The 72,089-nt window shown below is 42.5% G+C and overlaps 1 protein-coding gene across 2 annotated transcripts; it reads left to right on the top strand.

Moving 5' to 3' along the window:
* The first annotated feature begins 38,946 nt into the window (after positions 1-38,946).
* ARGLU1 (arginine and glutamate rich 1) lies at positions 38,947-64,969 on the top strand. Of its 2 annotated transcripts, XM_028112019.2 has the most exons (4): positions 38,951-39,545; positions 47,651-47,876; positions 50,173-50,256; positions 64,102-64,969. In XM_028112019.2, the coding sequence occupies exons 1-4, from the start codon at positions 39,199-39,201 to the stop codon at positions 64,264-64,266; spliced, it is 822 nt and encodes a 273-aa protein (XP_027967820.1). In that variant the 5' UTR covers positions 38,951-39,198; the 3' UTR covers positions 64,267-64,969. The 2 variants fall into 2 exon arrangements, with proteins under 2 accessions (XP_087878021.1, XP_027967820.1); XM_088021895.1 differs by lacking the exon at positions 64,102-64,969 and having other exon boundaries at positions 38,947-39,545; positions 49,688-50,251.
* Positions 64,970-72,089: the final 7,120 nt, after the last annotated feature.

Below are 72,089 nucleotides of genomic sequence, written 5' to 3'. Positions count from 1 at the left end.
ACAGAACTGTGAACCTCTTCTTAGAAACACTCCAGTTGTCATCTTTCTGTTTATCATCACGGTAGGTTCTACTCCTGTCTGTCTCTCCCACTAAACGAAACGTAAGCTCCACGAGGGCCGGAAGCACAATTTCTTGTACTGTTGTTACCACCTCGCCCACTGTGTTATCTCCAACATCAACACCTGGCACAGATCAGACTCTCCGAAAGCACTTGTTGAATAAATGAGTTAATACACCTTGTATGATAAACGTGAAAAAGCAGAGGGTCCCCCATGCCAAGTGTCATGATTCAAGATGAGAAACTGTTGCTGGTTTTCCTTCTTTGCTTTTTGCAAGTCTTGCTCCCAGTTTCTGTTCCTGGAATCAGTGACTCCAACTAAAGTATATGAGAGCTGAACTCTGGGAGCGAGACCCAAACAAAGTGCAGCATTTGTAAACATTTAACCCAGGACGCGATGCCAAAGAGCATATGTCGGAGTGGATTGTAGCCATGTGGCATGGAGCTGCAGCGAGATTCTTTATGGCTTTTAATTGAATTGGGGTTTCAGGCCCTTGCTGTAAGGCCCTTCCCTGACCTCCCAAAATAAAAATGTTATGAAACCTCTAGAAAATGTCCATGTTTAAACTGACTCTCAATTTCGACCCCTTCCTACTGCAAGGTTCAAAAGTTGGAAGGTCTTCCCGCTTAACTCCTAATTCAGTTCCATTATGAGCTGGGCTTGTCTTTCCAATATGGTGGCTACATAGGTCAGTCATTGAGTCAAACTTCCCATGCCCAGTGCAGCAGTACTGAGCCCGTAAGTCCTCAAGGAAACATTAGCAATTCAGAGAGAATGAACAGTTTCTGAAAGAATGCGTTCCCGCCTTCAGTCTCAGTGAGGAATCAGAAATGTCTAACATCAGCAAAGCTAGTGAGACCCAGACAGCCCATAACCCGCCCACGTTTTCGACATATGAGAAGTATGTGATGTGAAGAAAAGGATGAAAGCATACAGACCTTCATGGCTCCGTGTCCCTAAGAGAAAGCTCCATGCTCGGGAAGACTTTCACCTGTGTCATCCATGGCCTAAAACCACTCCTGCCACATAACTCAATACAGATTTCTTGAACGGTGAATGAGTGAATGCACTAAAAACTTAAGTAAGTTCCAGATGGCTTTCTAAGTACTTTACGTGTAGCAACTCGTTTCATGCCTATGACGTGGCAACTATCGCTATGCCTTTCAGATGAAGAAACTAGAGAGGGACCAAATAATTGTGCAAGGCCACCAAGCTGTAAAGTCACTTTTCGGGATAGGTTTGACCCCCACTTGGCCAGACCATGAAGCCGGTACCCGGCCCTGGCCATGCGTGCCCACACTTCCCATGACAAACTATGGTTTCAAGTCCGTGTTTACCTGCCATGTTGCTTCTCATCTCTACACGTCTTCCGGATGAGCCTGGCATGCCCCACTGTCATCCCAGTGAAAAGTTTGTCTACTGGGGCGTTTTCTACACTAAGCTGAGTTACCCACGTGTGAAGAGCATCTGTGAAGTAGAGCAAGTAGTTGGTGGGACCAACAAGTTCCTGAAACTAGAGAAGAAGTAGCTGTGCTTTGTTCATATTACAGTTCACCCACATAGCGGCTTCCTTAGCTTGTGACCATGAAATGAGACCACGCTTTTTTCTAACACCCAAGAAATGATGGCAAAGCCTCCGGGCCTACAGGCCTAGTGGGTATGGCTCCTCCATACTGACTTCTCCCCGCAGCCAAGCTGCTGCTTCGGCTCTTCTGGACACCACATCTCCCAAAGATGATGCTCCCGAAACCCTCCACCACCTTGAAGACAAGATTCGGCTCTCCAATCCCCCCGGCACAATGACAGCAACCGTGACCTGCTCCCAGAGTGTGCGTAAGTCTGACGGCCTGCAGGAAGATGGCACTGTATGTCACAGATGCTACTGGAAGGGGCGCCCTGAGATCGGAACCAGACCTCAGCATCCCTGCCCAGGCTCCCCGGCCCAGCGAGCCCACCTGAGGAGGCCACAGCTATCCCCACCCGTGGGAATCTTGATGGCTCCAACCCTCTGCATCCAGACTTAACTTCCTCTGGGTCCCAGGGAGAGTCCATCCCCCATTCCCAGCCTCATCTCAAGGAGAGTAGTCACTGCTATTTCCCTGAGGGTGCAGCCCATGTCCCACCCTCCAGTGTCTCACTTGGAAAGCCTGAACCAAACAATGACAATAATTCACAGAGCAATACCCCAAGTCTGGCTTATTCAGTTTTAAGTAACACCATGGGTGGCAATGCACCGGTCCCATTCCAGAAACTCTGTACGGAGCTCCGTGTCACTGCCTTCCCTCACACAAGGAAAGAAAACATCAGGCCTGCTTCTCCCCCGTGCCATGGTCCAGTTTTCCAACACGCCACGTAAGGGCTTAGGCAAGAATTCACACACACACACACACACACACACACACACACACACCCTCCCAGAACAAGCATTAATTTTAGGGCACTCGAAATCATGATTCAGGGGCGAAAGAACATTGCATATGATTCAGCAAGAACAGCATGTTGGTAAAGACTACAGTTTACATTGCTCCACAAAACACGGATCAGCCCGGCAGGACGCATCTGGCTGCACAGCATGCTCTGGGTATCAGGGCTGTGCCCGATGGCACCCATTCGCCCTCCGAACCCGCGGCCCCTCCCCCTAACAGTGCTCTCTGCCTGGGGAGGCCGGCCTGTTTGGAGAGCAGGGGGCTCCTTTGCCTTCCAGTCAGGCTTGGCCAGCGCGGGGTCCTGATGGGGAAGAGGCTCCCTCCCTGTGGGGTCTCCTGGAATTGGCTGTGCCCCCCCCATTCTCCAAAGGTGGTCCTTGCTGTGTGAGTCTCCCACATCCCAGTAACGACCCCACCCCATGTCCCAGGGGGCCGAGGGGCGGGTAGCTCTGTTTCATGAACTCTGCTTACTGCACTGTTCTTTGGGACTTTCCAACAGTCCGCCCACACCTTTGAAAACAGTCTCTTATTCACCCTCCCCGGATCATCCTGATTCGAAATGCCAGTGGTTTTCTGGTGGGACGCCGCTGGACATGGGGCTTCTCCAAGACAAGAGCTGTATGGCCCACGTTTGAGCAAAGGAAGAGTCTCCTGAGAGTTTGTGAAGCCACGGAATGCCTCACACTCCTGTGAGGCAGTGTCCCACGTCCGGTTCTTCTCTCTTCTCCTGTCTCCACCCAATACTCCCTCCCCCACGCTAGAGCCAGGCTTTTGTTCCCAAACATAATAAAGAAAAGTGTCTGAAAGTGAACAATACAAGTCTTGGCACCTAAAGGCAAAATACATTATTATACTTGTTTTCGTAGGACCTGGAAAAGAAGCAACCCGAGAAGAGGAATTTTATTATAAGCTGGATGCCTCCACCCTGGCCTTTCTAGGCTAACCTCTGGAACTTGCCTGGGAGTCTGTTTTACAGGGAACATTGGCTATGGGCATCTTTTTCCCATTATAACCACTTGCTTTTTATATATTATTAAACATTTAACCCTAGATTGAGGTTCTATTGCATTTTTAAATTTTAATATTTCTCAGATGATTTGAAAGTGTCCACTTAGAACAATGTTAAAAGGGTCCACAGATACTATAATTACAGTACTCTTACCCAAGAAATGGTAGTTCTGTTTGTCTTAGGAAATACCCTTTCGGGATCTGGGAGCTCCGAGCTGTGAGGGGAAAACAGTCAAGAGAATCAGATGCCAACAGTGAGGATGGACGCAAAGCAAAAGTTTGGGGGCAGTGTGGGGAAGGGAGGGGTCTGAACGGCTTGCCTCCTCGGTAGGAAGGCAGAGACAGTATTGGCATCCGGCATCGCTGGGTTGGTGTGAGGACTGAGTCAGATAAGAAATCTGCAGGTGTCTGGCACAAGGACACATACAAGAAGCATGCTGTAATTTATCAGTAGAATACTGCAGAGTGTGAATTTGTTACTGATTCTTTGTTGTTCTTATTGCACGAAATGCCTACGATTCCCTAGAGGACATTTGCTAGTATTCGGTCTCTGAATGAAAGGATAGGAATAAAATGCCCTCTGGACCCCAGTGCAGCATCAATGGCCAGTGGCAAGGCTCCTGGGCAGCATTTCCATTCTGTTCTCCAGCAAGCACCATGCCTAAACAAGGGCGGAAATGTCCTGGGCAAACCCAGGATGACTCAGAAAATGCGGGGACCCCAGGCTGAAGACAGGGAAAACAAATGAAAAGCAGAGGCTGCAGCGCAAAGAAAAGGAAAGCCTAGAGGAATTTACTGGGCACCTTCAAGAGTAACGACACTGATAGTTTGTTACTGAGTATCGGTCAGGACCTGCGCCAGGTGGCTCAGACACATTTTCCCAAACCTTCACCACCACTCTGTGAGTCAGGTTTTAGAATCACCATTGCACAGAAGAGAAGACTGAGGGTCAGAGAGAACAGGACCCTGCCTGCCCACAGACCCTTCTCATTCTACCCTTTGCCTCCCTTCTGAGAGCTGAACTGCTGTCATAGAAAGGAAAACAGGCCTGTTTCTTTAGGGGCCTGAGGCACAGAACCAGGAACAATGGGTGGAAATGACAGGAAGACAGATTTCAGGTTGATAGCAGGAAGAACTTTGTAGCGTGGGTTGTTCACAGGCCTGCCTTTGGAGACTAAATTTCCCATCGCTGGGGGTATTTGGGGATATTGTTGGGAAGGGGGATATTGGAGAGGAGAATCGAGTCGCGAAAGTACATCTGCGTTAAGTGAGCTTTTAGATTTCTTTCCACGCTCCGAAAATCTGTTCGGTCGGTGAGACAATCATTTCCCGGATTCAGAGGCGAGAGGGATGGGTTTGCTTTCCCAGCTTCATGGTCTCCGTAAAGACCGAGCAAAAAGCTGTGTGGAATGCAAGTGCTCTAGGGAAGAGCTTCCCATGGCCACCTCCCGCCCATCCCACAAGCTGAACGGCTCTGAGGTCAGCCTATTGCAATGGGCCCTGAGATCAATCTTAGCATCTTTGTGTGGGGGGGACCTCAGCGGGGAAGTGAGTCCTCCCCCTCAAGTGTAGTACCCCTGTAAGGCCTTAATCCTTACAGTCATGCGTTGGGGGGTAGTCATTCGATATCTCACACAAAACCTTAGCAAAATAAAATGAAACATAAAATGTAAAATAAGACAACTTTCTTGCAAACAAAGCTTTAAAAAGAGAGCCAGCCAATGTGTTTTAGTCATCTCACAAAGTTGCCATTGTATTGCAAAATTATTTTTAATAAAGCTGTTACTATGCTGCAAGAAGGCAATAAAACATCCGAAACATGAAATTTCCTATTTTTATCACCTCCTGTAAATTTTTCAAAAAAGCCAAAATGATTTGTTTCAAAATGTGTACAGAAATAATTGGATTGAGAGTTTTCATGCCAACTTTCCATTTGGAATGAAATCTAGAGACTGTTACTTCATAAACCACTGAAAATACGAGCACAAAATGAAAAAGGTAAAATATTATGGAATCTAAGTGTAATCAAACATAACACACCCTGGAAGGAACCACTAATTTACCATCTCCCAGTGTGTGGTTCAACACAAAGAACTCTTTTATATAACAAAGTGTTCACACACACACACACACACACACACAAATTGGTTTTACCTGAATCCCCTAATTACTTCTGGAAAGAGAAATGCTACGTAGGTGAATTTCTGTATGTGAACACATAATGCAAAATGCTAATCCCACGCAATATTAAGCACAATATTATTCTGGATTGTTCACAAAGGTGATATAGCAGCTCCTGTAATTTCTTCTTTGCAAAGCAAATCTTAGTTGTTCCTTGTTTCAAACTCTGGCAAAAATCTAATCCTTGGGTGCTAAGCAAATGCATCATAGCAAACAAAGTATGAGGAGTTTATTTCTGGCTGTGATTTGTTCTAACAGTCCTGCTAAATGATCAAAAATTAATCATATGCCCCAACGTGTAAGTATACAGGAAGATGTTACTTATTTCGTGATTTCAGATCTAATTTTCAATTCACACCTTTCTTAAAGCCATCCTTGAAAATGAGTCACTGAGGGAACAGCTAAACCCTCCTCGCTTGCAAAATCAAGTTTCTGTTTTTGGTGAACGCTCATTCCAAAGCATTCATCTCTGTCAGTGTATCCAGTGCACGCTTCTTCACGAACAGCTTCCAGAATTAAGTAGAGCAATTCTGTCTACCATCTGGCTCCATGAGCAAAGGTTTTTTTCTATGCAAAGACACAAAACTGACCTGCCCCCTAGTCTAGATTTATAATCTTTCCAAAGATATCATTCATCTCCTCATCCATTCCCAATGCATGAAATCTTAGATGGACCAGTCATCGGAGGTGAAAGGATTGGAATCTTATTTCATATGTTTACTTAAGTTGTTTGTAAAGAACACAGGAGCTGGAGTTACTTCTTTCAAGAGAACCAACATCCCTGGGAACCAACCCAATGTTTACTTTTACTATGTGACAACTGAGCACATTTTCAGAAATACGGTAGGAGACACTGCATAATAGAGGCGACGTGGGTCTTATTTAGCTTTGCAGATGTCAGTGGTTAAAACTACCCAGCTTTCCCTGGTTGATCTGGAATGAGATCTCCCACCCTTGGTAACAATCTAACCGCATGAGTTTATGCTCACATAATAGATAAAAATCACAGTTGGAAAAAACAGAAAAGCATAAAAAAATCACCATAACAAGAGTGAGTTTGAGCTCTCTTTAATTGTTCTTTTAATTTAACGGATTGCTTGCATGTGCAAAGTAAGTTTGGGTTTTGGCATTAGAATTGGTTTCTTTCTCCATCATTCTTCGGCCCCACCAGAATAATGTGCTGGGTCCTGAAATATGGTCAAGGCCACAAATTCTGAGTTCTCTTGGCTTCTGCTACTGTGAAATTTTTAAACTGATCATTTTTGAAACACTTAAGCCACCACGAAAAGACTTTTCTAAAGAAATCTTATTGTCTTTGACATAAAGCAATTCATGAAATTTGTGTTCATGGGGGTGGGGCAGGAACCACAGAAACCCACAGAAATTAAGCCCAGCCAGATTCCGACTCAGGTGAGAATCCCGAAGGATAAGATTGAGTTCTGTGTGCTCAGTGAAGCTTCAGTACAAAACTGTCTTCTTTCAGACCCAGCAGCGCCGACAGAGTTATCTAAAGATCTTGGTGGACCCACAGCAATATGCTTGAGTCCCCTGGCTCGATGTCCCACTGTCAGAAAAGTTACGGCGGATGGCCAGCCTCCAGGGCTGGAAGTGGCCCTCTCCACTCACCGGCAAAGTGACTCTAATAAGCAAGCCCCTTAACTCCTCCATGTCGCTGCTCACCTGTGCCGTGAATAGTAGAGCAGCGCCTAGCTCACCAGGCTGTTGGGAGGGTTAAGGAGTTAACACTGAGCTAAAATAAGAAACAAAGGTCTTTCTTTCAGCTCCTGAACTATACCGCTGGCATTTTGGGGAGAGAAATTTTCCCAAGGACTCGTGAAACATCAATTTTAAGAAGCTGTACCCAAGGAGAGCTGGAGGTAAAGCTAGCTACGCTTTTTTTTCCCACCTCCTAGACTGTGCCCCATCCTCTGTCCCCACGGCTCATTCTGTCTTTTAGCTTCCCCATAGGGTGACCGTCGACCCAGCTCCTTACGGTTCTGTCCTTCCCGCACTTTTCGGTAGCTCGGTGTTAGGCTGTCAGAGGTTTAACCATGGGAAGGACAGAAAGCTGATAATTAATGGATTCTAATGACATCTGTCTACCAATATGAACATCTGACTTGAGTCCGAGGTAATTCTATCATTTCGGGCTGAGTGATGCAGGGCAAAATTTTCAGGCACAGCAAGGGTCTTCCTAGCCTTTTTTATATTGCATGGCTTACGCCATCCTTCTTATGACTTTTCTCAGCCTCGGATATACAGACTTAACCTGGTGTCATACAGTTTTTTTCAGTAAAGCCCTTTCGACTCCACTCAAAGGGCAATCCATATGACCAATACCCAACCTTACGAAATCTACTTCCTTTACAGTGTATTGCAAATACAAACGTTCAGATGAAAGCTTTTCGCTTTTCATCAATTATACTTTATGTCTAATAAGAGAAAAGTGCCTCAGGCTTGATCGTGTAAGTTACAAAGCCTGATTTATATAGCTGTACCTTTTCGTGTGTTTATTTAAGCCAATTAATAGAGGATAATCGTCTCAGTATTTACGATAGGACTGTCTGTGGTGGTTGAGCTGAGAGTGGGACCTCCTCGGAGCGATAAATGCTTGTCTTCGTCCGCTGCGCCCTCTTTGCAGCGTGCATCAGAACAGGGGAGCCTGGCTCCTGGAAGCCAGGCTCTGGCGGGTGATTTATCCAGCTTGCCGCTAGGGGGAGGTGAAGGTAAGCCGTGACCAGGATCTGCAGGAGGGAGAAGGGCGAGGGCAGGGAAGGTAGTGGACACCAGTGCAGCAGCAAGGGGAGAAGAGGAGTGTGGGGCAAGAAGAAGAGCTCTGGCTGGACATCAGGGATATTGATTTATTCATTCACCAAATTCTTCAGATGAGTGATTAGGAGCCCTGATAAATGAGCCGAAGCAAGACGGCCAGGAGCTTCTGTTTCCGAGGGAAGGGGGGTTTCTGCTCCTTCCTTCATCGGTGCTCACCGGCCGTGAGTGCAGGAAAAGGAAGTCACGGTTCCTGATAAGAACGGGGGTCATGGAAGAATTATCAGCCATGACAAGGAACCCATTACTGAGAACATGCTTGGTTGCGTTTCGGTTTTGCTCAGTCTTTGTACCCAGCACAAGCTCCTTCCCTAACCTCAGTGACCTAGATTAGAGACTGGGTGCTGGGCTAGGAGGGGACAGTGAGAAGCCTGGGGGCCACAGACCAAGCTCCAGGGACAGGCTCAGTAGAAATGAGCATTGCGTCTCCGGGTCTAAAAAAGAATCTCTCCTCCCAAAAGCCCTGTCCCATTCAGCATTTCCCAAAAAGAATGGCAAAAGTCACCATTGAAATGGATTGTGAATTGTCTGGGTTCAGTCACTGATAAGAATAAACCTGCTGAGGCAGCTAGCTGGCTTTTGTCGCTTTGGCTCATAAGCAACATTGTTCCAGCGCTGGGGATCCCAGGGGGGTACGGGGAGGAAGAGGAGATGGGGAAGGAGGCACACAGAGCAGACGGCCTCACCTCCAGGAAGAGCCTACCATCCAAAACGCCCGAATCCAAGGGGCCATAAGGACCCCCAGTCCAGTCCTCACCAGGGGCCCAGAACTTGTCTCCATGGGAGTCTTTTGTGCCAAACTAGAGTCTGAACTGCACCCAGAAGACAACGGGAAGCCCGTGGTGGTGTTCAGTCGGGCAGCGGATATTACTAGAAACCAGCCCCGCCAGCACTCCATCATATCATTCTAATCCTTCGCATAGCAATTATCACTACCTAATATTTATTTATCTATTCGCTCGTTCATTTCTTCATTCTTACCTCCTGTCTCTCCCATTAAAATATAAGTGCCGTGGTGCGAGAGACTTCATCTGTTTTGTTGACCACCATTCCCAAGTGTCCTCCAGCAGCAGCGTGGATGACGGATTGTGGTTTCGGAGGAGAGAGAAAAACTGGGTACTGAGACCACAAGGAGGACACTCGCAGCCATGTGTCTCATTCCCACTCCCAGCTGGGTTGTGCTGGCGGAGACGGAGGGCAGAAGCCAGAGTCTGTGGCATGGGGGGCAGGGCAGGCAGTTGAGGCACAAGTATGGACGTGGTGTTTGGGATCCAGGGGAGCTCAGAGGGGCGCCTGGGTGGCTCAGTCGTTGAGCGTCTGCCTTTGGCTGAGGCCACGATCCCAGGGTCCTGGGATCGAGCCCCACATCGGGCTCCCTGCTCCGCGGGGAGCCTGCTTCTCCCTCTCCCTTTGCCACTTCCCCTGCTTGTGCTCTCTCTCTCTCTCTCTCTCTCGTTCTATCTCAAATAAGTTGAAAAAAAAGAAAAAGAGCTCAGAAAGAGACAGTGGTTGCTACAGTGTGCCCGGGTCCTGCATATCATCCCCCAGCTGCTGGGAGTGTTGGTGGCTGTGGGCTCCCCGCCGAGCCCCTCTCTGGGAACTGCCCTCAGGCAAGAGAGCCACCTTGCCCAAGTTCACAGCAGTGGTATCCAATGACTGGTCAACGAAGGGGGTGGGTGATAAGGGGCCGGCCCCTCCCTTATGGTAGGACACTCGGAAAGGCCACCCCAGATCGGTCTCCCACTGGGATTGGTTGAGGCCCTTCTTATGACCTCAACAACAACATTCAGATTCTCCTTCTGCCCAGGGTTACTTCCGTCCTTCCTTTATAGATATGGATACCAAGGTTACTCCTCCATAAACTTGTCTCACACAGATTTTCAAAACTACCTCTGTTTCCCAGAGAACCTGACCTAAGACAGTTGGTGCCCGGAGGGATCTGCAGAATAGCCTCTCAAACTGAATTAGAGAGCAGGATCACCCACCTGCCAACTGGAAAGGAAGACTCAGCCCTGGTGGTAAGCGAAACCCTGACAATCCCCGGCTCTCTGGAGAAGCACAGTTGTTCAGACCTTCACGGGTGACCAGCTGGGATGGGTTACAAGGTGGAGGGAATGTGCTGGTAGGCTGGGACGTATAATACCCAGGCTTTGGAGAGACTCCGAAAAGCTGCCACTCATGAGAACGACGGAACTGGTGGCTGTTGCTGAGTCACTGACACGTTTTAGAAAGACCGAGTGAGGCCCAGGGCTATGAATCACCACCAGAAGCAAGGCGTGGGAGTTAGAAAGCCTCATGGACAGCAAGCACCTGAAGAGCTCCTACGCAGCCCGAGGGCAGAAAAAGTCGAAGATAAGGAGCAGGGCCCAAGTATGAGGACAGCAGTGCTCCAGGGAATCAGAACCCCCAGCCCTGGCAGATCTGCTCATCCTTGCCACAGGCTGGAGGGAGTGGGGCCCTAGGATTTGGATGGGGACCTCAGAGTTAGTGCTGATGGCTGAAGCCTGGAAACGCCACGCAGAGCCACGTGGGCCCCATCCTCCCTGTTGAGGCTGCGCTCGTCCCTCGTTCGAGCACGAGGCAGAGAGGTCTCCACACTGCAAGACCACACAGGCCCCCGAAGAATCGACCCCCACTCCCACTCCCACCAGACCAATAACTAGATTCGGGGGCAGACAACTCATGGTGGGAAGTGCTGGGAGGCTGGGGGGAAAGAGGGACTAAGCCCCGAGGGCCTGCGGGGTCCGGCCCACGTGGACGGGCCAAGCTGGAGACGGTGTATGGGTCTGGGTCCTGAGGGTGAGGGATCAAAGGGGGCAGGGGATAAGGTTGGATAGGGAGAATTTATTTATACAGGAGCTGTCTTCTACCACAGGTGGCCTGCCCCCCTGGCAAGGGCTCCAGGAGACGGTTGCCATCATGCTGCTGGGAGGACTCTTTGGAACATTGGAGAAAATCACGGTCCATACTAAGTGAGGCTGAAATGCTAGATCGGTTGACACAGATGGTGGAAGAAGTGATGAAATCAGTCTCAACCCTTGAGCCAGTTTTCTGACCGGGAACCTACTAATGAAAGGGAGGTCGGGTCCTGAGGAGTCCCGATGGCAAGCGAATACAGTAATGGTCCCACAGTCCTTTGCCAAAGAGATCTCCGGTCATTTATTTAGGAAATCACGTACTGGAAAAGTGGAATGCTCAAGTATAGACGTGCCCGGGCACTTTAATCTCATGCCATAGGGCCATCAGGCAAGAAAAGGAGAGATCATCCTGGCAGAGGGGTTGAGCCTTGACCCTGATCATGAACAGGGAGTGCCCTGCTTTGACACAGTGGGGACAAAGAAGAATAAATTTGATACCCAGGTAATCCACTGGGTGGCCCTTTGTGTCCCATGACCAGTGCTACAGGTAAGCGGACAGATGCAGGAGTCACAGCCTAAGAAGGTCGTTGTGAGTGAGGACATAACCCTCTCGGAAATGGAGGTCACGTCACCAGGTAAGCCACCTGTCCCAGCAGAGGGGCCGACTGAGGGGGAAGGCCGTCCGGAATTGGTAACAGAGGAGGAGACGATGACTATCCGTTGTAGTCTTAAGATCAGCTGCAGAGTCTGTATTTGATCCTGCCGTGGACCGAGGGTCTTTGTCCCTCAAAATTCCCATGTTGGAACCTAACCTTCAGTGTGGTGGTATTGGGAGGTGAGGCCCTTGGGAGGTGATTATTAGGCCACGTGGGTGGCGCCCTCACAAATAGGATTAGTGCCTTAGAAGAGAGACCCCACAGAGCTCCCCAGGCCCCCCCACCATATGAGGACACCATAAGAAGACGGCCATTTATGCTCCAGGACGCTCTCACCAGACACTGGATCTGCTGGAGGCTTGATCCTGGACTTCCAGCCTCCAGCACTGTGAGAAGTCCATTTCTGTTGTTTGTAAGGCCCCTGGTCAGTGGGATTCTGCTACAGCAGCCTGACTGGACTAAGACACATCCCACCAACCTTCCTCTTGTAACTTCTAAGAAAAGAGAAGAAGCAAAGTGTTGAGGAAGCTAAAGGATACAATAGCATGAGGCGTGGACTGTGATGGGTGCTGTGAGCCATGCAGAGCCACCCTCCATGAGCTGAAGAGAGCGCCGCCCAAGTGCATGCCCTCCCCGGGGTGGGGCAGGGAGCCCCGACTCCATGACTGGTCCAGGAGCGCAGAGGAATAATAAAGACCCACCCCCCCACTAACCTCAAGGTGAGACAACTCTACAAAACTATCCAACTCCAGAGCTCCCCATGAGATCAGAGCCTAAGGAGGAGTGGTTAGAAAGAAAAGGTATAATAAACAAGGAAGTAGTATCCCAGAAACAAGAGACGTTACTAAAAGGAGTGTGTGCAAGTCTCTGGGATTTTATTTAATGGAATCTAGTTAGAGGGGCAGAGAGGGCGAGCAGAGGCAGGTAAACAGGAAACTGGATTGGCTCCTGTAATTGTGAAATTGGGTGACGGCCACAAGGAGTTTCATTTACATTTCCTCCACTTTATATGTATTTGAAATATGTTATAATTAAAAGTTAAAAAACAGAAACGGAGTGAATATGAGTGACTATCAATACCAACTGGGTGGCTAATACAGAAAACCAGGAAACTGGGGCACCTGGGTGGCTCCGTCAGTTAACCGACTCTTGATTTCGGCTCAGGTCATGATCTCAGGGTTATCAGGCTTCACGCTTAGCTCAGAAACTGCTTGTCCCTTTCCCTGCCCCTCCCCCTTGCTTGTGCGCACACACCCTCTCTCTCTTTCTAGAATGTATTTTTAAAATCTTAAAAAAAAAAGAAAAGAAAAGAAACCCAGGAAACCAAGACTTACCTTTTCCTCATCTCTCTGCAGCACTGTCCTAGGCACTGGGAATACAGCGGTGAACAAAACAGGGGAAAATTCTTGTCCTTTATGAAAATTAGACTCTAGTCGGGGGAGACAGACAATAAACAAAATAATTAGGACTGGGAAAGTGATTTTGTACACCTCTGTGTTGGCCCTGCCTTTCCCTCCCTCCCATAAAGGTCTAGGATGGAGTCTTGGTGACACATAACTGGTTCAGGGATTGAGGCAGTACAAGAAAAATATTCTGTGAAAGTACCAGGACCACAGATTGCATATACAAGTTCTTCCTGGGCCGTGCCGTTAGGCACCCCCCAACCCAACCATAAAGGAGAACTATAGTTTCCTCCTTCTCAAAGCTAGCAGGGGTTATAGCACGGAAAGAACCAACTGTACGTCACCCAGAGCCAACTATGCATTCCACTGGGCGGATTTTTACTGCGGGCTCTAAAAGATGCAAAATGACCATAGCAGCTCCACACCCTACAACCCCTGCCATTCAAGTTGCCAGAGGACGACCAGAGTCTCTTTCCCAAGATGGTAGGCTAAAGTTCCATTATGTGTCATTGGCTCCAACGGACTCATGTGCCCTAAACCAGCCGTTGTCACCAAAAGATACAAGACACTGATTGAGTCAGGCTAAGTCTTAGGCTCCTTTACTCAGCTGAGGGTGGAGTCTTGCTCAAGGACTAATCATATACTAGGAATGGCAGGATTTGTTTCGACAGTGTAGTCCTCAGGACTTGATGATGAATTTTAAACAATAGAGCAGTGATTTCCAATGATGGTACCGCCACTCACAAGGCAGTTTCAAAAATTTGTGGGGGTATTTCTGATTGCTACAATTCTTAAAGGGGAATTTAGTGGGCAGGAGCCAGGGACGCCAGATACCCTGCCTGTTATAGGGCAGCTTGCAAAGAGAAGATAGGCCTGCGTCCTGCACAATTTCCATACATCTCGTCCAGAATTAAGCCCGAATATATGCTCTACAACAGGATGGGTTGCAAAGAGATTTGTTCTCTGTGATACTGTCGCCACCCCTGACCCATATCGTAACAAAGAAACTGTTTTGTCCCTACACTTACAAAAAATAAAGCTGCGCTCATTTACAAGATTACCATACTTCCTCAGTTTTTCACTTCGAGAGTCTCCGGCTGTAACGTGTCTTGACATGTTATCAAGTATCCACTCCAATTAAGGGTATTTCCCTCATCCTCGTATTTTATGCCCTTGTGGGAAACAGACCACAGACTCTGAGGCCCCTGCAAGATTTTCCCCGTGGTCATCAGAGAAGGGAGGGCCTCATACAATCAACAAGGACGATGGGGCGTCCTGATGCTCAGAGGAAAAGGTGCAGCTGTCACGAAAAGTTAGCACACATTCGAGGGGGAGAAAAAGGCATTTAAAAGAGTATTGGAAATATGCGTTTTCAAAGGATTACAGTATCTATTCAGGAAAACATTTAGGCTCTAAAAATAAATCACAGTGCTTGTCCAGGGAATTTGCTCATTGTTAGTTTTTTAACTTAGGGTGCAGGGCATGAAGATCGCTCGGCTGACAGGGGCTGATTTTCTTTCTTTCTTTCTTTCTTTCTTTTTCTTTCTTTCTTTCTTTCTTTCTTTCTTTCTTTCTTTCTTTCTTTCTTTCTTTCTTTCTTTCTTTCTTTCTTTCTTTCTTTCTTTCTTTCTTTCTTCCTTCCTTCCTTCCTTCCTTCCTTCCTTCCTTCCTTCCTTCCTTCCTTCCTTCCTTCCTTCCTTCCTTCCTTCCTTCTTTCTTTCTTTCTTTCTTTCTTTCTTTTTCTTTGTCAACATTGGAGTAGCTCTGGTTTTCCTAAAGCTAGTTTCTAATCTAACATTGGTTTTTAATCAGTGTCCACTTGGGTCTCTGCTCTTTCCTGTTCCTGAACTTTCTGTTCAGAGTGACTTCTGATCTTCCATCTCTTAAATCCAAATGCTTCCCCAGAAGCAGATGCAAGCATCTCGCCCGTTCATCGCGGACCGTTAGTATCTCTGCCGAGGAACTCATTACCTCAAAATTTAGTGGCTTAAGGATAGTATTTATTGTCTCACTGCGTGCCTGCATCAGGCCTATGCCTTTGCTGCCTCATCACGTGATGGAAAGATTAGAACAAGAAGTGGCTGGAATAAAGGGCCATTAAGGCTCCTCCCAACCACAAGAGATCCTTGTAAGAAGACATCTGCACTAAATGCTTTTTGCATTCCCAAGGAGCTTATCTTTCAGAAGAGGAGAAGCTTTGTCTCTTTAGTTCTTGTGTCCCACTTATGTGGAGGCAGAAGTCAGCATCTTGTCAAGCTTACACATCCTAGGAAGCAGAAGGTGCCAACTAAGACAAAGAGAATATGAGGCAAATGGGTATGACCCATCCGAGGGTTGAGTTAAAGAGGTCCTTCATTCAGAATATTTATTGAATACCTTCTCTGGGCCAGATCTGTGTTAATTACTGGGAACTGTGCTGGAGGCTAGTTAAAATTTTAATAGCAAGATACCCTCATCTGTGTGAAACCAGGTCAGGGGACAGCACTCAGGCAGAACTTCGTAAGTAACTCTAAAAATTTCAGACGCATGATAGACCAACGTCTTGGCCAAGGTTAATTGCAATAGTAGCAACATTTCGTATTTGACCCAGATGTGGAAAGTTTCGCTGGACACCCAGTATGGGACAGAGGAACTGTCTTAACGTTGGGCTGCTGGAAGCCGAGCCTGAGAGAGGATCTTGGTTCAAGAGGTTTACTTGGTGATCTCGGGAAAGGGGAACAGAGCCGGCAGGGCAGAGGAGGACGAAAGCAAAGCAGGAATGTGGTTTCCTGGAGACGGGCTCCAGTCTGGCGCCACAGGGAGGCTTGGGAGTGGAGCCTGCGCCCAGAGTTTGTCTTACCTTGAGGCCAGGGCAGTGATTTGTACCTCTGGGCCATTCAGTCAGTCACTGGCTGTGTGGATTTAGCAACAGGACTACCAGGAATGACCTTAATGAGCAGGTCCAGTGGTGGGCTGGGAGTGTGTTCAAGAGAGAACGGGGAGTGAGAAACTGCAGGCAGTGGGAACGGGCGACTCTTTCGAGAAGTACAATTGCAAGTGAAAGCGGAGAAGAGGGGTTGTGCGTGGCTGGGTGGGCACATGGGCTCTGAGGGTCTTCTTTAAATGGAAACAATTACGTCATACTTCTCTACTGATAGGGAGAATCTAAGAGAGTGGGAAGATGATGATACTGAGAGAAAAGTGAGAGTTGAGGGGGCAAAGGGAAGAGAAGCCCGTGCACAGGAGGCGGGCGTGACCCTGGTGTGGACAGCGCGCTTGGACGGACGTGGGGGAAGATGGCCTACGATGGGCCGGGCAGGGATGGCGCCCAGCCACATGGGCATCCCCTCCGGGCTGCTGTGAGCTCGTCTCTGGACCGGGAAGCATGGTCCTGAGCAGAAAGTGAGGGTGCCAAGAGCCTGAGGAAGAGAGCAAAGGTGATGGAGTTCCGAGGAGAGGACAGAGGGCCAACAGGCACCGAGAGAGTGAGGAAAACAAGAAAAATTCGGTTCACAAATCACTTCTTTAATGCAAACAGATTTTCAGTTGATTTGAGATCCCCTGGGGATACGGTCTGAAAGTAATGACTTCTCATATTCTTTCTGTGTCATAGCACGGATTTTACCTCTGCTACATTCTCATTCTCTAGCCAGGACTTTCCAAGACACAGACTCCTGTTGGCTTTTGTCTCCTAAATATCTCTCATTCTACTTTGTTCTCATCATCTCCACTCCCAGCACCTGAGGACAAGCTGGTGTTTCTGGCCTGGACACTATAACAGCCTCGTCGTTAGTCTCCTGACACCCTGGCTGGCCTTCATCCAGTCCATTCTCTTCCAGAAGCTGAGTGAGTTTCTCCATACACAGATCTGATCCTGCTGTCATCACTCTAAACCTTGCAACGATCCCCACTGCTCTTGGGTGCAAACCCTCCACAACCTGTCCCGCCATGTCTCATACCTGTCCCTTTACTCCTTGAGCATCGGCCATGCGAGCTTCCTCTCGGCTTTGCTCAAATAACCACATACTCTTCCCTCTGAAACACTCTTGCACCTGCCCACTTTGCTCCATTAACGCCTGCTCCCATTTCTTGTAAAATATGAAAGAGAAGTAACAAGAAGTAGAAGGTACATTGAGTTGAGTAATACATGTTTGGAGCTCCAGAAGTAATGGGAAGAGAAAGAGTGAAGAACAAGAATATTTGGAGACATATTTACTGAGGACTTTTCATAAAGACATCTCTCTGGAGTTTCAGATGATTCCTCAACAGCAACAATGGAGGCCAGAGGACCGAAGAGTGGTGCTGTCAAGAAATAATCCTTCCCCTGAAATTGTAGACCAGTCGAAGTATTTCTTAAGAACAAGGAAGGCAGTGAAAACATTTTCGAGGACTTTCCTGCCTAAAGGCAGAAAAAGTGATCCAGATGGAGAGGAAAGAAGAAATGAAGAGCAAAATGGTAGTACGTAAGTGAATGGGCAGGCTGGCAACATGCAGGACAGCAGGGGTGCCCTTGGAAAGAGATGTAATCTTCTGAGTCCTCTTGTTGTCTCGCTGTAGGATGAAGCCATTGATTAATTTTAGACTCTGACAATGTAGGCATGTGATTGGACTTCTAAAATTCCAATCTTTGTATTTCAGCCAGACCACCTGCCTCTCCTGCATTCGACTACTAAATTAAAGCTTAGCTGTAAAAGGCAAAATTGGAGAACACGAAGAGAAATATGAAAGATATTTACAACCTCGAGGTAAACAAAGATTTTTTTTAAGAAACAACACACAAAGACCATTTATCATAAAATCAAGATGGATAAATTGGACTATATTAAAATTAAGGACATTTGTTCATAAAAAGATGCCGTAAAGAAGGTAAACATACAAGACATAAAGTGGCTGAAGTTATGTACGATACATATAATATCATGGATACTACAGGATAAGAAGACTCCCATCATTCAATAAGAAAAGACAACCAAAAAAATGTAAACAAGGAATTTTACAAAAGAACAAACTCAAATGGTCAATAAACATTTGGAAAGATGATTAACCTTATTAGCAATATGGGAAATGCAAATTAGAGCCATAATGAACCAGCATTTCATATCCAAACAGCTGGAAAATGAAGAAGTCTGATGATACTAAGGTTGCCAAGAGTACAGAGTAGGGGAAACGCTTCTAGAATGCTTCGGGCAATGGACTTTGTAGAACTACCTTCAAGAAAAATTGGCAATATCTAGTTAGCCTGAGAATGGACAAGCTTATTACCCACCATTTAAATTCCTAGAGAATCTCTTGTAGTAAGTTACATACAATAATATTCATAGCAGCATGTTTTGTATTAGCAATAAAAGAGGGAAAAACTGGAAACAACATAAATATCTTTCAACTGTACAAAAGATAAATAGTCTGAATATATTCATGTAATGCCATACTATACTTTGAGCATAATTCAGCTACCCACATCAACACAATAGAAATTCGATATTGTTGAGCAACCCCCCCCAAAAAAAGAAAACTGGTTTAGGATGTATACAATAATATGTCCTATATAACAGGCAAACTAGAAAATGTATTAATATAGTTTAGGGAGACATACAAAGCAGGAAAACCATAAAGAGAGAGATGATTATCACAAAGTTCAGAAAAGTGGTTATTTCCATGGGGGCAAGGATATGTGATTCAGGAACATCATATGCGGGATTTCTAAGGCTTTGGTGATGTTCTAGTTTGGACATAGATTTCTAAACCTGTTTTATATTTATATAAATAACACATATATTTATATATAAACAAATACATTTATGTTTTATGTACTCTCACATGCCTGCTCTATTTCATAATAAATCTCACGATTGAAAAAGTGAAAAGTAAATAGCAATTGAGTATTACTACTCAATTGAATAGCTACAGTAGCACACTTAGACTTTTTCAGTAAGTTTTGCTGAGACAGCAGAGAAATGGTGTTGTAGTTAGAGGAGTACGACAGGTCAATAATAGGTCCTTTTAAAGATTGTACTTATTTATTTGAGATTTTAAAGATTTTATTTATTTATTTGAAAGAGAGAGCACATGCACAGGAGTGGGGGGGGCAGAGGGAGAGGGAAAAGCAGACTCCCCGTTCAGCGGGGAGCCCTACGGGAGACTTGATCCCAAGCGCCTGGGATCATGACCTGAGCCGAAGGCAGATGCCTAATGACTGAGTCACCCAGGTGCAAAAAATGGGAAACCAAACAGCCTGCTCAGGTGCCCATGGGAATGAGCCTGTAAAGCAGAAGCAATGGACGATGCATAACAGAGAGACAGACTAGCTTCGGAAGTACGAGCCGCCAGCAGGTGGGAGCGGACGGGGAGTGTCGATGGGAAGGAGAGGAGCTTGCCCCTGAAGAACAGCACTGATGTCTCACTCTTACAACAGGTTGTAGGGCCAGACGAGCGTGGGACTTTGAAAGGAAGGAAAGAAAGGAAGGAAAGATGAGGGGTTGCCCATCTAATAAGTCAAGGCTGGCGACTAAAAGAGAAGCAAGTGGAGAGGAGAGGGTATAAGAATCTCGAGAAGAGTTGAGAAAATGGGAAACATTTTGGAGAGTGTAGCAGAACCCCGAAGGAGTGTTGAGTGCCCACACAGAGCTTGTGGTCATGAATGTTCACGGAAACCCTCCCACCTTGTTTATAATTTCCCCAGATCGCTTGTAACTTCCCACAGGTGAAAGCGCCCAAGAACTGGAGGGCTGGGTCCGTGGGTTAACCAGGGTCAAGCTCAGGTTGGCTGGAAGGAGGCTCTTCATTTGGTAATGTTTCCCAAAGTCGGCTCGCGCATTTGTCTCTTATTGTTTCTTGAAACCCCAACTACCAGAGCCCCAATCTCTCCAATGCTCTGAAGGCCATTCTAGGATGCTTTCGAAGACTGGCATTGTGTTACTCACCAAGACAGGAGGGTTTCACTTACTTAACATCTGATACTAAGTTACTGAATGTTAAAAAAAAAAAAAAAGCGTTCACTCTCACTAGTCACCAAAAACATACAAATCAATGGAAAAAGGAAAACACAATGTTTGGCAACCAGTTCGAAAACATGAAACAGATAATGCCCAATGTGGTTAGGAGTCAAATGAAACAAACACTTTCATGTGCAGCTGGTGGGAAGACAAAAGCTCTGCGGGGGCAATCTGGCAAGAGTGTCGAAAGTCTTTAAAAATGCTTCCCCTTTAACTCAGTAACTTCTAGAAATCATCACCAAGAAAATACACTGGGAAATATATAAATATTTAACAACATTAGCTTCACTACATTTTTTTAAATAGTAAAAAGTTATAAGAAGCATAAATGCCTAAACAAATTAAAAGATTTGTTAAATGAATTATGGCCCACCAGTAATTTCTTTGCAGCCATTAACAATAATCATATAGTGTGTACTTATTGATACAAATAATACATACATTTTAGAATAAAGAAGAGTTGCAAAACAATATATAGTTTCTATTTTTAGTTATAAATATATTTATGTACTGTTGAGGTCTATCCCAATGGGGCTTTTTCTATAGACCTACATTGTTGGGAATGCCTCATATACATGTGCTTTCCTTTACTCAAAGAAGTCCAACTGAAAGAATTGTGGACTGACAGTGACAACTGTGAATTGAACAAAAATTCTTTTTTAAAGGGCTATTTTGAAGATTATGATTCTGACTTTGGTGGAACTAAGGTGGTTGGCAGTGGAAGGAATTATGGGCAAAATTCCTTAAATAAAAATTTATTGACTTTAAATTAAAAAAATACATTTATGTATTATCTAAACAGAAAAAAAAAGATAACTCTAGTACTATCTGTGTAACTCTTAGGTAAATCTACAATCATTTCAAAATAAAACTGCTAAAGAAAAAAACCTCATCTGTTGAGGTCTTCTTTGCTAAAAGAAAGCATATGAACTCCATAAAGTCAAATCTTAGATCAGCATGTGAATATGCGGGGGTAAACTCTGAGTCCACTAAAGCTAGGACGCAGGTCACACTGGAATACCTAGATTTGGGGTCAGCCTCTGCCTGCTAAAACACAGAGGTAATTGCTCCCCCTCCTATAACTACGCTGTTATGAAATCAGGTGAAATAAATAGCCTTCACCTTTCGACATGGAAGTGAGATAAAATAAAACGTTTACGGTAAGACACAAGTTCTAGTTGAACAGAAAACACATCAAATTAAAGGAAAATGATAGCCCAAGGACACACACACACACTGAATGCCAGGGAAGATAGGCTACAGGTGCAGAGGGCAAAGCCCTGGTAAGGTCAAGGCGGACGTGGGGTGTAGGGCAGCCCGAGCCTGACTGAAATGACAGGAAGTGTGGGTATTGTGTTTGGGAAAACTGAGAAGAAATGAAAAGAATGGTCTTGTAGAAATGCTGTGAGAGGTAAGGGTGCCAAGGTTTAGATGCTACACACACACACCCCCCTGCAGCATACACAACACACACAACACAACACACACAACACACACACAACACAACACACACAACAGACACAATACACACACTATACACACCACACACAATACACACAATATACACACAACACACACAAGACACAATACACACACTATACACACCATACACACAACAGACACAATACACACACTACACACAGCAGACACAATACACACAATATACACAACACACATTACACACAATATACACAACACACATTACACACAACAGACACCATACACCACACACAACAGACACAATACACACCACACACACAACACACAACAGACACAATACACGCACTATACCACACACAACATACACAACATACATAACACACATACAAAACACACCCCACACACAATACACGCAAACACACCACAACACATACAGCACATACAACACACACCAAACATAACATACCCCCAAGTACACACAATAGACACAACACACACAACATACACACACCCTGCATACACACAACATACACAATACATATAACATGAACAACACATACACTCACATACACCACACACCATGCCACACGAACTAAACACACACACACATCACACACCACACAAATCATAAGCATAAAGTAAAAGTAAACACCTAATTCCTTGATCCAAAGTTAAGTTCTGTTATGGACAAATTACATTTGTTTGGAATAGAACTTAATTTATTCCCGTCTCTGTCATAAGATACTTGTGTGCATCTGTCAGGTCTCCCCCTCCCCTCCTCTCTGCTGGGCCGTGCCTCCCGCAGTCTGTGACAAGAGGAGAAACCAGCAGAGTGATTCTTCTTCCTGTCAACCCTTCCTCCCCTCAGCCCAGACCTGCCTCACCCACTACCCCACCTGCCGCCGCCATTGGCTTGCTTCTTCTGAGGTCCCCTTCTAGAAATACTAAGATTCCAGATTCTGCCCCTCTCCTAACTCAACCAGTTACTATTTGGCTTCCATTTTCCCACTTCTAAAAATGCTCCGATCACTCACCTGATATTGTCCCCTCCCCTAGTCTTTTTGTTTTTGTGTTTATTCTTATACCTTTGCATTAAAATGACTTTGTTGCCATTCTTTTGGAGTTTAGGCGGGTCGGGATTGTTAATTACCTACGGGGACTCCTCCTACTTAAAGCCTCTAAAATAAGTTCTAAATGTGGAAATGACGAAGGGCTCTGGGTAACAGTAATGATTAAACCTATTCCCTCTCATCTGCATAAAGTTTTGCTTTTAATCCAACCTCTAAGTTTTTCCCAATAAACGCACACAAAAGCATTGACTTGCATATCTACCCCCACCCCCATGCACAGCAGAGCTTCTGAGACCAACCAAGGAGAACCACATTTCAAATAAAATGATCTCAGACTCTTGGCAGTAGGAGTGCCCAGCATGATATACAGTCTGTTTAGGCAGAAATAATAATAAATTTCCACACAGATATAAATTGACTCTAAGCATGCGTGACTTTGCATTTTAATCCTGTCACTATCAGGTGGAACCAACTTTTATTAAACCAACTTAAGCAATGGAAAGAAAAGTCAGTTATTTAAAAATGAGCTGGAGTCCCTACTCATCCAAACAAATAAGGAGAAGAAAATCATAGACTTAAATTTCTGATAGCATCTGGTTTTGCTGCTCCTTCGGACACCATGCAGGTGAATCTTTAAAGCAGTATTTCCTGCAGATGAATCTTTAAAGCGGTATTTTCTGCCATATGCCAGGCTTTCCAACGGTGCAGCGACTGTCGGCTTTCCAAAGCTGCTGATGCTACCACTCTTACTCAGATATTTTACGCCTTCCTCCCTTACCCACTACCCTCCACTCCCTCTGCAAACACATACCCCATTCAGCAATACCAGAAAGAAGGAGCTGATGAGCCCACAACATTGGTTTTAGGGGTGCTGCTGATAGGAAATGTAAAGGCCTTTTAAAAAAAAAGGCAGAATTGGTGTGAGAAGGGGTATTGAAGAGAGTTTCCAGGAAGTTGGAGGGAAAAAAAAAAACAACACTTCAGTTTTGTTTTTGTTTTTGTTTCTGTTTTTAAAGATGATGGACTTAGGGACGCCTGGGTGGCTCAGTCAGTTAAGCGTCTGCCTTCAGCTTAGGTCATGATCGCAGGGATCCCAGGATCCCATGGGATCGAGTCCCAGGTCTGCTCAATGGAGAGTCTGCTTCTCCCTCCCTCTCTCCCCCTGCCATTCCCCCTCTCCCCCTGCCCTTCCCCCTGCTTGTGCTCTCTCTCTCTCTCAAATAAATAAATAAAACCTTAAAAAAAAAAAAAGATGGTGGACTTAAATAATGACTCTGGGCTTCTCCAACTCTAGCCCCGTCATGGACTCTGTGAGCAGAGTGACTTCTGAGGTCAGGAGCCTTGTCTTTCTTGTCATTGCTTCGTCTGCAGAGTCCAGGGTGCATTTTTGTTGGGTGAATAAATAGAACCAGTAAAGGGAAAATAGCTCAGTAATAAGCCTGTATATGTACTCTGAAATATTATGTAGCATTAAAAACTGATTTAAATCTATGTGCACTGACAGGCAAAAACTCTAAGACATATGGCTAAAGTAAAAAGTTAAAGAAAAAAATATATTTGATAAATATAAGAAAAATCCTAGAGGCTTGTGCACCAGATATAATAGATTTTATCTCTGGAAACAGAAAGGCCAAGGAGACCATGTTTCATCCATATTATTTAAATATTTCCGACAAGAGTGCATTCACAAATTACTTGGGTAGATAAAAAATAAAGCAAATGTTTCCAGTTGCCAACTGATGTTTTTATGTTTTATGTACTTGTGGTAAGTTTTCATATTTTTGTTCATCTTTTTAATTTCCTGTTTGCTTTTCATATTTTTTACTTTACCTTTTTAAAATTAATTTTTCGTAATTCCCATTTGTCCTTGGTAACATATTTTTACTGTAACAAGTAACATGCCTGATTTTTTTTGATTTGACCTCATGTAATAAACATACACTTATTAACAAAAATCGAACTATACTATTTTGAATCTGCATACTTTTTAATTACATATTGGATCTTTCCATGTAAGTATCATAGTTCTATGTCAGTATTCGTAATGACTTTGTCTTATTCCTTTGCACAGATATATTAAAATCCTACAATGTCCTATTTTTAGATACTTATATTGTAGCCCAATTTTTTCTTTTTTAAAGATTTTATTTATTTATGTGACACAGAGAGACACAGCGAGAGAGGGAACACAAGCAGGGGGAGTGGGGGAGGGAGAAGCAGGCTTCCCGCTGAGCAGGGAGCCCGATGTGGGGCTCCATCCCAGGACCCTGGGATCATGACCTGAGCCAAAGGCAGACGCTTAACAACTGAGCCACCCAGGTGCCCCTGTAGTCCAATTTTTAATATAACAGTTTTAGGAAATACAAGTTTAGATTTGATTAGTTTATGTTTTTTTTTATAAAAAGCTATAGTAGTGCCGGTTACTATCCAGAAAAGTTGCACCAATTTAAATTTGTAGTGTATAGGAATTCACGTTCCCCTTTCAATACAAGGGATCACTTTAGCATTTTAAAAAAACCTTTGCTATACAGTAAGAGAGAAATAGAATCATGTTGTTTTAATGTATCATTCTTTATAAGTAAAAAAATGTTAATATTTGTCTTTAATTCTTTAGTGAAGTAACTGTTCATGGGTATTCGTTTTACCTACTGGGTTTTCATTTTTCTTATCGATTTATAAGCTCTCTTTATATACTAAGGTTATTAGGTCTTTGCAACATATATCGAAATCTTTTTTACTAGGTCATATAACTTTAAACATTGTCCCTAAGTTCTTATTTATTAAAATTAAGTAAAATGTCCCCTTATTGTTTTTTCCTTAGGATCATGGTTTAAACAATCACCCAAAATATACATGTAAGAAAATATAAATTCTCAAAGCACTAGCAGAGTTTTGATTTTTACCTTTAAATATTTAAAATATAAATAAAAAAATACACCAGGGGGCACAAAACATAAAAACATAAATTTAAAACATAATTTAAAGACTTTAATTCTCCTGGAATCACTTACTTACCTAATTTATATGCATACAGGTAGGAAATGAAATTTATTTTTCCCTATATGGTTAATTAATTATCCTGATACCAATAAATACATATCATTTACCTATCTAGTGTTTTGTAATACCATTTTCATTATATGCTAATTTTTTGCATAAACTTGAGTTCATTTCTGAATGTTCATTCCTTCCTTCCTTCCTTTATTCATTCAACCAGTTTTTATTAAGGGAATATTATGTTCTAGGCACTGTGCTAGGCAGAAGGGACACAGCAGCACTGAATAAAATGGATGAGATCCTTCCCTTTTCTGACTGCTGTTCAACAAGTAGTCAGAGGCAATGAACAAATTGGGAAAAGCAGGAAGAAGAAAACAATGCCAAGTAATACAGTAGAGTGGCATTGTGGACAGGAGGACAGCTATTTTAGCAAAAGGCGTCACAAGCCTCTGTGAAGAATGATAACTGAGCAGACACCTGAAAGAAGCAAAAGGAACATGAAAAATGCAAGGGAGTCCCCCATGGAGTACAGGAAAAAAAAAAACCGTGACAGCCTGGGGGTAGAGGAACTGCAAGCGCGAAGACACTGGGGCAGGATCAGGTTTGGTATTTGGGGGAGGGGAGGGAGAGCAAAAAGGCCGAAGCAGCTAGACGGAAATCAGTGAGCAGAAGTTCAGGGATTTCAGTGTGGGTCTTCGCAGGCCATGGGATGAAGATTCGGTAGCTAGGGAGTATGGCTGGACGTCCATTGATGAAAAGAGCACCCTCGGGGAGCACTGCGCGGAGGACAGGCATGGAGAAGCAGGAGCAGGGCTGGGGAGACCAGTGAGGGAGCACCTGAGGTCATCCAAGAGGGGCAGAGGCAGCAGCTCTGAGGACGGCTGGGAGCGATCGAACTCAAACGTAGCTACGTTCAAGCTTGCGGGGCTCGGTGATTTGCTGGACATAAGAGAAGGGAATGTGGATACGGTAACTGAGGTGCTAAAAGCTTGGTGACGCGCTAAGTTCCAGGTAGGAATATCCAGAGCTTTGTCTTAAATAAGCTAAGTCTGAATGAAATTCTTTCTCCCTGTCAAGTGGTGGCATTAAGCAGGTGGTAGGACCTCCCTCAGGAGGAAAGTTCTGGCTGGAAACAGAAGTTTGGGAGGGTCATTAGCATTCCCGAGTCTGCAGGGATCAAGGGTCTCCGGGACAGAAAGTGTAAATGGGGGTGGGTGGTGGGCAAGGGAGGAAAGGAGAATGCAGAGGAACAGCCAGTGCGGGAGGCCAGGTGGCGGCTTCCCAAAGCCCAGAGAGGAAAGCGCTTTAAGAAGGAGGGGAGGTCTGCTCCTCCAGAGCTGTTGAGGCGTAAGATGAGCACTGCAAAAGGATCTTTGGGTTTTGTCACTGCAGTGGAGGAGGAGGGCTCCCAGCGGAGGAGAATAGGGGTGAAGACACAGACATAGGGAAAAAAGAAATGCAGCTGGAGGAGTGTGCGGAGACGTGCGTACAGTCAGGGAGCTTTGTTTTGTTTTGTTTTGCTTTTTTACTAGGCGCTAATTCATCCTGTTTGTACCTTCATGAACTGACTCAGGAGAAAGAAGAAGCTAACCAGGCGGGTGAGAGGGGTAAGGGCAGGAACAAGAGGGGATGGGATCTGGACCCATCAGGGGGTTGAGCTGTGTTCAGGGCAAGGATGTCTCTTCAATTTCTGTTCCATCCCATCCATCTGTGGCTCGGACATTGGCCTAGACCCACTTAGCTCTATAACTCTGTGGAACGTTTCAATGTCTGATAAAGCGGGAGACACCTTGCCAACATTATTTTTAGTCCTCATTTTAAAAATTAACACATACATTTCCAGCTGACCTGTTTTTTCTTTTATTTTTATTTGTACCAAGTTCATTTCACTTGAAGTGATCATATGGTTAAAAATTCCAAAGTTACAAGAGGCATAGAAATGAAAAAACTCTCCCTTTTGACAGTGTCTCCCAAATATGCATTTTTTCCCCACATGGAGGCCCACAATGTCACCATCTCTTGAATATTATATTAGAAATATTTTATGCATATACAAACACACTTATATTTCTTCTTTCTTTTTCCCTTTTTATATAATCAGTGACACAGAGCTTTGCCTGTTGCAGACTCTACTGCTCAAATATAAATATTGACAAATATATAATGACTGACAAAATCAGGTTATGGATGAAAAAGAGGGAGGGGGAAGATTCAAACGTCACCAATGCTGTCGAAAAAAATGAAGGAGCAAAAGTGTGGGTAATATCATACTTACACAAGGGGCGCCTGGGTGGCTCAGTGGGTTATACATCAGACTCTTGGTTTCGGCTGGGGTCATGATCTCAGGGTTGTGATATCGAGTCCCACGTGGAGCCCCACCTTGGGCTTCATGCTTAGTGGGGAGTCTGCTTGAAGATTCTCTCCCTCTGCTCCTCCCCCCAATCTCTCACTCAAATAATAAATAAATCTTCCAAAAAATATTATATTTCTACAAGTAGCCAATAAAATGAGACTACACACCTTAAATATAAAGACTCTATACAAAAAGCAAAGAAAACAAACCATATAGAGAAAAACTTTTTTAAAAAAATGCCCAGAAACTGAAGTACAACATAAAATAATAGGACAGAGCTAATACCAAATGTATGTGTTAATCATTAAATGATTAGAGGATTAAATCACTTATTAAAAGAGAAAGATCTTCAGGTTTTACCACAAAGCAGAATCCAACTGTACACTGTGCACGAGAGACACACCCCATAAATGTGACTCAGTTCAGTGAACGAGATGAGCAAAGTCCAGCAAAGCATATACAAATAAAAAGAACACTGTGTTCCTCAGAGGAAAATCAGACAGAGCAGGATTCTGCCCACAAACCATTAGAAATGGCGTGAAGGGCACTTTATGATGAACTAAATAACTAGCAGCAATATTCACAAGGAAATGGTAGGAGACGGAAGAGGAAAGGAACACAACCCACCAGCAGGGAGAGATTTTAATTCACCTGTAAGCATACGTCAGATTCATGGGACAGTAGGCATCTATAATCAAGACAGAGTAATATGAATAAACTGGGGGAAAATAGTTTCAGTCATGTCTGGGACAGAGGACTGAGCTTCCTGATATGAAAGAGTTCCTAGAAATTGAGGGAAAAAACAAAAACTTAAATAAAAAAGAGAGAAAAAAAAAAAAACCAACCATGCAAAGGATATAGACAGCTCACAGCAATACCAATGTGAATAACCCTTACACATATGAAGGACTGCCCAACCTCAGCCATGAGAAGAAAATTAGTCCTAAGAATTACACTGAGATGCAGAGTTCCTCACCAAACAGGAGCCAGATTCCCAACTTTTACAATATACTGTGTGGGAAAGCAATTCTCTCACAGAGCTGGTGGGGTGATCACAATGCTCCAGGAGGAGGCAGCCACCTCGGCAAATCCGAAGGGATTTCTGTGGTGTCCATGAAGTATGATCAGGAAGCCCCCACGGTTCACGGGTACAGCAAGAACTGCCTTGACAGAAAGAAAACCAGGAAGGATGTGCTGTTAGTGTGACAAGATTCAGCAAATAAAAATACAGGTCATCCCGTTAAATCTGAATTTCAGATAAACAATGCATTATTTTGGTATATGTATGTCCCCTGCAATAAGGAGGTCCCCTGCAGTATTTATGACATACTCTCGATACCCCCTGGTTAGAGGTTTGTGGCAAGGTACTTGGCATAGGACTTTGGTTAGTCAGGTTAGGCGCAACCTCCTGCCCCTGACCGCTTTCTAGGTTGATAAGCACACCAACTGTGCTTCAGGTGCTCGTAACCTTAGGTCTCTGGCTGAGTGGAGGCCTCCACGGTAAGGGGTGGCCCTGCGCAGATCTACCCCTCGGGAAGTACCGAGGCTGGGCTTGCTGTGAGCATAGAGAGCCAGCGAGGCCAAGAAGCGGCCTCCAGCACTTGCAACGCACGGCAGCCATGTCTGCTACTAATCACCATAGGAAGAAGTAGAGTCCAAGGCCTGAGATCAGACGCATTTCTGCTTCATTCTGCCTTGGACGGCTTTAAGTGGCAGGAACGTCACTGCAAAATTCAAACAAGAACCTCTAAGGTTTTGACTTGTGAGATGACAAGGAAGAACCATAAAATCACAGCTCTGTGCAGGAGCTCTGGGGCGGGCCTCCTGTGGCCCCTCCTTTTGCAATTAAGGATTGAGGAACGTGAGTGCCAGGCAGGGGCAGTGTCTTGCTCAGCTCAAACGGAAACCGTTGAATGTCCTCAGCTCAGTGCATCCCCATTGTCATTGCATGCCACGTGAAATGTTTCTTATTTGTAAAGGGTGCCTGTGGGCTGATTTGTACACACGCCTGCACATTCCTCAGACTCATCAAGAGGCAGAGGCTAGACTCCTCACCTTACATCTGGGCCGACCTTAGTGACTCCCTTGTAGCCAATAACATGTAGCAGAAATGAGCGACACAGCTTCACAGGTGAGCAACACAGGTGAGAATAGGCTGGCTTGCTCGCCTTGAAGCACTGAGCTACCACAAGACTGCCATGTAGTGAGGAAGCCCAGGCCACAGGAGGAGGCCACCTGTAGGTGAGACAGCTGACCACCTCCAGGCAACCACCAGCATCAACGTTTTCTTCCTACTGCTAAAAACTTTTAGACAGGAAGTGAAGAACAAAAGTCATTCCTGGTCTACTTTATCTTCACTTGAGGCCAAACAAAAGCCAAAATACTTTTTCTGCTTTGGGAAGATAATGAAATAAAACCTGTTTTTGAAATTTAACTTTCGGCAGCACAGAGTCTTTGGGGAACAAATATAAGGCAATCCCAGGAGATTGTTCTTTTTTAAAGGTCAGGAGATTTTCAGACGATAAACACTTGATCAGCAATCCAGTTCGCAAGCAATACCCAGGCAATTAATCACAGGTAGACAAGATCTTTCCTGTGGAGAAAATTTAGCTGTTTTTGGAAAATACAGCTTTGCTTCAAAAAGTATTTGAAAAGGGGGCGCCTGGGTGGCTCAGATGGTTAAGCGTCTGCCTTTGCCTCAGGTCATGATCCCAGGGTCCTGGGATCGAGTCCTGCATCAGGCTTCCTGCTAGGCGGGGAGCCTGCTTCTCCCTCTGCCTCTCTCTCTCTCTCTCTCTCTCTCTCTCTGACTCTCATGAATAAATAAATAAAACATTAAAAAAAAAGTATTTGAAAAGAAAAGCAAACCAGGGGCTTCTCCGCTCTAAAGCCCAATATGGCCGATATACTTTCATAATGTAAACATGCTTACTTTTTCCTGATTCTCATGAGCAAAATAAACAGCAAAGTGGGGCGAGGCCTTGAGTGGGTCTAAAGTGTTCTGAGCAGCCCCTGAACCTGCCTGATGACAATCCATCCAGAAACATGGAAAAGCAAAGTGTTGTATTAAGTGTTTCTACTAGTTTCCTAGGGGTACTCTGGCAAATTACCTCAAACTTGGAAGCTTAAGATAACAGAATTTTATTTTCTCAAGTTTTGGAGGCTAGAATCCTCAATGGAGGTATAGGCAGAGCCCCATTCTCTCTTAAGTCTCGAGGGGAGAAGGCTTCCCTGCTTTTCCAGCTTCTGGTGGTGTCCGGCCAGCAGTCCTCTGTGTCCCTTGACACATGACAGCCTTACTTCACTCTCTGCCTCTGTCTTCACACGGCATTCTTCTCTGTGCATATGTCTGCATCTCCTTTCCATTTCTTATTAGGACACCCATCAGATTGCATTTAGGGCCCCTACCCAGGATGACCCCATCTTCACTTGATTGTATCTGTAAAGATCCTATTTCCAAATAAGCTCACATTCGTGGGTCCTGCAGGTTAGGACTTGAACACACATTTTTTGGGAAACACAGTTCAACTCATAACAGTGTCCTAAAACAGAGATCTAACTAGAGGGCTGTGGTTGTGGGGATGGCAGGATAATTCACTGGGAGGCATCTCGTGGCTACTTCTTTTGTAGTCTGAAGAACTTGGATTCAAATACTGACTAGCTGTGAAGCTGTGTAAAAGCTATGTCTCCCCTCAGTCTCAGATGAGTTACATATAAGTGGGGATTAATTGAAACAAGTGTGGTCCCAGACCAGCAGCCTGGGCATCACCTCGTGAGAAATGCTAAAGTCAGGTCCCGGCCCAGACCAAATTGAGCTGGAGTTTGCATTTAAAACAAATCTCTAGATGACTCAGAAGTACAGTGAAGTTTGAGGAGTACTTAGCACAGTCCTTGGGACATAATTTGCCCATAAATACTATCCCATCCCCAAAACCATATGAAGGCACTTCAAAAAACAGTTGAGTTAAAAAACAGAGGAGCATAAGGGAAAGGGGGGAAATAAAACAAGATGAAATGAGAGAGGGAGACAAGCCATAAGAGACTCTTAATCGTGGGAAACAAACAGGATTGCTGGAGGGGCCGGGGGTGGGGGGATGGGGTCACTGGGTGATGGACATTAAGGAGGGCATGTGATATAATGAGCACTGGTGTTATATAAGACTGATGAATCACTGAACTCTACCTCTGAAACTAATAATATACTATATGTTAATTAATTGAATTTAAATTAAAAAATAATAAAAAATATTTTAAAAAACAGTTAACATTTAATTTAATAACTATGGATGAAAATTAAAAAAGAGAGAGAGGATGAGGGTAGGCCATTTTTAAACTACCCAAAAAGAAATTGGTTGACGAGCAATAGGCTGGTAGTGAGATACTAAATTTTAGGACTCTTTGAATATTTAAAAAAAGAAAAATATTTTTTAATTTATGAAAATATTGCTCATACTAAGTGGGGAAAAGAAATCCAGAGAGGGGAGAGGGTTCAGATACATTTTTAAGACTGTGTTATCTGAGGGGCACCTAGGTAGCTCAGCTGGTTAAGCGTCTGCCTTCAGCTCAGGTCATGATCCTGGAGTCCAGAACCCACGTTGGGCTCCCTGCTCAGTGGGGAGTCTGCTCCTCCCTCTCCCTCTGCTCCTCCCCTCACTTATGTGCTCTCTCTCTCTCTAATAAATAAATATATATATATTTAAAAGACTGTGTTATCTGAAAGAAACTGAATTTGGAGATTACTGGTGTGTAATTCTTGTGAGAATTTTAAAAATTATTTAAATGTATAAACAAAAAAACTCCAAAGCTTGGAAGCACATTTCTCTCCCTCAGAAGAACAAAGAAGCTGGACAAACTGAAAATCAATGGTTTTTCTTACATTTACCAAAGAAACGAGGTCACAGGATAAACCAGCACCCTGACAACTGGAGAGACAAGTGAATACAGAGACCACAGACCAGCTGACCTGAAGCAGAAGCTGCTGGAGCCAGAATAGGTAGGAACATGTATGTGCTTCAGAAATTGCTGGAAGCTGAGGATGAACTAACCTGAGAGTTAAGAGCTCCTGGAGGCCCAGCTGAAGCAGGGATCCCCCACATTTTCACAGAGTTCTACTTCCAGCACCCCCAGTGGGTTCTCACGGTGAAGGACAGGAGAAAAACCCTTCATGTCTGGCTGTGGGTGGGGCCGGGGAGTAGCCATTCTGAAATACGTCACAATAAACACCTACCCAGCAAGAGAAAAGACTTCCCTGGAGCCTCCTTAGGGTAAGGAATGTTAGCCAATTCCAGCCAGCCACTGCTAGCCTTCCCATCTCACCACAGGGGAAAGAAAATTAGCTGAGAAACTCTTATGAAGGTCACAGACAGGGGTACAGACTCACTGAAACACTGAGACCCAATTATAGGATTAGAGAATGGTTACCCTGCCCACCCTCCTTACCACCAAATCAATAGGCTCAAGGGCCTGTATAATAACAGGGGGTCAGAGCTAAAAGAACTACAAGGCCCAAACTCTATCTAAGGAGGAGTTCCTAGGGAAACCCAAAGACAATGGAGAGACAAAAACCAGGACACTAGAGGAAACTGAAGTCTCTGATACCCACAGCCACTATAAACACAGCCTGACTCCTAGCCAGATAAAAATAAACTTCACACCAAAGTCCTATCTACTCAATTCTTACTACCCAATACATCACGTCTAGTTTTTAACAAAAAGTTCTTGCCAAAAGGCAAGAAAAACCCCAAAATCTGAAGAGATAAAGCAAGCATCAGAACTAGACTCAGATACGGCACAGATTTTGGAATGATCAGATTGAGGATTTAAAATGACCATAAATAAAGATGCTAAGCACACTAATAAAAAGAGTAGATAACATGCAAGAACAGACGGGTAATGTAAGCAGAGAGATGGAGACTCAAACTCAAAGGTAATCATAGAAATCAAAACAACTCTAACAAATGAAAAATACTTTTAATAGGCTCATTAGTAGACTGGGCACAGCTGAAGAAAGCATCAGTGAGCTTGAAGACATGTCAATAGAAACTTACTAGTGAAATGCAAAGAGAAAAAAGAATGAAAAAAAAAATTGAACAAAATATCCAAGAACTGTGGGTGCAAATACAAAAGGTATAACATAAGCTAATGGGAATTCCAGAAAGAGAAGTGAGAGAAAGAAGCAGAAGAAATATTTGAAATAATATAGGCTGACAATTTTCCAATATTATTGACAGAAATAAACCATGGACTCTAGAAGCTCAAAAAAAAAAAAAAAAAAACACAACACAAAAAACAAAAAACTCAAACCAAACCAAAACAAAAAACAAAAAAAACCAAGTATGATAGGCCGCCTGGGTGGCTCAGTTGGTTAAGCGACTGCCTTCGGCTCAGGTCATGATCCTGGAGTCCCGGGATCGAGTCCCGCATCGGGCTTCCTGCTCAGCGGGGAGTCTGCTTCTCCCTCTGACCCTCCTCCCTCTCATGTGCTCTCTCTCTCTCTCAGTCTCTCTCTCAAATAAATAAAAATCTTAAAAAAAAAAACAAGTATGATAAATACCAAAAAATCTACACCTAGGCCTATTGTACTCAAACTGCAGAAAGCCAAAGCCAAAGCCAAAATGTTGGAAGAAGCCACTTGGAAAAAAAGACATCTCACATATAGAGAAATAAGGACAAGCATTACATCAAATTTCTCATCAGATTCCATGTAAGCAAGAGAGTGGAAAGAAATACCCAGATTTTTAAAAGGAACAAAACAAAACAAAACAAAAACACCAACTCAGAATTTTGTACCCAGCAAAAATATTCTTCAAAGGTAAAGGAGAAATACTTTTTCTCAGACAAAACCTGAAGGCATTTGTCATCATTAGACCTGCACTACAAGCAATGTGGAAGTTTCTTCAAAGAGAAGGAAATGGATAAAGGAGTCAGAAACTCAGATCTATGTAAAGAAAGAAGGACTCAGAGAAGGAATAAAGGAAGACTCTGAGGTTGTCCTTGGAAGCTCACTGCCGATAGTGTTGAATTTGAACTGAACCCCATGTTCCTGGAAAACAGCAAAGAATAAGAGATATCCCACCCATATTTTACCTTCTGGGAAATGGTATATTGCAAAAAAAAAAAAAAAAAAAAACCCTCCTCCACATACGACTTAGGTAAGACTTAACAGGAGCAGCTCCCCCACTAATTACCTAGGACAAGACCAGACATAGACCCTCCAAATTCCCATTCTTTGCCTCATAAATGAGCTGAACTACTTTGTCTTCACTGATCAATGGGAACAAAATGCTTGTTCATCAAACTTTGGTTAAGCTTCTCTTCTGCCTCCAGGTGCCCAAACTTTGGTCCACCCTCAGCCTGAGCCAGTTGACAACCCCTCCTGAGACTAGGCTGACCTCAGACTAAAATATTCTCTTATGTACAATCCAATCATGCTCTGCTTTCACCCCTGTTTCACACACAACAGGGTATTTCTCTTCTTGTTTATCCCTCTTTATCAAAGAAAACCCTTATCTGCCTAACTGTGGAGACGCCTGCAGGTGTTATGGTCATGACATTCTCCCCATTTCCATGGTCCCCCACATCCCATTGCAATAGGGCTTCATCCCCCACATGCTACACCCCACTCCTTGCAATAATCCTTTTGAATAAAGTCTCTCCTTTTTAAGTTCAGACTTGTTTCTTATATGACATAAAATTTGGCCTCTGCTCTGCACTGGCTCCATGTCAGAGCTTGCCAATCTCACGCTCCCATCTCTCAGAGATGGGATCTAGTCACTGTCTAGTCTGGGCAAATTTCTGGAGGGGCTTTCTTTGCCCTTCTGTGCTCACAATACCAAGACTTTTTGCAGCCTTGCTCTTAAAGCATTTGAGCAGAAAGGCAATCTGCATGTGTTGCTGACTATCTGTATGTGCTCCTAGTCTGAAGGTTTTTTTCTTTCTGAGTAAAAAATTCCCTGTTTCTTAGGCAAACATTGTATTTTTTTTTTCATAGAGGTGCACTTACAATTTTACAATTAACCTTGCTTAGCATAGGGCCTCCTGACAATACTTTTAGGTGGAGAATTGGAGTAACATTTGCCTAGGACAAAAAAAGGCGGTATGTTTTGTGGTTTTGTGCAGAACTGAATATTTTTAATTGAATCAAAAGATAGTTGTTGGAAGCTAAAGTTTTGCTGATTTTATTACCAGAACTGTGATTAAATCAGTTTACTCTGTATTCGAAGTATGTAACATTCTGTAATTTTGAATTGTCAAAAGCAGTTTTAAAAGAAGCCATGTTTTATGGTTGCTAGGAGAAACCAGGCAATGCATCCCACGTTTATTTACTCCTTCAGATTGTTTTGTTAAATGCCTCCCCATTGTGAAGTCCCATGGCATGATGGGAAAACAGCAGCAAACAAATCAGACGTGGTCCCCCTGCCTTGAGGAGCTCACTAAACAACTTTTTTTTATTATTATTATTACAAGTATGTAAAGTTCTGCTAAGGAGAACTAACCTGCCAAGGGGTAAGCAGTTGAGTGGGCAGGGAGGGATGAGTATGTCAGATAGCTCAGGGCAAAGTTAGGGAGATGATCTTCTAAGAAACAATAATGAAAACTAGTTGGTTATGTGAACTATGGGGAGATTTGCACCTGGTGCCCATGGCTCTGCCTATACTTGAAGTGTAGGTATGAATCTGTAAGCAGTTAGCACAGTATTTTGCACAAACTACGTACTCAATATTTATGACCTGAATAAATGAGGCTTCATCAACATGTTACAGGATACACCTCAGATTTTGAAAAGCTGACAAAAGGAGTTGAGGATTACTAATGTAAGAATTAGGAGGAAAGATATATTTATGCAGTTCCTTGGCATTTTTTAAAAATATATATTAGGAGATCGTGCTTCAGAATGATCTGCTTCTAAAGGATCCGTTATTTACACCTGGCTATTGTGATTATTCAAAAATGAACCGAGGGAACACTTTGGGAGAAAGGATTGCATGATGGAAATTTAAACAGAAGGGAAAAGCAAAACAAATGAAACCAAACTCAAAGCAAAACACACTCGAATCCTCATCATTCAACATGTACTCAGTGTACCTTTATCAAGGTTAGCATACTAACCTGTGGGTGTCAGTGAACACAAAGGAGCAAAGGGGTGTTATTTGTTTTTTTTTTACTTGAATGTATCTGAGGAAAATAATAGATCTATCCTCCTATTCCGTCGATTATTTTCCTATTGCTGTGTATCTTGGTGTTCAGTTTAATTTTTTTGTAGGGCACATGCTTATTACTCTTTTTTAAGCGGTTTTCTGATAATTCACAGCAATGTGATCTTTTTTTTAAGATTTTATTTATTTATTTGAGAGAGAGAATGAGAGAGAGAGAGAGCACGAGAGGGGGGAGGGTCAGAGGGAGAAGCAGACTCCCCGCCGAGCAGGGAGCCCGATGTGGGACTCGATCCCGGGACTCCAGGATCACGACCGGAGCCGAAGGCAGCCGCGCAACCAACTGAGCCACCCAGGCGCCCACAACAATGTGATCTTCTATATAAAATCAAAAATTAGTTCTAACACATTCCCAAGAGAACTTGGGACTCCGATGTAAATTGCGCTAATTTTGTGACTTAACTTGAAAGAATTGGCATAATTTTGATACTGACTTGTTATCCAAAGATGTGGCACCTACTTTCCATTTATTCAGGTCTTGCTTCTGCCTTTCAGCAAAGCTTGAGGGACTTCATCACGAGGATCTTGTAACTTGTCAATGTTCCTTCCTAAGCACTTTCTATTTCTTGTTGCCGTCGTGGAGAAAATCTTACTATTTCATTTGTAACAGGCTATTATTCGTTCAAAAGGGAAGTTTTTAGTTTTCTTCTCACCTCTCTTGAGTTAAGCCTTTTACTAAAATGTTTTAAAATTGAGGCACTCAGATTGTCAAGGTACCACCTGTGAAAGCAGCGTCCCCCTCCTGCAGCTGTAGGGCTTCCCTGCCAGGACGCGGCGGGTCTTCCCGGGGCGGAGCCGCAGACGCGCACCCCTGCGCGGCCAACCCGCGAGCTCTGTGACCGGGACCACCAGCTTCTTCACCTGCTGCACCACCAGCTGCTTCACCCGCTGCACCACCAGCTGCTTCACCTGCTGCACCACCAGCTGCTTCACCTGCTGCACCACCAGCTGCTTCACCTGCTGCACCGCAGCGTCCCCACCCCCACAATGCGAGTCGGGCACCAGTTAATAAACGCAAAGCACTGAGAACCCCCGGCACGTGGGGTCCTCTACAAGCACTGGCTTCCCCTCGTCAGAGCCGACGTCACCTCCTGGAAGCCTCACAACCACTTCATAAAGCGCGGTTATCTTCATCGAACGAATGAGGCAGCTAAGCTCAGAGACCCAAGTCATGCGCTCAGGGTCACTCAATACAATTTGGGGCTGCCTGAGACAAATCCGGCTCCTAGGAAATGTTGCAGTCAGTCCGTTCCTGCTGAGGCACGATTTCATTCTCACCAAAACGTGACGGGTTCCTTCTCCCGGCCTTGGCATCTTACCCGAAAGCAGAAGCGCCCTAAAGCTAAGGTGGGGACTCGGGCTCCGGAGCGTCCGGCGGGCGCGGGGCTGGCGGAAGGAGCCGAGTGCGCTCGGAAGCGCTCGCTTCGCCTTCGGCAACCATCGCCAGGGGGCGGGGTTCGCGCAGCGGCGCGTTCCGCGCGGGGCAGTGTGGGAAGGGCGGCCGGTGCAGCCGCGGCTGCCATCTTTGCAACTCCTGGCGTTGCGGCCTTGTCGTTGGAGGCGGCCTTCGCGGCGGCCGTCGACCTCAGAGAGCGGTATAAAGTCGGCTGGCTGACAGCTTTCCTTCCCCCGGCCTCGGCAGCCCGGCCAGCCGGGGTCCGGAGGCGGAAGCGAGGGCAGTGGGACGCGTGCGGGACCCGAGGCCAGCGGCTAGTCACAGCGTCGCCCGGAAGGATGGGCCGGTCTCGGAGCCGGAGCTCGTCCCGCTCCAAACACACCAAGAGCAGCAAACACAATAAGAAGCGGAGCCGGTCGCGGTCGCGGTCCCGGGACAAGGAGCGCGTGCGGAAGCGCTCCAAGTCCCGGGAGAGTAAACGGAACCGGCGGCGGGAGTCGCGGTCCCGCTCGCGCTCCACCAACACGGCCGTGTCCCGGCGCGAGCGGGACCGGGAGCGCGCCTCGTCCCCGCCCGACCGCATCGACATCTTCGGGCGCACGGTGAGCAAGCGCAGCAGCCTGGACGAGAAGCAGAAGCGAGAGGAGGAGGAGAAGAAAGCGGAGTTCGAGCGGCAGCGAAAAATGTGAGCGCCCGCGGGGGGAGGGGCGGGGAGGCTGGGGGGGGGGTGGGGGCCGGCGGGGCTGGGGGGGCCGAGTGGGGGGTGAGCGGCTGGAGGGGCGTGGGAGCCCGCCCGAGGGGCTGCAGCCTGGCCGAGTTGGAGAGCCTGGGCCAGGACAGACCCACGAGTTGGCTGGGAAGGAAAACTGTGGGGCTTGCGCAGGAAGGGCTCGGAGCGGAGAAAGCGATTTTGGCGCGAGAGAGGAGCGGAGTGCCGGAAGTAGGGGGTGGAGTTGAGAGTAAGGTGGGAGAGCTGCGTGGGCCAGGGAGGGCGTGGGGTAAGCGAGCCTGAAGCTGCGGATGGGGAGCGTGTGCAGGCCGGCTGGTGCAGCGTCGAAAAGCAGTTAGCCCTCGGGAAGCGAATTGCAGCTGGCCAGAGCATTCTTGTATGGAGGCTTCAGTTTGGGACAGGGCTTCCTCGGGAGTAAGACACTGTAGGTGGTCAAACCGTACACCCCCAAAGGCACTTTCTGTTGGTGCGTTTCTTTTGTTAAAGATGTCGCGGTTGCGTTTCTTTTTTCGGGCCTGCTCGGTTTTTGTTATTTTGTTATTTTGTGAGCTGTGAAAACAAAATGCACACACTTTTAAGCATGCAGTCCAATGAGTTTTGACACTTGAGGTCCCCTGCTTAACCACCATCCCAATCAAAACTTATTCCATCTTTATACTTCTTATTTATATTCCTTTGTAGCAAACTTAAGTGCAATCCTGTTGCTCGTTTTCCTTTTTAGTATACTTTTGTTTAGAAGACACTTGAATATTTGCTTTCATTTTCGCATTGCTCACATACAGGACTTAGATTTAGGGAAAATCAGAGTCACAGTAAGGTTTCCAACTTGAAATACTGTTTGGGTGAAAGTATTTCTCAGAGAGTCACCTCTCAGGTATTTTTTTAGATCCAGGAGTAGGTGCAAATAATTCCAAACTGATGACCTTTTGGTTTTAAAATGTAGGGTTTTGTTTTGGTTTAAGACCATCGTCCTTTGATGCTCTGGGTATTCATTTCCCAAAGTTAGTTTGCAAACTCTCCCTGTTTAACCAGCTGTCTTCCTCAGTTCATGTTTAGAAAGTGCACATGAGGCAGGAAAGTTAACTGAATTTAGGATCTTCTTGGGACAAATACATGTGTGCTGAACTGTCTAGGGATTTTAAATTTTTTTGTGTTTGGGTTTGTATTATGTAGATTTTCCAGCAGAGTGTGTTTCAGAGAAGCAAAGTTATTAGGAGGTACAGGACTAGAGCACTAACAGTATTACAGAGGAAGCAGTACCAGGAGAGCTATTTTGTTGCATCCCTTTATTTTTCCTTTATGTAGAACTGTTGATTGTACATGTATGCATACACACACACACACACACACACACACACCAAATACAAATAATTGTTTCGCAACAAACCTTGATTATATAGAATCCAGGTTTTTTGGTCTGGAACAGGATCCTTCACTGTAAAAATGCAGCTCTCAAATGTCAACGGATGAGCATTTGAGAGATTACTGAAGACATCTCTGAGATAATTTTTCCATTTGAAAACAGATGTCCAAAGAGAAATGATTTGCCATTCACTAGAAAGCTAAGACTTGTAGGAAAAATGAAAGAAACCTTGGTATGCAAAGAATAATTAGAAGTATTTAGCAAGCTACCCATGAATAGCAGAAACAAAATCCAGGGATTACATGAGAAAATTGGACAGTTGTATAGTTCCAAGTTGACAGAAGCAGCAAACTATCATTAGCATTTATGAAGGGAGGAGGGGGCAGAGCTAGCAGCCACCTATACACTGAATTCCTCTGTGCCATGCAGTAGGCACTCCTTAATTTGATGTAATGTTTTGGAGATAACACAGGGAACAACGGAAAGACCTAGGTTTTGGAGCCATGAAAATGGGCGTTAAGTAGTTGTATGCCTATGAGTCTCTGTTGGTTAGCTCATTCATTCGACTAATGTTTATTGAGCATTTAATAAGTGCCAGACACTATGCTAGGTGCTGTTAATATAAAGATAATTGAGCCCTCTCCAAGAAGCTTAAAGACTTATCAGTAGCTACATAATCATACAGTGTGGTAAATTCAGTGACTGTCATGTGACTGAAAAGAAAGTTTGTGGGTAGGTAAGCACCTTACTTCTAAGGAATGTGGGTGATAGATAAAGAGAAAATAAGAGACTGTCAGGTGAGGCATAGGAAGATACATGTGGACCAAAGCAGAGTCCCCTCCACCCCTAGCAGAATAAAGGAAGGCAGGGCGGGAATGGCCCTAAAGAATGGTAAAACCGTGGACGTTGACTGGAACGTGAAGGTGTGTAAGTACTAAAATCCTGGAGTGACTGGGGAGGTACATAGTGGCTTAGAATCATGAGAAGTCTTTTGTGTGCCATGTTAAGGAGCTTGGCTTTTTTTCATCATAGAAACAGGAAAAGTTTTTTTGCTTTTTTTTTTTTTGCTTTTTTTTTTTTTAATTTTACTTATTTATCTGACACAGAGAGACACAGCGAGAGAGGGAACACAAGCAGGGGGAGTGGGAGAGGGAGAAGCAGGTTTCCCGCGGAGCAGGGATCCTGATGCGGGGCTCGATCCCAGGACCCTGGGATCATGACCGGAGCCGAAGGCAGAGGCTTAACGACTGAGCCACCCAGGTGCTCCAGAAACAGGAAAAGTTTTAAGGAGGTAAACAGCGTGGGCTTTTTTTCTTCTTCTCCCCCCAAAAACCGCACGGAACGCTGTATAGGACAGATAAGTAGTTACAGTAAGGCCACACAGGAGTAGTGAGGGGGTGGTTATTGGAATGGAAAAGAGGGACAGATTTAAGAAACATTTAGTGCAAATAAAACTGGATCGGAACATAAGGGAAATAAAACATCAATGTTGGTTCTCATGTTTATGTTGTGGCTGTTGCACCTCAGCTACGAAATGTTCATGTAACTATTTGTGTGGCAGACAGTGGTTAGAGTGTCAAACCCGGTGGGTAGAGGACAAGGAAAAATGAAGGGGAGCGTCCATTTGTCACTTCCACTGTGGGCACTTATACTTGGACATGGTGAGTTTATTCAAGGTTGACAGGGGAGACCGAAGCCTGCAGGAAATCTTGAGAGTAGATAAAATGACCCAGGAAGAGCATGGAGGCAAAAGAGCAGTTGGGTCACAGGACTGAAAGAACCTTAGGAATGTTTGTTGGAGGAAGACAAAAGTTTCCTGGAAGCAGAGAAGGGATGTCAGAAGAATGCATAGCGTCAGTGTACCTTGAAGAGGTTCAGTGTAAGATGAGAGACCGCAAGAGAGCAAAATTAGATTATTCTTTTGGGCTTAACCAATTAGAAAGTTTGTGATAATATTGGAAACTAGATTGCTTTGCTCTTTATAGTTGTGAGGCCTTGAATAAATCACCTGTAAACCTGATTTCTTTTTCCTGAAATGGAGATACAGATCTTGCTTATTATGAAGATCAGAAGTAGTGCATTTGTAGTATCTAGACATACTTGGCATATAATGGGTATCAGTAAATAATGTTGGTAATACAATTTTAGGTACATGCAACCAGATTGAGCCTGGTGAGTTCAGAGTGATCTTATGAGTTATGCATTAATACTGTGAAAGGCAGACCTTAACATTAAACCTTTTTTTCCCTCATTTTTGAAGAGCTAATTCACATGTTTCAAATTAAGTTCTCCTGTGTGCCAGCCATTCACTGTGGTTCCCTCTTCTTATCATTTTCTTACATATTCTTTTGAGATGCTTTGTGAATGTTGTATTAAGTGCATGTTGAAAAAATGGGCACCTGTAAATGTCTTGGAGCAAAACAGGAAACGTTAATTCTTACTGTTAATTTACTGTAGCCTGTGACAATCTATGTATGATTATGTTTAGTGTTCGACTGCATGACAGATTGAGAGCCTTCTAAGTATCTAAACTGAGCTGGGATCTATATGAGTGATTCTTAGAATACTTGAAGAGCTCATTTTGAGGGCAAAATGAGCTTTTAAGAGCAAATTCAGTATGTGGAACTGTGTGTTTCGGGGAAGTTAGGGCTTTAAGACAAAGTATTAGGGCCTAAGATGTAGCTGATGTTGATTAAGAATTTTAGGGATTTTTAAAATAACCATTTTGGTAGTTAAATCTTTCTGCATGCTTTTCCCTTTCATTTTTGTCCTGGAGAAACAGTGTAGGGTAGTATAGTGCTTAAGATGATTGGCTTTGGAGTCAGGTTACCTAGGGTCGGTGTCATCTTAGCAAAATGCAGTGAGCTGGAGCCCCGCTAATAGATTGTTCCTATGCTTGAGGAACCATCAGAGGTGTAACAGGTGACATGGTGCATAAAGCTGTTGGCACAGTATTTGGTACCAAGTCAGTACTGAATTACTGCTATTTGCTGATGTTATGTAAGCACTTCCTCCGAGTAAGCTCCTAGGGTTGAGTTTGTATATATTTGTATATATATTGTACTTAAAATTATATTGCTAGTGGCTATATACAAAGTCATACTCTGTGCTGTATTGCCTGGCCCTTGCTGTTTTAATAGTTGCCATTTTAAATTGATTGTGACTAGTGTGTTATAAAATTCTGAAAGCATGGAGAAAATGGGGGCCTAATGTTATATATACTAGTTCCTTTGAAAACGGAAGCTTCGTCAGTGGCACAAATTCTTGGTAAGGCAATATATTCAGCAGAGTAGCCTGAGGAAAAGATTAGGGACCCTAAACATCAAGAAAGTGACAACTCCTATGGGGAAAGTTTGAAGGAGTGAATAGGCAGTGACATTAAATGATAGGTCTTCTATGAAGTGCTAACGACCAGAAGTGTTTTTTTTTTCCCCAAGAAAGTTTCAGTGTCTCTTATGAAAGTTAGCCTTACAGCTGCTTTATCATTGATTATGATAATAAATTTGTCATCAGTAAAGACGAGCTCATGTTTAATTCAGTTGTACATGTGGCCATTGTTTTTTTGAATTCAGTGAAGGGAGAGGGGAATCGAAGCAATAACTTTTCAGGGCAGAAACTGAAAAATTTCTGTAAAATTTTTTTTCTGATTACTGAAATAGTAATTTTAATCTTACTGAGAAAAACCGCAACAACAGAAATTTACATTCTTGATAACCTTGTAGGGAACAATTCTGCTGTGGCTCCCCCCTGACCTTGCCTGTTTCCACGTGGGACCCAGCAGAAAGCCTTAATTACAGTCATGATGTCATGATGGTATGCCCTTCATGTTCCTAGAATAAGGAACAAAGGGAGATAAGCAGCCTTCTGAGAAACCCCACTAGGCCATTTCTTATCCTCCCAGTTTCATTTGAGGTTGGGACTTTCCACTTGCCCTCCCCTCTGGGCTATAAAACTGCTGAGCAGTTCTTAGAATTGACTCCACAGCAGCAGACCAGCCCACTGCCTGTGCCTCTGTTGTGTGTCATCTGGCCCCTCTGGTTTGGTGTCTCTGAGGGGACAAGAGACAGAGCTCACACCATGCTGATCTGGCTTTTGCTGTAAGTAATAAACTGAATTAATTTATTTAGGCTTATTTTCTCCTTACTGACCAAATCGGTGGAAATGTGGCCCCATTAGCCATTGTGCTACTGCTATTACTTAGGGACTGCTTGAAAAAAGCCCTGACTGTGTATCAGGTGTCTTCCATCTTTACCAAATTCCTAAGTTGTTTGGCAACTTTTGTACTGATAAGCTAACCTAAAGCCTTATTCCAGTCTTTGCTCTCCTTTTTACTTTGTATTGAAAGTTTTAGTTGAAACTGTTTTACATTGTCCATAACAGTTGAATCGTACCATTTTTGACATTTTAAAATAAGATTTCTTCTTCTTTAAAATAAAATTTCTTCTTTCTTCATAGAAGACCTATCATTTAATGTTCTTAGGCTTCTTTACGTTTACTAATACCATAAGAACCAACTAGCAAAACGTATGTTTGTGGGGATGCTATATACTTCTAAAACTTTGTATTATGTAAACTTACCGATGTATGCAAAAGTAGAGAGACTATTGTAACCCTAGTGTACCCATCATCCCTGTTCAGCAGTTACCAGGCATACTTATTTCAGCTCATATTTCTCTTTGGATGAAGTAGAGAGACAAAATTTTTATATTTGAAATGTAGTTTAATTTCCACTGAAATTACTGCCTGATTTCCTTTAGATATTTCTGGCAGTTCATTTTAGTGTTGGAGTAGGTAGCTATTCTCTTTTATTGAGCTGCTATAGATAAAGCCTCCTTGAAACTACCTTAAACTCTATTTTTTTTGGAATTTCAAAAGGAAAAGGAGCATTGTTACATATTAGGCTTTCATATCTATTTAAATAAAAATCACCATTAATTTGGGGCGTCCTGGTGGCTCAGATGGTTGACCGTCTGCCTTCGGCTCAGGTCATGATCCCAGGGCCCTGGGATGGAGCCCCACCACATCGGGCTCAGTGCTCAGCGGGGAGCTTGCTTCTCCCTCTTCGTCTGCTGTTAGCCCTGCTTGTGCTCTCTCGCTGTCAGATAAATAAATAAAATCTTAAAAAAAAATCAGTAATTGAGAGTTGGGAGGAAATATTTGAGAAACAACAATAGAGTCTTCACAATGGGTATTGCATGTTATCTAGAACCTAAAATTGTGTTTTTTCAAGTAACTACTATCTCCTTGACAGAAAAACGGATTCTAAATGCAGAAACTGAAATGAATCAGAATGTTAGAGATACACCGGTGTTAGTATGGTATCACTGTGAATAAGTAACAGGAGTTGAGAATGAAAGCACTTGAGTGGGAATTTAATCAACCCCCCAAAATAGAGTTTAGTTGAAGTGAATTGGGGTGTTTAAAGGTCACTTAGACACTATAAAGTCTTTACTAAACCACGTAAATTGAATGACTGGCTCATACATATGTATGAGTCATCAAAAGATAAAAGGTTACAGGTTGTTATTTAATTTTGTGGGTTGTGAGAAAGTTGAAGCATTACTAATAATAAATTGGCTTCTTGGGATTTAGATACACTTCCAGAGCCTCTGAATTTATTAATTTAGCACAAATTATTGTCTCAACTAGTGCAGTTCAATAGAAAATACAACGTAAGCTACATCTGTAATTTAAAAATTTTCCAGTAGCCACATTAAAAAGAAACGAGTGAAATTAATTTTAATATATTCTCAGTCTTTAAGATGTCATTTTAACATGTAACCAAATAAAAATAGTTAAAAGATTTTTTTTATACATTTTCTTTTTACTGATCTTCAGTTCAGACGAGGCAGATGGGACCAAGGAGCTATCATGTTGGGTATCAGTGGTATAAAATGTGCATTGTTTCCACTATAGTGCCTTGATAAATGTCGGTATTTTCAGTGTGAAATTTCATTTTGAGTAATTAAGTTGGTTTATAATATCTAAATGTGAGTAAAAGAACTAAAACAATATCATGCTTCATTGAACTTTTTATTAGAACTGATGATATATTTTCATCCACTTTCCCATCTCTTGAAGAGCTTTTAATTGAAAATCAGTTAACCAAAGAAAGAAAAGGTACAGTTAAAGGTGTTAGGTTCAGAATCTGAATTAAGGTCTCTGTATTTTCAGTAAAAGCTACGCTACACTGCCTTAGCAGTCTGAGTCTCTTTGAATCTGCATATATTTTGATTTTGCTGGTGGGGCTGGGGGAGGGGGGTGAACTTTGTCAATCTGAATTGCTTGCTACATAATATTTTCTCCTGACTTCTCTGTAGCTCAACCCTTAGACTGAGTGCATTGGCAAATGAGCAAATCTGTACACTTAACAACAGTTTGTCCTTTCATTACAAAGTTGATACCAAAAAAGTAAGACTTCTTATTGTAGATTTACTCTACAGTTCCTAAATTAAAACTAATGAATTAAGTTCTTTGTACATACATACTAGTCATTTTGTACTTGGAAAGTGATAGAAAACAAGTATTTCATATTTATTTGAATTTCTGTATTAATATGTTGGTATCTGATATTTCCTTGAATGTTGCCTGAAAATGAATTATAGAATTATAGAATCAGGCTGTATGTTTGACAGATTTATAACTAGTTTTGTTAGGTTTACCTATCTAAGTCATTGTTTTCTGCTTTGTTTGCTAGTCGGCAGCAGGAAATAGAAGAAAAACTCATCGAGGAAGAAACAGCACGAAGAGTGGAAGAATTAGTGGCAAAAAGGGTAGAGGAAGAATTGGAGAAAAGGAAGGATGAAATTGAGCGAGAAGTTCTCCGAAGGGTGGAGGAAGCCAAGCGCATCATGGAAAAGCAGTTGCTCGAAGAACTCGAGCGACAGAGACAAGCTGAGCTTGCAGCACAAAAAGCCAGAGAGGTAACGCTCGGTCGTTTGGAAAGTAGAGACAGTCCATGGCAAAACTTTCAGTGTTGGGTGTGCCTCCTGCTCAGTTCGGAAAGAGATGGAATACAGACTAATTCCTTTCTCATCTAAACTTAACATTGCTGCGAAAGTTAATTTTTTAGCCTATTCAGAAGTGCTGACTGATATTTAAAAGTTACTTTCATAAAACGTATTCAAGGATACTTTTTGATTTAATGGAACTGGCTTACATATTTGAGAAGTGTTTGAAACTTTTGCCATGGCTGCAGGACTTACATTCTTTTTTGGGAGGGTGGGGGGAGACAGGGAGTGGTCAAGGGAAAAGGTTAAAATCCACCTGTGGATATGCATTCTTCTTTTCTGTGTGTCATTCTTACTGCTGGACTGTGAGAGGCTGTTTGCCTTCAGTCAGATTACAGAGCAGGGCCTGACATTGAGTGACCGCACCTGCTTTTGATACATAGGTTTTCTCGCTCTTCTTTTTGTCCTCCTTTTATCCCTCACCCCTACCCCAAATCCTGCTTCAACACAGTGGACTAATTCTAGCACTCTGATCATAAGGCCCTCCATTTTCCTAATGTGTTTCAAAGAATCTTTTTAGGAAAAATGTCCAGATTATTCATCCACTTTTTTAGTATCTACTAACAACTCCTTTTTTTCTCTAGAGAGTTATGAAGGAACAGGTTGTCCTTGTCTGGAGTCAAGCTAAACACATGATTTGTTTTATCAGCAGCTGGAGCAGAAGTTGAAAATGTCTTTCTGTGAGACAGTAATTTGCTACTGAAGCTTTATGGCTTATTTGCACTGATTACTCCAGGTTCCTAAAACTTGTTGAAAGTCACTGAAACACTCAAGGCAAATTACTTTACGGCCCTGAGTGTCCCTTGACATAGTTTGCATAATGAATATGAATTCCATTGGTGTATGCCATAGAAAATCCTGTAGTTATATTTTCTTGAATTTAAATATTTGACTCAAAATATGTGTCTCATATCATTATTAATCTTGGCCTTATTGTGTACAAGTTGGCATCATATTAAATCTGTCTTTTTTTCCAGTAAGCTTAGCTTCTCAAATGCATTTTCCCTTGTGCTGTCTTTAAGTAGATACACGTGTTTATATTTGGTAGCTATCACAGACTGTGCAATTGAATGTATGAAATTTTATTTATGTCAGTGCTTTTCATAACGAAGATAATTTTGGAGTAATGGTGCTGTCTTGTAGCGAGTTATTAATCATAGGAAGATTTTTTTCTCTTCGTTTGCTTTTTGTTTCATATTAACAATTTTTTTTTTTTTTTTACACGGACACAACCCTCTGACAGTCTTTCCAAATATTAAAATCATTTGAATATGTATGCTGTGATCTGAACACTGCCCAAACCATCAAGCAATCTTCATATAGTTTGCATTATAAAATTTCATTAAATTCTCCAATAAAAAATAAATTACAGAATTTTATTTCCGGACCATGCACCCCCTGGATTCCTGAATTTCAGTTCAGACTGTAGATGACAAGATAAGCTGCCTTTAGAAATTGTCAACATCTGAATGTTAAGTCCATTTTCCCCATGGAAGAGCCCTTAGTTCCATGAAGTATGGATTACCATTTGTATTTTTCACTAACAGTAAATGTATTTTTCTTATTAATTGTTTGCCTTAGGAATGATGAATTACATTTTTTGTTCCTTCTTACCATAAACATCTGCATTCCTCAGCTCAGCCTTCCTTGTATGTTGTTTCTTTATAAATGGTTGAGCTGCTGATGCAGGTATTGCCAAGCTAACAGTACAAATCATTTTAAAGAGGAAGCTGGCGCGTATGGCAGCCGAGGAGCACACTCTGCAGGACACTGGACAAGACAGTAAATATTCAACTTTTAATGCTGATTAAAGGAGTATAGGTAAAGAATACGTAGGTATACATAATTGGTGAGACAAATATTCACTTTATTTATATTTTATATATTATTTTTTTAATTTGGTAAATACTATCCAGTTTTGTAGTTGTCCTTGTTGATTTGTGTGATATTAAAGTATTAGTAATAATTGCCAGGAAACTATCATTAGGGAGGGTTTAGTCGGTTGCTGTTTGGACTGGGAGGGATGATTTAAATTTCGTGCTAGAAACAAATTTTAGTGGCTGCACAGTTTTATCATTTGTCAGACAGAAGGTAGCTATAAAGCTACCCTCTAAGTCAGATCAAAAAGTTCAGAGGAAGATTAGTAAATATTTATCAGTAAAAATAAACATTTTATTTTTCTAACATCTTAACATGTCCTCCCCTTTAGGAGGAAGAACGGGCAAAACGTGAGGAACTAGAGCGAATACTGGAAGAGAATAACCGAAAAATTGCAGAAGCACAAGCCAAACTGGTATGTATGAAGTATATGTGAAAATTACTTTATATTTGCTTTATTTTTTTCAGATTTTGTGGAATGCTTTTTTGCTCTATGACTGACCTATATCTTAGAGTTTTCAGGGCCCTTTTCAGGGATTTGAGGCAAGAGCAGGAATAGTTGACTAGATTTTAGCGAGTGTCTTCCAGAGGAATCTGTTGGGGCTATCCAGAAATTCTACTTATCTGGAGAAAATTCTAAAATTTGCAGTGGTTTAAGACCGGTTTCCTGGGAAAATTGGACTAATTAACCCCACTCTGTAAAGTTTTTCTGTCTTAACCTCATTTACATTTTTATGCCTAACCAATAACAACAGAAGTTTGGAAGTGTTTAAAATGCAGCATTTCACATTAGTTACCTTGTTACCTACCCATTAGTAGGTAAAGTAGATAGCATATGTTTGGTAGTTAAGTGTACCAGACTAATAGGCTCTTTTCCTATTCCAACTTTGTAGTCTAGCACGGAATACAGAGACTGAAGTAATCGTGATCTAGGGCAGAGCGATTTAAACATTTTAATGAAGAAGCCAGTGTAAGAATATTGAGGTAATTTTTTAAAAAATAGAAAAAGAACTAATCTACTTTTCCTTCCAGTTCTGTTTTTTAGTACTCTGAGTTTTTGCTTTGTTTCTTTGTTTTTAGCACAGACTAGCATTTAAAGTGGAGTAAAGTAGAATAAAAATTTTGGTGTCATAGGGTTTTCCATTTAAGAGTATATATTTCGAAGCAGTCTCTGTATGAAGAAGAAAGCTAGAATTAAAGGACTGTGGATACAAGGAAGCCAAAAAACAAAAGGAGGATAGGCTTTGGAAGGAAAAACTTTCTTTTCTCCGTGAAGGTGGCATATAGGAATTCTGCTTCAGAGTAGGAACATAAGTCAGAGATGGAAGGAAATTTACTGAGGATGAATGGGGGATGAGTGCTATTTAGTGCCCAGGAATAGAGACATGACATGACCCAGGAGGGACGCTGGGTTCTAGACTTTTTTTTCTTTTTTTTAAAGATTTTATTTATTTATTTGACACACAGAGAGAGATGCCAGAGAGGGAACACAAGCAGGGGGAGCAGGAGAGGGAGAAGCAGGCTTCCTGTGGAGCAGGGAGCCCGATGCGGGGCTCGATCCCAGGACCCTGGGATCATGACCTGAGCCGAAGGCAGACGCTTAATGACTGAGCCACCCAGGCGCCCCTGGGTTCTAGACGTCTTACAGAAGTTTTGTCTAGTTAGAAATGTGTTGAGACCAGTACAGTCATAGGAAGACATTTGCTACCAACCCATACTGTTGACTGGGTGGGGGGGGAAGCAAGTTGTAAGCTCCAGGTAAGTGATTTAGAAAAAAGAAATTCTGTGATTGTTTATAAAGGCACAGAAAAAGATCTGAGTTGGGCTAAGTAATTAATTTACAGTGAATCCCAAGGAGAGTAGGGATGAAGGAGGACCATAAATAATGTGTCCTGTAGGTGATAAGATGACTTTTTCCATAAAGTTAAAACTATGGGGCAATCAGTTCTAAAGCTTGAAGTTTTAAAAGATAGCATACCCTAGAGAAAAGCCAGTACTGGAAATATCCGAAGCAACTTAGTGAGCGTGACACCGTGGATTCTTAGCTATTACTGCTGTTCTGGCTGTTGTAAAGGCCATCATGAAAGGGAGAGACTTAATCCTGCTTTCCCAATGAAAAGACCTTAAAATCTCTTAAGGTAGAAAAAGCCCTATGAATGATGATGCACTATGAATGGACTAGGAGTCATTATAAGGTATCTCCCTACATGTTTATCAATTAGTATATGATAATGCCTTTTTTAGTGATTCTGTGTAAGAAAAAGATCTCAGTGCAGGTAGGAGGAAGTAAGATGGAAACTAGGAACCTTAATTTTGAGTTTGGAAGGTTGAGCTTTGGAAGGTAAATATAGTGTGGTTTGTAAGGTATGGATATTTCCAGAAGGGAGGAACAGTATAGTTGGTATTTAAAACGGTGAACCAGAATTGCCAAGCAGGTGGAATAGAATTCCTCTTAGAACATGATAAAGGATTGGCTAGCATGGTGAGTTCAGTTTTTGGGTCACCTGGAATGCCAGATTGTGACTTATAGAGCAGAGCTCCTCAACCTGTTAGGCCCTGCCAGGATCCCTTCTGATCCTGGGATAACTGGGTGCCCTTAGGGAGACTTGGTTGGGCTCTTTATATTCCTTTTGGCAGCTTTCTTTGTTTACCCACATGGACCTTAAAAATATGACTTTGTGTGTCATTACTGGGAAAAGATTAGCAAGCTTATTCTAGAGCAGCGCTTCTCAAGTGGTGGTAATTGGCCAATTTTTGTTCTTTTAATCCTAATTTGTCTCAGACCTCTACTTTTGCAAAATACAATTAAGATGAATTACTAGAAAAATGAGGTCAAGTGACTATAAAAGCTTCTAAAACACTCCTGGTTTCTACATATCTTGTTAGGGATCCATTACAGTTTGCAGACTGTTTGCTGATTCATGAGCCATATTTAAGACTAGCACTGTTCTAGAACATTTGAGTTTGACAGACTAGATTGTACACTGACACTATTTTGACTGCATGTTGTCAATAGACGTCAGTGAAAAGGTATCTTGGAGAAAAGGAGTTTGAATTTGAGAATATTTGGCAAGGATTTGGACGTAACTCATTTATTTCCTGTGTATGTTAAAGTTGTAAGTGTAAGAAATTGTCCACATGTTGGAGAAGATTAATTTTTATTTGGTTCTATTGGTAGTGAGTCATATGCTTGCAGGGAAAGTGGAGCATCCTTTGTGTTGGAAAAGACAAGGAAATGTTGCTACATAAAGATGCCAGGCACAAATGGAGATTTCTTTAATTTTCGTTGTCCATTCCTTATCCTCTCAATTTTGAGCAAGTTCTTTAATCTTTTCACACATTTATTAGGAAATATTACATGGACTATATTGAATGTCCCATTAGAAGAATGGATATTTAAGAAAGGTAGGGGAGTGTGCTAGCATTACAGATAGCATGGGACTTGTCCTGGTTATGTCAGTAGTGGTCGTTTATCTTGTTTGCAACAGCAGTTCTGTTTGCTTTATGACATAATAAGTATGCTAGGGAAAACATGTTGTTTTGTAGGGCTCGTTGTATGGCGAGAAGAATGTGGCACATTCTTACTTCTAGAAGGCAAGGAAGGAAGAGGCAGTAGCCAAGCTTAACTATTCACATAATCTATATTGAGAAGTTAGGTATGTGTAAAAAGCAATTTGGAAATAAAAATGGACAAGACGTTAAGTTCTCTTATTTAATGTATCGGTGGTGGTGGAGGCAGGGACAATCCCAAGAAAAGTTAACAAGTAATACGAAAGTATTTGGTAGTGGGATGGATGATGTGTGGTAATTGACATAATTGCCCCGGGGTGGCCTGGGAACCTTCCTGGAAGAGACAGCCATGTGCCAGGCCTCAGTGGCCAGTTAGGAATTGAATTTACCGTGGGTGCAGGAGTGTGAGGAAATGAAGCCTGGCAGAGGCCTTTCCGGGATTTCACAGAATTAGAATAAAGACAAGAGTGTGTGGGCGTCTGAGGGTGGTGGGCAGGGTAGCAGTAGCTATAGCAGTAAACCGGCTTACTGCCATAGTAAGTCTGTGGGGTAAGTAACGGTAGATGCGGTTTGAAAGCATATCAAAGACAGGCTGGAGAAGACAGTACCCTGGGGGAGAGTTCTTAAACATCATAACCATGAGAGAATAACACAACAATTTCTTATAAGTCAATAAAGAAGACCAACTCTCTAATAGAAAAAGTGAGAGATGTAAATGAGAATTCACACAAGTAGAATGAAAAGTGCTATAATCAGTTCTTGAAAATATATCCCAGTCTCCCAACTTCTGAAGGAAAACAAAGAAATGACTCCCCCCATCCCCTTTTCTTTTTCTGCAATAGTAAATACCGATAGAAAAGACTTTATTTCCCTCATTAACACCAAGTGTTGGCAAGAGTAAGGTATAAAGAGACCTTTTATATGGTGATGGAAGGAGTTTATAATGGCCCATGACCATTTTAGAAAATAGCACTGAATCAGTGAATATCAGGAACCTTGAATCTGTTTCTAAGAATTTATCTTGTGAATCGTATACAAATATGGTAATACAGAAAAAAATTCTCACCATATTATTTAGAATAGTGAAAATTTCGCAGGTTTTTAGATGAATTATAACGTGCTTACAGCTGGTTTTCCTGTAGTCTAAAAGTATTTGGTAATACAGGGGAAATAGCCAAATACAAAACTTATGTATACATTATCCTGATTTGAAAAGTATATTTGCGCAGTTTAGTAGATGGAAAAATAGGCCAAAAGGCTAAAAATAGTTACCTCTGATTGGTAGACTTAAATGTAACTTTATACTTTTCTCCAGTTTCTATATTTTATACAACTAAAATACATCACTTTTCATGATCACATAAAAATAATTACTAAAGTAAGTAAATTTAAACCACACTTTAACGGACTTTTAAGTAGGTCCTTGTGACAAAAGTTCAGATTGGTTGCAGTAATGACTGTAATAAGGAATGCATTAACTTAGCCACATGGGCGCTCTCGTATGTGAAATTCTTTTTTTTTTTTTTTTAAGAGACAGAGATAGGAAGACAGCAGGAGCAGGGAGGAAACAGGAAGCAGGCTCCGCGTGAGCAGGGAGCCTGATGTAGGACTCAGTCCCAGGACCCTGGGATCGTGACCTGAGCTGAAGGCAGACGCTTAACCGAGCCACCCAGGCGCCCCTCGTATATTAAATTCTTAGGAGGTGCTCCAGACCAGGGGTAGTTTTTGCTCACATTTCAAATTGTTTGTGAAGATACTTGATTTTATCTGTCCAAAAGGAGGCAAAAGAATATTAATCAACAGACACGTTTGATTTATAACATCAAACACGAATTAATTCACATGTGGTTTGGCTTGACTGGACTTGGCCTTTTGGCAGATTGGTTTCTAGTTCCGGGTTAGTATTGGCAGTGCACAACTATCTTCAGATATTTGAAAGGCTGTTGTTAATACAATGGAGAATTTTAACTATTTATTTTAAGGATTTTATTATTTGAGAGAGTGAGAGAGAGCATGAGAGGGGAGAGGGTCAGAGGGAGAAGCAAACTCTGCACCGAGCAGGGAGACCAATGTGGTGGTATTGATCCTGGGACTCTGGGATCATGACCTGAGCCCGAAGGCAGTCGCTTAACCACTGAGCCACCCAGGCGCCCAAATTTTAACTTTTTAAACAAATATTAAAAATGGTACCTAAAATTTTTTTTGCTCCTCTTTTCCATACAGGTTTTTTGTGATGTGTCTGGGAAAAGCCTGGGTATTATTCTGAAATGTGTGAGAATTTTACTTCTCCAAAAAGGGGAACAGAAGAAAAGTGATAGGTGTTGCTTGGAATTAAATGTCCTTCCAGGAGGCTGTATCAGTAGAAAAATGACCCTCAAATTATCCATTGGTGGATGAAGGTGGTAGTAAAATGGAACCTGGTTAATTTGCATGTAAATACCTGAACTATAATAAGAGATTGACAATTTCTAATAAAATTATAAGAATTATTACATTATGGTGATAAGGTAAAATTAATTTTACCTGGGAAACCTTCTTTGAAGTTTTGTGTTTTTGTTTTTTTTCTAAAGATTTACTTACTTATTTATTTGAGAGAGAGAAAGAGCGTGCATATAAGCTGGAGGGGCAGAGGGAGAGGAAGAGAGAATCCCGAGCAGACTCCATGCTGAGCACGGAGCCTGATGCAGGGCTCGATCTCCTGACCCTGAGAGCATGACCCGAGCTGAAATCAAGAGTTGGACGCTTAACTGACTGAGCCACACCCAGATGTCCCCGAAGTTTTAAAATATATGCAAATCATAAGTTTGAGATCTACAGTGTATTTCTGCTCTTTAATACTGAAAAGTTTTCTCTTTACCTACTTGCCAAATAGGGAGATTTACCTGTTCATCACTCCTTTGAGAAATGAAAAAAATAGTACCATGTTTGGAAGTTGATTATATGTGAAAATGTGTTCCACGTACTTAAGCTAGATCTCACTTTGCAATTAAGAGATATTTCTGGAAAATCCCCCCCACCCCAAATCTGTGTATTCTATGTCCTGATCCCTGGAACCTGTGAATATTACCTAACGTGGCCCCAAAAGAGGGTCTTTGCAGATATGATTGAGTTTAAAGATCTTGGGTGGTTTATCCCGCGTTAACCACTATGCCCTAAATGCTGTTGCATGTTATCATTAGGAGGAGGAGGCAGAGGGAGATTTTTTTTTACTACACAGTGCACACACAGGAGAAGGCTGAAGACAGAGCAGAGAGAGATTTGAAGATTCTGACCTTGAAGATCGGAGTGATGGGGTCAGAAGACAAGGAATCCTGACAGCCACCAGGAGCTGGAAGAAGCAAGCAATAGACTTTGCCCTCAGGCCTCCTGAGGGAGCATGGCCCTGTTGACACTTTATTTTGGACCAGTGATACAGATTTTGAATTTCTGGCCTCTAGAATAATTTTATATTGTTTCGAACTACATAGTTTTGTGGAAATTTGTTGCCTAAAAATGTGGAAGTGGTTTTGAAGTTGGAGGTGTAGAGGTTGGAAGAATTCTGAGGCATGTGATAGAAAATGCCTAGACTGCTTTAACAAAGACTGTTGGTAGAAATACGGACTTTAGAGGTGCTTCTGGTTAGGGCTTAGACACAAATGAAGATGTTACTGGAGGCTAGAGGGAAGGAGGTCCTGGTTGTCTAGTGGTTGGAAACCCCGGGTGGATTGTGCCCTACAGTTGTGTGGAAGGTGGAGCTTGTAAGGGTTGAACTTTCATATTTAACTGAAGGTGTTCCTAGATAAAGTGTTGAGTACAGTGTGCTTTCCTCTGGCAGTTTATAGTTAAATTCAAGGAGATAAACAGAGGAAATAACTGATAAGTAAAAAGGAATGAGCACTTGATGTTTTGGAGAAAATTTTAGCCTGTCTAGATTACAAAAGATGCTGAAGTCGGTTATTACTGTTAGAAAAACTCTCTGGAAAGAAGGCCAAGGGTATGGCTGGACAACCATTTGCTCGGGCTGAAGAGATTATGCAGGTGACTCAGGTTTCTTCAGCCACTTTAGCAAACGCCAGGAGTGAATGAGATTATCCAGGAAAGATCTGTGGAGGAGCCTCTTGTCTGATGGCCTGCCAGATGTGGGAGACCCACAGTGTTTTCAGGGGTGCTGTAGCAGCCCAGATGTGGGAGACCCACAGTGTTTTCAGGGGTGCTGTAGCAGCCCAGATGTGGGAGACCCACAGTGTTTTCAGGGGTGCTGTAGCAGCCCAGATGTGGGAGACCCACAGTGTTTTCAGGGGTGCTGTAGCAGCCCAGATGTGGGAGACCCACAGTGTTTTCAGGGGTGCTGTAGCAGCAGAAACACTGCCAACTCGGATCGAGAAGGACAGAGGGAGGACACGATGATGAAGACTCTTCAGACTCCCGGCAGACTCCGTTCATACAGGAAAAGTGATATGAGGACAGAACAGGGAGAGATGTGCAGACGCCGGTCTTGACGATTGGGGCAATATACATGTGCAAGCCAGGAATCCTGGCAGCCAGCAGAAGCTTGAAGAGGCAAGGAGCAGATTCCCTGCGAGCACCTACAGAAGGAAGGTGGCCCTGTCAACACCTGTTCCAGTGATAACGATTTGGGACTTCTCTGCCTCTGGAATAAATTTCTGTTCTCTTAAGGTATCCAGTTTGTGCTACTTTGTTAGAGTGGCTACAGGAAACTAATGTAATTGGAGAAAAAATGGGCCGTTTATACTAGAGTGAGGGGATGTAAGTTGAAAGGGCACAGTACCTAGGGTAGTTAATACCGATATATTTATACATTGTAAGAAACAGGCAAATATAGCGTGGTGCCAAATGTAAATGTCAATTAAATATTTTAATTTGAGGGGCGCCTGGGTGGCTCAGTTGGTTAAGCTTCTGGCTTTGGCTCAGGTCATGATCCCAGGGTCCTGGGATCGAGCCCTGTGTCAGGCTCCCTGCTCAGCGGGGAGTCTGCTTCTCCCTCTCCCCCTGCTGCTCCCCCTGCTTGTGTGCTCTCATGCACGTTATCTTTCTCTCAAATAAATAAAATCTTTTTAAAAATATTTTAATTTGAAATGAAATGGTGGGGAAGTTATGGAAGGATGTTTAATCAGTGAGAAGGTTGTTTCCAGTTGATAAGATAAAAAGCTCATTTAAGGTTATGTCAATGTATTTTGGGCAACAATTTTTTTAAAACTTCCTGGACGTTAGTGTATTGGCGCCATATAAGGTGGCTTGAAGGACAGAATGTCAACCATAAACCACTGAAAGCCCGTCAGAAGATGGGGCTTGAATTGATAAGGTGGCTGTAGGAACTAAAGAGAGAATGAACTTGGTGAGTGATAAAGGGAGAGGGAAGGGGAGTACTGAAGGAGGAAGTGGAGGAAAAAGGAAGGGGAGAAAATCTGGTGTAGGAACCAGAGAAGATGTCATCATGCCAACAACCAAGTGTCAGCAGGCACTTGAGAAAACTTCCACAAAAGGGAATGAGTGACCAACACAAACAGAACTAACTTGAAAGAAAAGAGAATTTAGGGTATAGAAGATTAAAAGAACCACATCTGGATGAGATCGTTTTTTGTGAAATTTTAGGACATAAATGATAAAATCCTGAAGGTATGAGATTGCTCTTTCGGCAGTTTTCCAGAGCAGTCTCTCCGGAGCTCTGGAGGACAGGGATTCTCATGCCGAGTACCCCATACCAGTCTGAATTGTCAGTTCCTTCTTGGAGCCGTGGTCTCCACGTTAGGTAAAGACGGGCTCTCAGGAGATATTATGCAGTGTTGAAGTTCCAAAAATATATTTAAGATTGTAAATATATTTAACAACTGGGTAATTAAATTGAGAAGGAAAGGGGCTAGGAAGAGTGGCTGGTGGTAGGAATTCTCTTTAGATGGTAGCTAATAATATCCTGTAATGGTAGTATATACTGTAAGGAGAGTAACTATCAGAATAACCAAATTGCCATTGGTAGGGATTGCTTTTTTAAATCCTGTGTGTTATTTTTTTAACGTTGTACATTAATAACTTTAGAAAATGTTACTGATCCATAGTTTGCTAAGGGTCAGAATTTATATCAAATTTCTTTTTAAATTTTTTTCATTGCTTACCTAAAGTGGGCTACACGTGTTATAGAGGGGAAGATGAATCAAAGAATTAAAATTTATAAATGGCAGAGTGGAACAGGATGTGTGTGTGGGAAAGTTAACATGCAGAAATCCACATTTCTGAGTAGTGGCATGACTTCCTAATTGTAATACTCGTTCTTATCGTTTCTGTAATCACTTCTGATAACAAATATTTCTCTTTGTATTTTTAAAATTTTGTAAAATTTCATATATATTTTAAGTAGAGAGTAGTAGATTTCAGCATCCTTATTTACTGAAAGAAACTGCTGCTAAGGATCACCTTGATGTACATTATTATAGACAGTGTAAGAAAGGAGAATGCTTAGAAAAGAGTAATTTTTTTTAAAGATTGATTTTTTTTTTTTGAGAGAGAGAGAGCACAAGCAGGGAGGAGAGGGAGAAGCAGGCTCCCCGCTGGGCAGGGAGCCCGATGCGGGGCTTGATCCCAGGACCCTGAGATCATGACCTGAGCTGAAGGCAGACGCTTAACGAACTGAGCCACCCAGGTGCCCCAGAAAATGAGTAATTTTAATAAAGGCACTGAGCCCTCTGGATAAAGGGGGAGTGGGACAGAAGGTCCTTGGAGAGTAAATAGGTCCTTCTCCTGGAATGTTGTATTTTGCTTTCATGTATTTCATCTCACCAATCACTGGAGTGAGGTGCAAGGTTGAAAGCCACCTTTGTGAGGGTTCTAGACTTAATGGCTTAGGAAGGCCCACCCTAATTTCATGGCTCTAGGATTGTGGACGTTAGCTTTCTCTTGGGCCCCCACGATGTCCATCATGTAATCCTTGTAGGAGAGCTTAGGATTGTTTATCTGTATGAATACCATATACATACCTCCTCCCCACCATTGGAATAGTTCTTCAGCATACATTTGAAACGACAGAAGGGTAGAGGGGGAGTGGTGGCTATTCTGACAAGTGGAGTCATCAGGAAGGAAATGGCATGTCAGATTGCAGAGGGAGGCTTAGGGTTTAGAAGAACACCTAGCAGATAAGGTATAGGGTCAGACCTCACAGATTGATTTTCATCACTTGAGAAGCACTATATTAAAATAGTAGATGGCTTTGGGTTTTGCTCAACTAGTCTGTTTTAGCCCTGGTGTAATTGAATAGCATTTGTGCTTCATTTAAAGCTATAATGGAACAAAGTACAAATATTTATACGTAAAGATGGGATATTCACCTGCGCACTTTATTTTTAAAAATCATCTCATTATCAGGTACTTCCAGTAGGCACTTTAGGCTTAACTTAAGGGACAAACCAGAGAAATTACAGCAACCCTTCCACACACACACGCACTTTTATCTCCTCTATTTGTAGACCTAAGAGAAATTGAAACTTGCTTTTTCTTTACCCAATCTAAAGTTAATTTCAGTGCAGAATTAGTATTTCCTATCTATGAAGGAAATGACTTTGCTTTAAAAATCTTGTTTTTAATTTAGGCAGTGTGATCACATCATTCAGATTTATTTTTTAGAAAAATAACTGGGTATATCTCTTTTTCCCCCATCCACCTATTTTTTATTGCCATTCCAAAAGGTATATTCGATTATGTTTTTTGTCTTTTTTAGAGTTTAAAATGCGTATTTTGGCAGATACAAGCACATGTGTTTTTAAATTCTCCCCTTTTTGCAGGGAAATAGTATACTATATACACACACACACATATGCACACACTATTTGGGACTTAGTTTTTCTTAACAGTGTAACTTAGGGATTTTTCCATTTTAGTATGTAGGGATTCCTATTTTTTTTTTAAACTACACAGTATTCTATTATATATATTTTCCATAGTTTTAATAGTCTCATATTGGGGAATATTTAGGTTTTTCCAGTCTTTTGCAAGCTACGTTGCTTTAAAAAAAACCTTGTTCAATTTTGCACGTATGCATGTTATTTGGAAATTTATTTGCTGGGTAAAAGCATTATTAAGATAGAGCTTTTGGTAAGTAGTGCCAGTGTACTCCTCACAAGATAGTATTGTGTATCTTACTTTGGAATTTGTCAGTATGGTAGGGTGAAAAATACTGTGTAAGATTTCTCTTAAGGGTTAGGTTGTGATGTTCAAACCCTTCCCTCTTCAAGGTTCTAATTTGCTTTTCTAAGGGCTGAGCTCGAACAGTAGGGAACAGTGAATCTCGGTGTTTATATTCCTAAGGGTTTCCCAGGCACATGGACATCTTAAGATTCTTTATCTTGATTTAATTGCACTTGCCAAACTCTTACCCAAGTGTGTGATGATTTGTTAAAACTGGATAAAGTAATTGGCATATGAATTCACTAAAGATGATCAAAGGCAGTTAATTCTTTTCTTTCGTAATTATCAGTGGAAGTCGAAGCACAAAAGTGGTGGTTAGAAATGGATGTACAGGTAAGGTTTCAGTAGGTGGAAAGAATGGCATGAGCAGAGGGGGAGGCATGATAGAAACCAAGCATAATTTGAGAAAGAATAGTATATACACAGTGGGAGCCAGCTTATAGGAAATCTTAAATAGTATGCTCATTTGGGAAGTTAGGTCATATTCTGAGCATGGTAGAAGTCACTGGAAGCTTGAGGGCATGCGAGAACAGAATGATGTTCCAAAATGGGGAGACTGGTAGCGTTCTGTAGGGTGGATGAGAGGGTACTGGGAACAAGGAAGTCCTGTGAGGTCTCTAAGGGAGGTGGTGTGGTGTGTGCTGGTGTGGTGGCTGTGCATGTGGAGCTCCAGATGAGACATCTTGGTGGAAAAGGGAGCATGAAGGAAGTAATAACCAACTGGTTCGCTATTTGCTTGTGTCAGGGAGAAGGGAAGAGACAGAAGAAAGCTACAGAATGTGGTGGTGGAGAAGGTCCTAGGAAACTTTTTTATTGATTTTTATATTTATATACTGAAATTTATATACTGATTTATTCTCTGGTTAGGTTTGAGGAATCTGAATCTTGGACACGTTGAATTTTGAAGGTACCCGGAGGTCTCCGTGGTACGTGTCCTACTAGTCAGCTGTAGCTTAGGAAAAAGATCTGCGAGATGGGAGATCTGTTTTACCTCTCTGTTGGGTTCTCCATCTTGCCTGCTGACCACATTCCCACTTTTTTAAAATTCTGATCTTCCTCATCTTCGACCTTTACTTGCTTACTGTGGATGTCTCCTACCTTTTTGTCTACACCCCCCCCCCCACCATCTTAAAGTAAAACAAAGACTCTTTATGTTACTTTGGTATTTAAAAGTCAGGGTTTTTTTGTTTTGTTTTGTTTTTAAACATTTTATGTTGCATACCGGAGTCCATCACCTTTCCCATACTCTGGCATAAAGCCTGTGATGCAGTCACATTGAATGTTACTATTTCTGAGCAAAAAGCCTATCAGTGGAGACAAACCGGAGTGAACAGGTGGAGAGCCTTAATGTTTTTGAATCACCAGTGTTTCGTATTAACATTTGGGAGGGGAGAAGTAAGTTCAAGTGAACAGGAGAATGAATAAAGAGGTCATTAAGCATTGTAGTTCTGACCATCTAGAAAACAATTTTAGTAGAATAATAGAGATGGGAGCAATGACTTTAAAATCTGACTTTGGGAATAGGAAAGCATTAAGTGGATGGGATGCAGTGAATGTTTTAAATTGAGGGTCAGATAGTGATTTTCCTGAGATTTAAAAATTCAAGGTTAGAGCAGGTTTTCTTCAGCCTTGGCCCTCTTAACATTTGGGGTTGGATAATTCCTTGTTGTGGGGGGCTGACCTGTGCATTGTAGGATGTTTAATAGCATGCCTGTGCTCTGCCCACTAGATGCCAGGAGCCACCTCCTGTTTGTGACAACCAGAATCACCAGCACACATTGCCTAATGTTCCTTGGGAGGGGAGAGGAGGGGTAAAACTGCACGTGGGTGAGAAATAAGGACGTGGGCATGGGGTTTGGGGGAGGCAGAAGGAGAGACTTGATGAGGGAGAAGGAGAATGGCCTGAATTTTTTTGGGGTAAAGACAGGAAATGTGTAGACAGCACAGGAAGGGAGTTGATTGCATAAGACTGAAGGACTTAAAGGCCCTGCAGAAGTTAATTATGCCAGTGTCCACTTGAAAGTGAAAAGCATTTCATAGCTAGGTGGAAAGGGTCTTTAATTTTTTCCTCTTCAGAGAAAAGGGTCTTTAGTATTTCTTGGTTGTGTATTGACAATGTAATGTAGCCCCAGTAGGGATTTTTTTTTCTTAGAACTTTGTCTTTCTAATGATAAATCTATGGTAATTGGTAGATAACCTGCTCTTTGGATAAATTGATTCCTGGTTTCATAATTGAAAATCTCTTCGTCTGATGCACTGAAAGTGTAGGTAAAAATAGGTGTAATAGGACAAAATCTATACTGATCTTAAAACATTTTAGAAATTTCCATTTTCAAAATGTGTTGTGCTTTTTTGCAGTTTTTAAAAACATTTTTCATAACAAAATCGGAAAATGTAGGCAGAATTAATAAGGAGTTCTTTTCTAATTCCTCAGTGTTTTTTCCTTGATCACTTTTTGTGTGACCTTACATAGGTTTTATTCAACATACTGTTTGTAAGCTGTTGCCTGATCTCCCAATATTATTAATAGAAGACATGAAATTCATAGAAAATTTTAATGTTTACTTTTCACTTCCAGGCTGAGGAGCAGTTGAGAATTGTTGAAGAACAAAGAAAGATTCATGAGGAAAGGATGAAACTAGAACAAGAGCGGCAACGTCAACAAAAAGAAGAACAAAAAATTATCTTGGGCAAGGGGAAGTCCAGGCCCAAACTGTCCTTCTCACTAAAAACCCAGGATTAAATTGCAAACTCTGAACTTTTTACAAAGAAAAATGGAAAAACTTTGTATGGTAGCTTCATGTTGAAGTGGTTTTTTGTTTTGTTTTTGTTTTTTTTTGTTTTTGTTTTTTGTTTTTTTTTTTTGTTTTTTTTTTAAATTTGGAAAATCTGGAAAAGTTAGCTTGTTCTAATAGGGGCTATGCTCTGCATTCCTTTCCCCCCCCCCTTAACTTCCATTAAGTCAGATCCTTATCAGATCATTGTTGTCTTCTAGAAAGTGATCTATTTTTCACCTGTTTGCATTCTGTATTAGTGGTCTGAAGAAGAGCAGATCACTTTGTAAACTGTTGATGGTCTGATAAGGTTTTTACTGACCCATTGACTTCAGAGTTATACTCTGTCTGTTACATCATAATGCTGGTTTTGCTGACTTTTTGTTTTTTTATATATTTATAAAAAAAGAAAAAGTTGGAAAGAGCATTGGAAGCTCCCAGGGTGTTACTGGACCTATGTGGTGTATTGTTAAACCAGTGTCCTTGTGATACTGTTGCTCTTGATGTTCCTGATACAGGTAAGGAAACAGTTGGTCAGCTCTGGTACAAAATATATATACAGTTCAGTATTGTCTCTGTTCAGTTTGTTTTTATTTCATTGACAAAATCAAACCAGCATTCCCCATTGTGTAAATAAATGATTTTGCTGAATAAAGTAAAGTCTTAAATTCATATGTTGAAGCAATTTTTTTTAAAGTTCTGTTAAGTCTTAAAGAGGGTGGTTTACTTTTTGATGGTCAACAGTTTAGAAATCCTAGAACTATGCTATATTTCCTCATTTATACTTTTAATGTAGGATTTATATGTACATTAAATATACTCATGAACTAGTATTTAATGGCTATTTTTACAAATACCTAATTTATGCTGCTACGGCAATTAAGACATCAGTATTACCTGTAAGAAAGACTAAGCACCCAGAAGAAGATGTAAATTCTCAGTCCTGTGCCTCTGTTTTAGGATAGAAGTATTAACTACCACAAATTATACTTAATAAAAGACTAGAAAAATGCTTCTAAAAATTTATAGGATCTTAGATTATTTTCAAAGTGGGCCATCAGAAAGAACTTAGCTTTGTACTTTCAACAAAAGGCTGAGGTAGTCAAATCCTCTTCAATGTAGGGTACCTGCACGTTTATTTTCAGGACAAACACATTTAAAATTCTTACGAGTTTTTGCATGTGAAACCTTATGGATGATTTTTATACACTAGACTCTGCCTCATTTATCTTTACATATGTTTGTTTTAAGTCTACTGGTATTAAAACATTTATTGAAGAAAGCGATATACCTGAGATGCATAAACATGTCATCAAAGTAGAATGTTCTCCAGTATTTTTAAGACCATTTGATCACTCTTTCCAAGTGAAACATAAGTTAATGAGATGACTAAATGGTAGATTATTTTGTGTGTGCATGCTAAGAAAAATGCTATTGCTTTAGTTTGAGCTCTTCGGTGAGTCTAATTGTGGTAAGGAACAATACTATCAGTTTAAATATCCTTAAAGGTAGAATTTTAAGTAGGCATGAACTGTAGTGAGAACTGACTTATAAACATGATACCTATTACTCTAAAACAAATCACTTTATTTACCTAAAGAATATAGGTTGCTTATGAATCTTCTTTTTAACCTTTAAATATAGGTTAGCTCTAATTATTTCATGATTTTTTTTTTTTAATGTAACTTTTTTTTGGTGCAGATCCATTGTTCTTGGGCTGTGTATTCAAGTTTTGGGAAATGTTTACTTAAAATTGTTTTGCTCTTCAAGTGTTATAAACATTGTATCTAAGAGAGTAGCCTGGACTTAATATTTGAAATTAGCTTATGCGTGCCTTTTAATTTTTAAAGAATCTCTTACTGCCACATATGGTGTGAAATCACAGTAAGTTGCTTAGTGACATCGCAGTATCTGCTTGCTGTTGGAGACTCGCATCAGATATTGAAATTGTTCCTGTGCCAGGCTGCAGGAAAGAGGATGTAATTGTTAATAAAATACACCCTATCTTTTCTGTGCTGCAACAATGTGTAGTAATTTGTTTTCTTCATTTGTTTCCACTGCCTTTGTATACTTTATTATAAAAGTTCATATTCTCTCCCAATTTATTAGCGGTTCAGATGTTCCCTAATTTATTAAATATGCCTTTATTCACAATTTGTTTTTTAGGTTATTCTTAATGCATTATAGAATTAACTAATGACTTGTTTATTTTTATTACAGTATTTAAAATATGTAGTTACTGGATTTTTATTGTGGAGTTTGCAGAATTATCAATTGTATAAACGAAACCTTTAAATTAGCTTGGTGTGAGGACTCTTTAATGCTTGCAAAGAGGGGAAGGGGTTTGTAGTTAAAGATTTACCGTTCCAGTTTCCCTTATGAAGATGTAGCAAAGTAGGCCCTGTCTTCAGTTAACCTACCCAGTCACGTAATTATGCCTAGTATAGGTCTACAGCTATTTTGTATGGCCACCAGTATTTTAAAAAATTTTCGGTGATGTTGCACCTCTTTTTGATTTTCCAGATTAAAATAAGCATAGAATCCTGGCTTGTTGAAGCCCATGTGTCATTTCTGGTACCTCATTTTGTATTAAGCGTCCTCCACTTGTCACTTAACTAAAATTTCTCCAAAGCCGTTACTATTAACTAGAGCTTCTGATTTCAGTTATCTTAATTTTCTGCTCTTTTACACCCAGAACCATCCGTTTTGGATTACTAGCCATGAGAATTTCTGAAGACAGGATATCTTCATGTTTGAGACTTGCCATTCTCTCCAGGAGTCTCAGGAACACTCAAATGCCAGAATGCTATTAATTAGTGAAAGGACCACTAAAGGGAGAAGAGCCTCAATCTAGGAGTCTCGAATGGGTGGTGAAGCCCAAGCAGTAGGTCCTACTTTCTCGTTGGTTGAATTGGCCACTTAGCCTAGATGCCTTTATCATCTTTGTTATTCCTGTTTTTTGTTCACTCTGGTTTTGTTTTTCTGAACATTCAGTTGTCCGGAATTAGAGTTGCTACTGGTTCAGTAATCTAGAAGATTTGCACTTGTTAATGCACTGCACAGTACATTTTGAAGCAGATTTGTCATTGGTTTTCAGGTGGTGAGATCACATTGTCTGATCTGATATATTGTGTATCTGTAGTTACTAGAGTAACTGATATGCAGAAGATCGTTCTTTTCCAAAGCATCCAGTGGTTGGATCAGATGTTGGATCAGATGTTGGAACAGTTGTATTTTATATTTCTTTAGACATACTACTGTGAAGCCAGTAAGTTAAAAGAGTAAAATTTTCAATGGTCCGGCAGTTTCACTCTCCCTCAGGAATTCCTAATTGGGGCGGCGGGGGGGGGGGGGGGCGGTGCTGTATGTTTAAGAGTGTCAGTACAACTGGTGATTGCTAAACCTGGCTTACAAGCATTAGAATAAAATGGGTTTATTCTTTTGTTATATGTTTGAATAATGATTTTCTTCCTCATTTTCCAGGCTTACGGAAATGCAGTATGGGTTGAAAAACAAGTAGCAAGGAATTTTAACAAAGGAATACATAATTGCAGCCTCTTCAAAGTGCTGTTGAATATCTTACTGTAAAGTGGGATAGAGGGTGCATAAATGGTTTTATGGACCCATAACCTATTAATCTCCTTATGATTTCTGTTAGTGATATCCCTTATGTGTTTAAAGCAGAATTTAACTTGTTATTATAATGGTGTGTCTATATTGTCAGTCTACAAAGTGGGAATCCTGTATAGAGAGGTTAGAGTATTAGTATTAATGAGTGGTAAAACCAAAACTGCACAGCTTTTAACCTGTTCATCTCCAGACTACCTAAACCAGTTTGGAAGGGTGACAGGAGTACGGCCCCTTCTCTAAAACCTGTTGGTTTGCAAATAAGGAAATGAGATTTCATTCCAAGTACTCAAGTTAGTTGGAGCTATTACTGTACTCCTTCCACATATGCTTATTTTGCATTAATAATATAAAAGCAATGATCAATTATAAACTAGAGATTTGAATGATTACTGTAAGTGGAAAATCATGGTATTTTAGTTCCATAAGGGATATATTGTTAACAGTTGATAAGGTCAGTTGTCACCAAACTTCCCAAAGGGAAAAATGATGTTATTTTGACCGAGAGCGTAATGTAGTGTAACTAATACTATCCCTACCAAATTCCTAAAGATAAGTAGATGCTGATTTAGGGTGTTTCAATGTGTAAGCTGAACTTCAGAAGCCAATGATGCAGGAGTGTACAGCAAAGTTTACTGAGAAAAGACTACTTTTGTTTTGAAAGGTCTTCCCTTTGAGGAATTTGAGCAGTATCATTTGCAGAGGAGTCCTAAAAATTACAGTGATTTTATGAAATAAACTGCATGCAATGGCAGGAAATGTTAGTAGAGTCTTAGAGCTACATGAAAGTCTATGGCTTGGACATTTACTCAACATGTACCTCAAATTTCAGTAATTTTTCTGTAATGTTACATTTAGATAAGGCTTTTGTTCTTTGTTTTACAGAAAGTTATGTTAAGGATGTCTTTTGAAGGACATCTAAGAATTGATGGAGTACTATACAAGAAACGACCATGAGGTCTAAAGACAAGCATGCATAGGAACTCAAAGGGGCAGGAATATGACCTTACTAAGGTGCATGTACTAGGGCGAAATTGGCTGCCATCTTAATTTTTTAAACTGAAATTACCTAGCTTTACATTTGCTACTTCATCATAACGTTTATTCAAACATATTTCTATCAACTTCTGTTGACTATCTGAAACGCCCCAAATTTTTATTAACTTGACTTTAGAAACAGTTGAAGTAACTTGCTCAACTGAGATAAAACTTCATTTTTTTTTTTTTTTTTTTTAATGTGTGGGTGAAGATGTGCTGGTAAAACCATGGATTTTCAGAAATTACCACATTTCTCCTGACAATTTAGTCACAATATGAAGTCCCAATACAAACATGTATTAAGCTGATGTGATAGGTTCTTTCTGGTTTGGCACGCATTAAAATTTCACCTTTGTCTTGTACATGCTGCTGTAACAGTTTTTGTGTGGCATCATATGTACAATAGTAGACACTATTGGCTTGAGATGATGCTTTTAATTACAGTTGCCCCTTGAACAAGTTGGGTTTGAAGTGCATGATTCCATTTACACAGGGATTCTTTTTTTTTCAATAAATATAATACAGTACTGCAAATGTATTTATATTAACATTTCCTTGAGCTTGCTTTAAAAATACAGAATATACATAAAACAACAAAATATGTGTTGATTGATTTTACATTATTGGCAAGAGTTCTGTAGTTAAGTTTTGGGGGGAGTCCAAAGTTAAACAGGGTTTTTTGACTGGGGTGGTTGGTGCTCCTTACCCTCTTCCTTGTTTCCAGGTCAGTGGAACTGAAATTACCATCTCAACAGCCCTGGAACATTTTATCATCTTGAAGTTGTTACTGCTGAGGTTTTTCACCTAGTCGTCTACAGATACATTAATCCTTATTTACTGAAAATAAATTGATGAATATTCACACTCTAGTTATACAATAGGAATCTTTGTGTAGGATTTTATTTTTTGGTGGTCAAATACACTTTGTTTAAAAAAGAAGCAGTTTTTACATGTACATTTACATTTTCCCCGAGGCAAAATGCTTTGGGTGTGTGAATATCTGATTTACTAAAAATGGAAGCCAGGGTTATTTTCAGACAATGCAAATTTCCTTTATTTCCTCTAGTTTACTTGGAGAGAGGATGTAGGAGCTAAGAGGTCACCAACTTAAACTTCACAAAAGAAATTCGCCAACTGTGAAACATGGTACTGAGATACTCAGTTCTTGTAGAATATTAAGCTAGCTTTACATTAAATTTCAAACGAATTCCTTAAAATGTTTTAGGCTTACTAAAAACCACTCCTTTTTTACCCTTGTGACAAAGTTATGAATAATACCACCTGCCCCTTCCTGGTATTTTAGTCCTCATGGGAATGCCCATGACTTCAAATCGGTTTGCAATCTTTGAGCCCTTTTTTTTTTTTTTAAATTTCCCCAAATCGGAGGCTTATCTTTAAACTAGCAAATAGGGAAAATGAAGTTGTTTTCAAAGATTTACCTGGAATAGTATAAATGTATTTGGTACCTCCCGTGCCTTAGTGTTTTCGAGCGCTGCAAACTAGTCCTAACAAAATGTCAACACTCCAGGTTGGAATGTGCTTTAGCTTATGTTTACTATTTCCAAAAAGGAATACTTACTAAGCCGTAAAAATCTTCAAACTTTGTAATAAAGACGAGCGAAAGAAACAGTAGTATCTAAATGAGATGTTTTACAATATATATATTTTTAAATTTAGCTTGGAGTAGATAATTTAGCTAAAGAAATAATTTGTAGGAATACCGTCTGGTTCCTTGCGTTTGAAACATTAAATCCCGGAGTAGACAGGATTTTTTTAAACCATGCTGTGGGTATACGGCATATTTTATTTTATTCAAACTGTGACTTGTACATTAGTACTGTGCCTTACTGCCGCCGAATTCTCCCTGCTGTTGGTCATTTTAGAAGCTTCTGCTTCGGGCTTTCTGCGCGGTTGGGTTCCCGGGGGTTCTGGTTCCGGGTGGGCGAGGTGTGGTGCGCTCTCGGGGAAGTCAGGCCGGCCGCTAGTGGGCGCTGTGGGTCCGTGGAAGCCGTCGACGCGGTGGCGCTCGTCCAAGGCGTTCTCTGGGCAAGGGCAAGCACTTGCCGAGAAAAAACCAAAGTGAAGAATTCCTGCCACCTCTCCATTTGGGCGCTATTTGTTACCGTCACCTCTAAACTCTCGGTCACCTTGGGGCGGCGTGAGTGTGTCCCAGAGGCTAATTAAGAAGGTCCCGTGGCGGGCGCGGGTGTGCCAGCGACACTCGCAGAGAACGCCTGGAGGTTCTGCCTTCCTGGGAAGCGAGGAGCGGAGGGTGCGGGGCCAGGATGCCTGCGCCCCATTGTCGGCAGCCCCACCGGCGCCACGTCCCCGGGAGTCGTTTTGCATCTCTCGGCCCCGTTGACTTGGGCCCGGCCCCAGCTGACGTTAGGAACCGAAATCAGGTGTGGAACACATCGCTCAGAGGCCTGCTGGGGGCAGCGAAGGGATGCGCGTGCAGGGGTGTGAGCCAGTCTTGCAAGGGAGAGGCTCCACTGAAAGGAGGAAGACCCGCGGGAAAACCCACCGCCTTCCGCTCCGCGGGGAAAGTTTCGCCCTCGACGTTGTCCCTCTGATGAAGTTAGAACACTTGCCGGGCAATGCAGGCGCGTGCTGGGCTCGGGGACAGGTGGCCCCGTGCTGTCCCCGCTCGCCTCTCGGCCGTCCCTAACTGCGTCCCCACCCCGCCGCTGGAGGGGCGCCGGGTGCACGCGCAGGCCACCCCCTCCCCGCTTTGGCGGTCCCGGCTGAGCTCCCTTTGCGCCACCGCCCGGGGCCGGGGGCGGGGCTCACCTGTCAGCCGGCGCCCCGCCTCGCGGCGCCCAATGTCGGGCGGAGGCGGATGACGGACGGGCCGGCCGCCCAACCGGCGCGCGGCTGCTGGGCGGCGGGCCAATAGGCTGCGCGGCGCGGGGCGGGGCCCCGCGTTTATAGTGCTCTGACAGCGCGCCGAGCGCGCTGACTCTCCTCGGCGGGGACGGCGGCGCCGGCCGGAGCTGGGAGCTGCGCGCAGAGGGTCCCGGCGCCCTCCCCGCACACAAAGGCCCGTGCGCGTCCGGCGCCCGCGGCGGGGACCGAGCCCCTCCTGCCTGCTCCGCGGGCCGGGAGCCGCGAAGATTGAGGAGGCTCC

The sequence above is a fragment of the Eumetopias jubatus genome, unplaced genomic scaffold (assembly GCF_037043125.1).
Source record: "Eumetopias jubatus isolate StellerSeaLion01/CBP00866 unplaced genomic scaffold, mEumJub1_p1.0 scaffold_3, whole genome shotgun sequence".
NCBI classification, from domain to species: domain Eukaryota; kingdom Metazoa; phylum Chordata; class Mammalia; order Carnivora; family Otariidae; genus Eumetopias; species Eumetopias jubatus.
The sequence above is the reverse complement of the archived record's forward strand: the minus strand, read 5'-3'. Positions and strand labels throughout refer to the sequence as shown.

Coding starts and splice junctions, on each gene's coding strand:
- ARGLU1 (XM_028112019.2), top strand. CDS start 39,199: ATGGGCCGGTCTCGGAGCCGGAGCTCGTCCCGCTCCAAACACACCAAG. Junction 39,546..47,650: donor TTCGAGCGGCAGCGAAAAAT/GTGAGCGCCCGC, acceptor TTTGTTTGCTAG/TCGGCAGCAGGAAATAGAAG. Junction 50,257..64,101: donor CAGAAGCACAAGCCAAACTG/GTATGTATGAAG, acceptor TTTCACTTCCAG/GCTGAGGAGCAGTTGAGAAT.